Here is a 72,089-nt window from a genome sequence, read left to right on the forward strand (position 1 = left end):
TTGGCCCCACTCACCTCTTTACTGCTTTTGCCCCTCAGTTTTATCGTCACCTGATACTGAGAGTTTTCAGGGGCAGGTGTGAATAAACACTGACTATCAGCTGGTTGCTTGCTTTTGTTCAATATAGATAAATGTATTTGAGGAGAGTTTTGTTTTACGCCACTGTGAGCCTTCACTCATCAAACCGATTTGAGTTTGCCTTTCATGTGTTACTGTTCAATCTTTGTTCATTAATCACCAGCAGATGTTGCTGGTGATTAATTTTTTTTCACACAACACCAGAACGACTGCCGATGTCCGTAAGCTTCGGTTGACTTCTAGCTCGCCCTACAAAAGAGGAGCAAGAATAAAGGGAGCTTCTAAGTTATTTAAAGGCTGCATGAAAATCCTCTGCAGCTTAGTGCAGAACAAACAGGTTAGTTTTTTTTACACTGTGATGGATTTAAAATAAAGAACTGTGTGTGAGTGGTGCACAGTGGCTGTGTAATATAAAGACAGCAAAAACACTATACTGTCAGTGTCAAGGATGGAAATCAGCCAGGACAACATAAAACATCTGCTGACATCTGGTTAAAATCAGGTGTATAAATTTGCAAACAATATTATTATTGTAATACACTAATATAGCACAAGGTTCAGTTAGTTTGCACAAAAATAGCTGGTAGAATTGTTATACAAAGAGTTACTTTTTACATTCATTACTTTGAGTACACTTCAGAGACTGTTTTATCTGTTTTGTTATGGAATAATAAAGGAACAGACATTATGCACAGCACTGTGTACAGTGTTAATTCAGTTATAGATGTGTGATCCTGCATCCTTCCAAAGCAAAGCAATGTGAGTAACAAGGTTTTAGTAAAGAATTTTGTCTAAATGATATTCAGAAAAACACTTTTTGTGTGTTTCAGTTCAAACAGAAGCTGAAGAATAACGGCGTAAAAGGAGACATCAAACTGAGCTGGAGGAAGCAGTCAGACGGGGAGGTCTTCCACAGCGATGAAAAGGAAACAAAGAAGAACACAGCCTGTAAAAATTAGTTTTGCAGGTTGTGTTCATGTATTGTTTGGTGTGGGTGGTTCTTTTGTTTTTGTTTTTTTTGTAGAGCACAATATAGTAATAAACGTGTTTGTGTTCTAGTTTTACTGTTATTCTGCATTTAGGAGTTTGATTTTCTCGTGTATTTCTGGATTCATCTTTTGATATCTTTATTCTGGTAGACTGTAGTAGTAAAGTTTACAGTAGTAAACTTTGATTATTAGGACATCACTCAGACTTTTAGTTTTATTTTCATGTTATGGTTATTGATGAGTTTAGTTCCTGTGTTCTGGTTTATGTCTGTTAGTAGGAGTTCTTAGTTTCTTTCATGTATCTGTGACTGTTCCTCTTGTGTCTGTGTAAATATCTCAGCACTTCGGTGTTCTCTACTCAGGCATCTTATCGAGGCCACGTCCACACTAATACGTTTTCATTTGAAAACGTATCTTTTTCTCTCCGTTTTGGCCTTCCGTCCACACTGACACGCGTTTTTGGACTAGGAAAACGGAGCTTTTTGAAAACGCTCTCCAAAGTGGATACATTTGAAAACTGCGTTTTTGCGTCGCAGTGTGAAAAGCGAAAACGGAGGCTTTCGGAAATGAAGACGCAACTTTGTACTTTTGTGTTACTCACAGCAATAACTCCACCTAATTATCAGTCCATTTTTTAAAAAGTGCTTTTCCTTGACATTTTACTGCGATGTTTCAAAGTCGTGGCAAAATAAACATCGGACTGAAATGACGCAGGTCAAATCGTCTTACGTTTCACACATGCGCAGTACAGGAAGGTAGCGTTTTCAGTCGTTTCCGTGTGGTTGAACAGCTGTTCGGAAACGACTGAAAACGATAGAGTGGACGCGTTTTCAGACAAAAATGCCGTTTTCAAATGTATCCAGATGAGTGAGGATGTAGCCTAAGTGTTAGTATTCAGTCTGTGTTACTTCTCTTGTTTATTTCCTGTTTACAATTGATTTTTTTTTTCATGTTTCATGTTAGTTTTACTTCCTGCTGTTTGGTTAGTCTGACTGTATTCAAAATCAGCTTTACTGTCAAAAACCATGCGTACAGGTCATACACAGGAATTTGAAACTGCAAAGCTTCCACAGCCCTCAGTGTACACTAAAACAATATAGAGATAAAAATAAAATAAAGGTCTGTCATCTTGTTGTAAAGCCCTTTTGTTTTGGATTTACTTTATCAGTGGGATTAACACTTTCTTGGATTTTGTAAAAACTATTGAAAGTTGAGGAAAATACTTCTGAGTGATCTGTCCACATCTTTCCAAAACACGTAATAATCAGGCTTGCCTGTTTGGAAAAGTTAATAATGAGACACGACAGTGAATATTGGCCAAACCTAGTTTAACAAAGGCTTCATGCCAAGAACAAAGACTGTTTGCTTTGAGTGTTGATGGAGACGAGTAGATGAGTTTAAATATCTGGGTTCAACCATTAAAAGCAGTGAACAATGTACAAGAGAGGTGAAGAAGTTCATGCAGGGTGGTGTGGGTGGAGACGAGTGTCAGGGGTGATTTGCGATAGGGTGAAAAGGAAGATTTATAAGATGATAGTGTCATTTATAGTGGAGTGCACCCTGCGCCACATAACCCCAAAGCCCAAATCAGGTCAGCGAGCAGTCTGGCCTAACTTTCCTCCTACTAACTTTACTACTGTCAATCACATACCGACAGGTGGTCCAGGTGTGGACATTTGTCGACATTTATCATGTGATGGAGCCATTGCAGGGGGGCATGTTGGTATGTTGGGTCAATGTTCCAAAAAGCGGGTGAGTGGGCATCCCAGGATGTAATAGAACAGGGTGTTGACCGCCCACTTGACAGTGAAGCACTCCTCTACAGTGCTGTAGCGTGACTCGTGCTCTGATGTACAGTACTGGGGGGTACCCTTTTGTCACATGACAGCTGACCCAAAATTTTTCTGTCAGGTCCATTACGTGCTGAATTTCATTTGTACTGGAGCTTGGCCCTTCCTCCCAGTTTTATTTGTGTAGGTCCAGGACCCCATGTGGCTTCCTGCCAAACAGGAAATTTAAAAAACGCAGTGAAAAAAACTGAGGACCTCTTCACTGGTTCCAGTCATGTTCGTCATCATCATTGATCAATAAAAGTCTTATTCAGATGCTCCACCATACCATCAGTCTGTGGGTGATACACTTTGGTCCAAATAGACTTTATACCCAGTAATTCAAGCAACTTAAATGAGTCCAGACACTTTTCTTTCCAAGCTCCTTAGACTACGATGACCTGGATGACTGAGAACCTTCACAGACATAACCCAGTAATTCAAAAAGCTGTGGGTGACATGAACGATGTGCTCTGGTCCATCAGACTCTTGTTCAGGATTCTGATACAGGAATTATGTGTGCGGGCTGTTGTAGAAGCTCCTGTTATGGTTCTTGAGTTTCATAAGTTGGCTGCTTTGTTTTCTGAGTTGCTAAGCAGACCAGCATTTTTTTTAAGTTTGAGCTGTTCCAGTGGACACGTACCAAAAAAGGTGTTCAACACTTGCAAACATCTTAAGATCTTTTATCTCCAGAAATTCATATCCAAACTGAGAATGACTTTAATTATCAATCAACTGTCCAGTTACTTCTAAGTAATGGGGGAATATGACTAAAACAGCTGTAGTTCCTAAACAGTTCAATACTTTTGTTAAACTCTTGGAATTAAAGGCACATCCTGATTTTTTTTATTAAAAATCCACTGCAGACGACATTGTCCAAAAACTAGTGTAGAATGTGGCAGATCCACTCAGTTTAAACTGTGCATGTGTGTGACACTATGGAGGGACTGGATTGAGATAGTCTCCTTCCTCGTCTGTAACTACTACCCAGAGTCAGTACCACAACGCCTTCAAGTGTTACTGCTGCACAATACTACAACAAGCGCTCCCTCTTGTGGACAGTAGTAATAATTACACTTTATGTTTGACTGAAGGCAGGAGACGTGTCATTAATTCCAGGGCCGTGCAGAAACGTTTATAGGGGCGGGTGCTCAAAGTTAAAAAGGGGCACATTGAACCAGGCTGAATAACAACAACACACATTCATCAAGAATCTAATATGGGCAACAAGGCAAAGCAAACGTAGCCGATGTTTTACCTGATGGGTACAATGTTGCTGTTGAGGGGTTGCTGCTGCTCCTGCTGCTGATAGTGCTGGAGGGCAGGGCTGTGCTGATCTGAGACTGTAGACATTAAAACGTCCATAGGAGAGGTGGTGGCTGATTAAACAAGTATCATGAGATAATAACAAAATGCAAAGATTGGTGACAGCGCTTGGAACCATAAGGCAACAAAAAACTGTGAGAAATAATTTAGGCTCTGCCTGTGAATCACTCTTTGCTTCTCTTCTTCCTTCCATCCCATCATTTCATATATCACTCTCCACTTGCTGTCCATCTGAGAACAAGGCACAACTTGCTATTGCAATAAACTATAATTTAATTATCCACACCTAACAACTCTTAGCAGAAGACATGAACATGCCTTCTCTTCCAGAGATGTTGTTTGGAGACAACATCTATAATAAAATGATGACAGAAAAATGTTATAGCACTGCCTTTAGTAGCCTCACACAGCTCCTACTGTTTCCTCCTCATGTCCTTACCAGGCATGTCTGGACAATGTTATATCATGAGTAATTTTTTTTCTTTTAAATCCATATACATAAAACACACACATGCATGCACACACAGTGACATTTTAGACCTTCTTCAGAATACTGTATATACTGTGGGCACAAGTTTCCATCATGGTGCTGATCCAGAATCCTTATTACATTACATTATTATTTATTACTAGAGCTACAATAATAAAGCAATGAAGAGGGGGAAGTAATAAATATGAAATAATGTCATTATGATGATTCCATTTATTTCACTATCCACTCTGTGCAGGCAGAAAGCTTATTACATTTTTAAACTGTAGAGATACAATAATTTTGCTGCTGTAAAATCAGCATTTTGTCTTATTTAAAATATAAATCTAATATAATCTGCTTCTTAATGTATGTTCTTTAAAATACAGCGTGTGTTTTTAAATATATTATAATTATAATAATGCATAATTATGTGGACATGCATATTAGATCACTTTTTAGTGAAATATAATCCCTCCAGAAAGGCAGGGAAAGCCCTGTAACTTACTTTAAAACTAAATATGTTCCTTAAAACGGTGACAGAGCTACAGACCCATGACAGCCTTACCCAGTCAGCCAGCAGCTATGACCAGCACTACTTGTGCAGTTAATAAAAGGACAGGTAAAGTTTGTCGCGCTGTTGCACACACAGCACGCTCATTTGTTTCAGTTCGTCAGTTGCCACAAGACAGCTTACCAACGTGTACGTGATAAGCTAACACTCCTGTGTGCTGTAGACTACAGTGTGCGCTGTAGGTGTTGTTTCGGACCCGTAACAACACCTACTTACTGGTTTTGTCGCATCAGTCTGTGTCTCTGAGTTAATTTGTGTTTCTCCTACAGCTCCGGACCGCAAAAAATGCGCGTGCACTTGGTGAGCTCGTAACCAGCGCGTTCTGCCGTCAAGGGCGATCATTGGTTAAATGTGATCATGTGACTGATGCAAGCCAGATCCTTTTATTTAGCAAAACTGTGATTAATAGTCAAATATTATTGTTGAGGGGCACAGACAGGACTCCACACGCACACACACATAAAAAATAAATAAATAAATACATACATTTTTTTTTTAAAAGTTGCCTCAACAAAAGGGCACTTTGTGCTCAAGCCCCTCTAGCCCCACACGTGCCTGATTAATTGTGAATTCTATTAAAAAAAAGTTATCTCACAATAATGTTGACAATACAGTGTAATACACTTATACATCAATGGTGCTTCGTGTTAGTTCTGTTGGAAAATGACACTAAGACTAAAACTAAACACAGTTTATTCAGTTATTCAGGTAAGGAAATCCCCCAAAGTTGATTCTGTTCATCTGGACATAACATTTTCAGTGGGATTTGGATTTGTGTGATATTTTGTGTATGTGTGCTCAGAGGGAACTATGAAGGAGTGTGGCCATATGTTGAAGGCGATTGGTGCTCCAGATGCCCCGAACACCTCCAGAGATGTGAAAACAGTCTCTGTGGTAAGAGTACGACAGGCTGTCTTTACTCCTCCTGATCTGTGTTCATCCACATCAGTATTTTGTTTTATGTGTTTGTTTAATGCCAAATGTAATTTAAGTTGACACAGCATGAAGTTTCGGTGCTCGCTGCCTTTTCACTAAATTTATTGATAAAATGCAAAGGAAGAAAAACATTTATTCCTAGTCTTTTTCAACTGTGAAGTGTAGTGCAACATCTTTTGCAGTATATAACAACCTTTACATACTATTCAGTATATAAGGTTTATACAGTTAAGCCCATAATTATTCATACCCCTGACAAATATTGACTTAAAGTTACTTTTGTTCAATATGCAAGTTCTTTTTTGAGCAGAAATGACAGAGGTGTCTCCCCAAAGATAATAAGACGATGTACAAGAGGCATCATTGTGGAAAAAATATTTCTCAGGTTTTATTTATATTTTAGCAAAAAGTATCATGTCCAGAATTATTCATACCCTTCTCAATAATCAATAGAAAAAAAGCCTTTATTGGCTATTACAGCAATCAAACGCTTCCTATAATTGCAGACCAGCTTTCTGCATGTCTCCACAGGCATTTTTGCCCATTCATCTTTAGCAATGAGCTCCAAATCTTTCAGGTTGGAGGGTCTTCTTGCCATCACCCTGATCTTTAGCTCCTCCACAGATTCTCAATTGGATTCAAGTCAGGACTCTGGCTAGGCCACTGCAAAACGTTACTGGTGTTGTCTGCTAACCATTTCTTCACCACGTTTGCTGTATGTTTTGGGTTATTGTCGTGCTAAAATGTCCACTGGTTCCCAAGGCCAAGTTTTTCTGCAGACTGCCTGATGTTGTTGTTGAGAATCTTCATGTATTGCTCTTTTTCATGGTGCTGTTTACTGTGATTAGGTTCCCTGGTCCATTGGCTGAAAAACACACCCCCAAAGCATTAGGTTCCCACCACCATGTTTGACAGTGGGGATGGTGTTCTTTGGGTTGAAGGCTTCTCCATTTTTATGTTAAATGATCACAATGATGCCAACATCATTGTGACCAAATAATTCAATTTTTGTTTCATCTGACCATAACACTGAAGACCAGAAACCTTCTTCTTTGTCCAGATGAGCATTTGCAAAGGCCAAATGAGCTTTTGCATGCCTTAGAAGTGCCTGGAGAAATGGCGTTTTCCTTGGTCTGCATCCGTGGAACCCAACAGTGTCCGTTGGACTGTCTGCCTTGAGACATTGCCACCAGCAGAGCCCAGATTCACCAGAATGGCCTTGGTGGTGATCCTTGGATTCTTTTCACCTCTCTCACTATTCTCCTGGCCAGCACAGGTTTCACTTTTGGCTTCCGACAACGTCCTCTGAGATTTTCCACAGTGCGGAACATCTTGTATTTTTTAATAATACTTTGTACTGTGGCCACTGGAACTTGAAAACATTTGGATATGGCCTTGTAGCCCATTCCTCACTTGTGAGCAGCCACAATGCACAGCTGCAGGTCCTCACTGAGTTCCTTTGTCTTAGCCATGACTGTCCACAGACCACCTGCAGAGAGCTGCTGTTTTTCACCTGTTGAGTTGATCAAAACAGCTATTTCCAATTAATCAGGGTAATTAGGATGCTTTAGAACAGCTTTGACTATTTGGAATGGTATGGAACTTTGGATTTTCCCAGAGACTGTGACAGTTTGTGAAGGGTATGAATAATTCTGGACATGATACTTTTTGCTCAAATGTAAATAAAAGCTGAGAAATATTTTTTTTCCACAATGATGCGTCTTGTACATCATCTTATTGTCTTTTGTGAGACGCCTGTGTCATTTCCAGTCAAAAAATAACTTGCTAGTTGAATAAAAGTAACTTTAAGTCAAAATTTGCCAGGGGTATGAATAATTTTGGGCTTAACTGTATGTAAGGGTAGTGACCAGTTTTGATAACAGCACCAATATTCTAAATGTAAATTTTTAGTGACCCCAAAAATACAAAAATGAAAGCTGATACTGTTGTTCTGGTGCTACAGTCTTTTCTGATCTGCATCACTGAGGCTCAAATCGAGGAAAATTGTGTTTTAGGGAACCTTGAAACTGTGAAACTGTACGTATGTTGTAGGTTTGTGTGTATTTTTAAGTGACAGCTGCGACAGAGTTCAAGGAGCCCTTGACACTGGCATGAGTGATGTGTGTGTGTATGTTTAACCCACGCCAGTTTTTCTATCTAACATTCTTCTTAGCATCGCCCTGGTTTCCTCAACACAAAGCCAATAAGATTTTTCCACAGTTTATAAATCTTGCATGTGCATGCAGTCAGAATGGGACTTTCAAGAAGCAATCACACCACCAGGTAGTTTTCTTTATGAAGCCTGCATGCATGTGAATCCGTCATATATTTGATTATTGCCAGTGTTGGGGAATAACGGAATACATGTACCGATGTCACGTATTTAAAATACAAAATATGAGTAACTGTATTCCGTTACAGTTACCGTTTAAAAAGGTGGTAATCAGAATACAGTTACTTTGTTGAAATAAAGGGATTACACGACGGTCTTTTTCTGTTTCATATGTTAGGCTGTCCCCTCTCTATTTTTGGTAATTCTGGAACAAAACACGCGTTAAGAGGCTCTAATGCCTGTGTGTCAACTAGTGATGGGAATTCCAGCTCTTTTTAGAGAACCGTCTCTTTCGGCTCCCAACCGGCTCTTCATGGTTTTTTGTTGCTTTAATTAACTTATTAGCAACAAGAATGTAAAATTATCCACAAAATGAATTACTAATGTAAAAAAACATTTTTTTATACATGTTTATTATATAAATATGCTTTTATTTATTCATTCCACATAAAATGTAAAAAATAAATTATAAAATATAAAAACCAACTATTTACAATTCAACTTTTAACTATTTAAATTTTCAGCTTTTTCCTTTTAAACAAATTTAAAAGTGAAACAACACAAAACACTGCAAACCACAACGCAATAAAATATAAATTTAAATATGCAAAACAAAAAGAAGATGCATGTTTTCTGTCTTATATATGCCTGGGATGATTTTTTGGGAGAGTTTTCCTGCTTGGAATTGCATACATAGGATTCACCACATGAATAAACTTTCTGAATACTTTATCATAATAGAAAATAGTTGGAAATCAAGTGCAATCATTTTTGCCAGCTCTTTATCAATTGAGGTCTGTCTTGCCGGGGTTCACAGACTTCTGCAAAAACTGTCTAACAGAGCTCTGGGTTGGTTTAGGCGGTTGTGGTGGTATACTGCATGATGCTGTAGATGCAGCAGCAACAGTTGCAGGAGACACACTGGCACCTTCATTAATATCTGACTCAACTGACTGTGTTTTATCTTCCCATTGCACTGATGGGTGGACAGTTCTCAGGTGCCTGTGCAGGTTGTTTGTGGAGCCGGCTCTATGTGATATCCTTTTCTTGCAGACTCTACACTCTGCCTATGTATTGTCAATAAAATTGAAATGATTCCAGACTTTGCTTCTTTTCTTGGTGTCACTCATTTTCTTCACCATACCTTTCTAGTGCGACGATGTTGTCTCTTGTTGTTGCCCCTAGCTCTCTCTCTCTCTCTCTCTCTTGCTCTGTTCCTGTACCTGTAACTACCGCCCCTCCCCCCTCTGCTCAGCACAAACACAAGACTCATGTGCGGCATGAAGCGAATAAAAGTGAGAGAGAGAGAGAGAGAGAGAGAGGGTGAGAGAAAGGAAAAAAAACATGGCTCCCAATAAGGAGCCGGCTCCCGTCGGTCAGTTCAACGAGCCGGTGTTGTGCCAAAAACTGATTGCTCGTATTTAAACTGCTATAAGTAACTTGTTGGGTTATAATATGTGAAACATATGTCAAATGCATCCCTTATGGATGACATAGAGTCATTTTGAGCCACAAACAACATTCGTGTACCAAGGTAGAAGGCGCAATCAGTTTTTGGCAGTGACTTATATAACCTTTATTTATGTGTAACCGAGGACAAGGTATGAGTAAACGGGGCAACGAAACAAATTGATCATTTATTTATTACATCAATTAGACATACAAAAATCCCAGTTATTTCCAGACAGGACTTACAACACATCCCGCTGATATCCCAGCTGCACATGAGACTTACCACACAAACGGTGCGAAAATAACGCAACACTGCAACCCGTCACACCCCGCTTAGCGACACTGCAATCGTGGCACGCACTGCAAACAATTCGGGTCTCAGTGCAGCTGGGAATCAGCGCTATGCATGGCCTGCGATCTGGGAGATAAAGGGAAGTGGCACAAACAATTAAACAAAAAACAAAAAGGGAGGTTAGTCCGCCCTTACACAACTCACTCTCAATCCATAACCGCCTTTACGGCTGGACGGACTAACCAAAATAAAATTACAAATCAATCAAAAGAACGAAAAAAAAAAGGACAGCAGAGACAGCACAGCTGAAAAACAAACAACATTATCGATTAAAATATTACCCAATAAAATATCAATTTTATGAAACCATTCAAAATCATGAAGCTAAAACAAACACTCAATATACCTACAATATTGATCAGTTTCCCTGCGCGCAGTCGATCTAGGGCTTGATCAATTCTTCTATTAAAATTCGTGGTCACACCAAAAAAGTCCAACGACACATTAAAAACAGGCACATACAACAGCAAATGATCCAAACAAAAATGGCAAAAGTCTCTTACCGACAGTATACCCACTCGCACCCCAGTGAATTAATTGCCTCTGGTTTTTTCCACAGAAGAGCGCTGACTTCACCCCACACACCCACTACCTTTTCACAGCTCTTCATCCAATCACCTGGCAGAGAGCAACAAACTGCCAGGTGACACTTGTTACATATGCAGTTAAAAAGATCTCATTAACATTAAAAATGTCCTTTGTAAGAGTAAGTTGGCCAAGAGGACAGCAGAAATGGCAGCAAATATTACAATAGTTGTGTAAAAATATTTTAAGTGGGGATAAAGGACCGCATTGGTTATAATGTAAGTACAATAACACACAGTTGTAAAGATACTTGAAAAACAGATAATTTTTTAATTCTATATATAACCCCTTTGTAAACCCTGTTCACCGGAGTCTATTTACAAACATACGTAAAGATATTACACAAAAAATACACAGAAACATTGGAAATCAGTTTTTGGCACAACACCCGGCTCTAAGAGCCATTTTGTTCGCGACCGACACATCACAAGTCTCAATCTCACGGCCCATGTCACCTCTACTTGCACCCGCATAATGACGTGGTGAAATATTTTAAAAAATTATTATTCAAAATATGATTTAATATGAAAGCAATAGGCAGAGTGTTACAGGCATCGCCCTAAAGCATGTAGCCTCATGGCCAGTGTAGCCCAGCTGTAAGTAAGCTATTAAGACTCGACTGTACACTGTGTTCGTGTTTTCCTCCGAAACAATAAGTTCGATTGGAGCAGCCTTTCAATGCCTCTCTCTGTCTCTCACTAGCAAAGTTGACCCAGACAACAAAGTAAAGCTAGTTTTAGCCAGAGGTCCCTTTACTACAGTTCGGAGCCGCAGACCTGTTTTATATACGCGCGGAATAGTTTTCTATACGAGATCGCTGCAAAAAGTGCAGCCTTACCTAATGTCCACCTACTGTTACTCATTTATCTTAAGATTTAAAAATCTAGTTGATATTGGTATGGTGAGTAGCCTTCAGTAATAGTAATAAATCACACAGCAATAGTACATTCATGTGGTTGTAAAAAGCATGATAATATATTAAGTAATCCAAAGTATTCAGAATACGTTACTCTCATTGAGTAACCTTCCCAACACTGATTATTGGTCCCACGTTTACTGCGTTGTCGTGAATGTGTTTCCAAAGACAGGACTGGAAGGAAAGCAGTAATGGACATGGGTTTGAGTGGGTGTGGTGTGGTGGGCATGCCTGTGGGGAAAGTAACAAAGATGTGAACTTAAAGATTTTGGATTAAAAGTTTAAAGAAGTGAAAGCAGTGACAGAAGGTGGAGTGGTGGTTATGAGAGAACAGGCTTTCAAAGTGAGAGAATGGTTGAAATATTCATCGCTAAATGCTCGTAGTGCTCTCAGCCTATTTCTGGTTCTGGTGCACTGCAAAGCTGCAGAGACTCACTCTTCATGTATGTGTGTGTGCTGCATGCAGCTCTTCCCTGCAGCTAAACAGCATTTCTGTTCTTCTATTAAAATAAACTTGTCTGATTGTATTTCTGTTGTGTATATCGCTCTTTTGCCCCTCCCTCTATCAGTCTCTTTCTTTGTTTCACTCTGTGCTGCTTTGTACTGTGTGCCTTTGTGTTTGGAAAAGAGAATATCTTTTTCTTTCTAAATCTGCATAGGAGGAGGAGATGTTACAGGCACTCTAGTGACTGCCTGTGAGAAGTATTGAACAGGCCTACTCCCCACAGAGGGCTGTAGGATATGTGACTGAAGTAAATCAAATGAAAAAGTTTCTCAAGAAAATTTCAGACAGAAAAAAACTGCAACAAGAAGGAAAAGAAAAATTAAATTGAAAGCCTTTATAGTCATTAAACACAGTGTAACGAGATTAAAACCAGCTCTGTAAAATTGCACATGTACTTAGCACACAATAACATAAATATGCAGTACAGGAGTGACACAGACTGACAGCCAGAGAATGATGGTACTACCAGATATGCAACATGGTTACACCGTACTACAGTATAGCATAGTACAGTGTACTACAGTAGAGTACTACAGAAAAATAAAATGAGGCTCATAGCCATATAACTGCAAAGAAAATAACTGCATATAGATGTAAAATGATTTCAAGAAGAACTCAAACATCTGTACAAAAACACTCAAAGTGGCTACAAAGAAACATGACAGATGGAAAAAACCCAGAGCATTTGTGCTGGAGTGATTACACTAATACAGCTATACAAATACAGGAGACTCGGAGTAATGTAGCCACAGTCATGAAAGAGTACAAATATGTCTGAGACGGCAGATGCAAACAGCAGAGGCAGAAGTCGATCAGTGACGTCACCACGGACTAGAACAGCTGACTGTGAGTGCAGACCATCAATAACACATTTATATTTATTTTGAAATTTTTCTACACAAACCGACAAATGTCTGGTCTTTAGTTTCAAAGCAACATCGAGATACTTTCCAAAATCTGACCTGCATCGACCATCAGCTGAGCGTCTTCCTCATCATACCGGTCTCCATGATTGCTGCAGAAACAATAAATTACTGGGAACTCAATACCTGAACTCAACTTGAAATGCAGCAACTTACCGGCGACATTAGCGTTTCATTTTTTTGTACCAGGCTGTTTGAATTAGTGTAACCTTATGTGTTTTAGTAGGATTCAGCTGAGGCGGCGCTGTGACTTTTATTGGGTGGCCACGGACCTCCGAGGCCTGTCCATGCACTGGACACTGAAGAGGGAAAACAAAAAAAACTGAGGAGACCAAATTGCCCATCAATAATCTACCCATGGATTTTGAAGCTATGATCTTTCCCTGAGATGTGTTCAGAGTTTGACCAAAAGTTTAACTGAAACTATAGAAGTTGTCTCGCATGTTCATCATCGTCACTGTGAAACATGAGAGCTTAATGGTGGTGAGACTGAACCATCGTGTGACTGTAGTGTGACTCATTTATAGTTTCTTCTAATTTTTCTTCTGATCAAGTCAAGATCATTTTTGTAGTTCTCTAAGAAATTGACCTTACTGCTCATGTGATTTGTGATCTCAGGCTTTCCTGCTGAGTCTGTGTTCAAAAGTCTGACAAATTCATTTCAGTGAGCAGAGATCATTAGAAGGGATCAAACACTACCCCCGAAAGTCTAGATGGTGGTGGTGGAGATGGAGGCTGACTGGCCCGAATAAGGACTAGCCCAGTGATGTCACAATGAGCTTGGCAGCGTGGGAAGTGGCAGTGATGTAAGCTGAGATTGGCCACCAAACGCCTGGGAAACAGACAGACGTGTGACTGCAGATCTTCCTCATTGAATTTACACATAAGCTTCATAATACTGGTTTTGTCAACGATGGCCCCGGTTAGTTAAAAGGTTCAACAATGAACTGACTACACAGCATCGCTCTCTGATTTTACACACTTGGAGAACAGTCCAGTTTTACATAAACAGAATGCTAAATGTCTTTCAGGTTGAAGTAAAATAAGTCACTTTATGTTGCGTCCTGTAGTGACCCAGCTTGGGTCCTCCAGCCAAACAATGACGCTCCCGCTGCAGTGAACACAGTGATCCACTGCACTGTACTGTACAGGCCTCCAGTGACCACAACACCAACAACCTTCCCGCAGGCAGGAGGAGTGAGTTTGCATTAAAGAGAAAGACATGCAGTCAGTATAAAAGGATGGAGCCACACAGAGGGAGCTATAGAAGTAAAAACAGGGGAAAAGTTAGAGAACAGGAGTGAGGGAAAGAGATCTTCACTGAAGCTAGAGACAATCCAGTGTGACGTGGCCTCTGGCTGCCCTCTGTCGCTTTCTCTTTCACTCCATGTAAGCTTTTGTTTTTCTTTCCATGCACCTATTATCCAGCCACCTTTTCTGCGTTCCTTCACTCTTTCCTTATTGTATTTTTAACCGCGATGCTCTAAACCACATCTGTAATTCAGTTCTCTTGTTCCCTGCTCACCTGCCTGTTTTGTTTGAAAGAGATTTAGTTTCTGCAAGGCCCGTCTGGTTATGTAGCCAAAAGTTCAGAGTAGTTTTGCTAACGGCCACTTGGCAATGACTCAAAAAGTGAGTCACTCTTCTGAAGGCTTATATGATAAAAACACGTAACTTTACAGCAGAAAAAAACAACAAAAGAATAAAACTGCTTACATCCTTGACATAGAAAAACGATTTAGCCTCTAAGGATAATTTCCCCTTTCCTAATAGCTGTACATGGGGTGAATTTCTACCTTATTCTGGTGCTACTCGTAACTACTTAGTAAATACCTTCTGTTATGCACACATAGCTCGCTAACCAGTATGTTGTCACGTACAAACTCCTGTCAGAAACACATTCTCACCATATTTTAGGCTCAGGGAAATCTCGAGAATCACTCAGCAGGAGGAACAACAAAGACTAACAGCCAACGAGGTGGCTTCTGTCCAATATGTGTTCTCTGGTCCTCAGTCTTTGGCCCAGTGTTTTGGGTTTTGTATCCTTGGATTTGGTTTTCTGACTCGCGTTTACTTTCTTGTGTGTTTCAGTTTAATCTATCTTCCCTAATCTTCCATTTCTTTTGTTTTAAAGTCTTCACTTGGCTCAGCTTCCTATTTTTTTTGATAGTCTCGTCTGTGGTTCTTTGTATTTAATTTTACTTCCCTTATCTCATCGTCCCCTTGCCCTTGCTGTGTTGTCACCATAGCTGTGTTTTTCCAGATGTTTGGACTTCTTTTGGATTTTGGGCTTCTGTGGAGTTAGAAGCATTAAACTTTGCTTAATGTTCATTTCTGTGTCAACAATCCTGCATTTAGGTAAATAAAACAGCGTTTCATGATAATATGATTAAAGCCATGTACAGTTTGGACACAGCTAACATTATGTCACCTGTTGGTTTGTGAGTTTGTTTCCTGTTGTCATTTGGTTGTTTTGAAACAAGAGGGGGGAGGGGCAGTCTGAGCGTAAAAGTGAATGCTCATTGGCTAACAAACTGTCATTCTCAAGTTGTTAGCCAGTAATAGTCATACGTTTTCTGAAGCTTAGAATGAATAAAATTTAGAAAATGGATTTATTGTTTTATTCACTATCATCCAAAATGAGCTTAGCCCATAAAATGTACAATTATCAAGTCAAGTGGCTTCATGGTCATTCCAGCCATGTGCAGTGATGCAGTACACAGTGAAACGAGACAACGTTCATCCAAGACCGTGGTGCTACATATGACACATAACAGACAATCAACACAGGACTACATAAAGTGCAAAACTTGCAAAAAACCAAAACAAAGACAGTGCAACAGCAGACAGAACAGAGGGATACAGACACTGTATCAGTGCAGCATGTATGCATTTACCCATAAATACATCCTAACAATTCAGCAGGATAATCTGCGATCACATGGTAACACACCTGACGGGAAAACTAAACATGTGCAAACACACACATATAGTGTGTGAAGACGCTTATGCTAAGCACTGATGGGAAGTACTGGTGCTGCACCTTTTTATTTACATATTAAAACTTTCTAAAGGCAAATATCTGGGGTGGGGTTTGGGGAGGAGAGATGAAGAGTAGCAGGTATACATTACAGGTTGGACAACTGATAAAAAAAAGAACATATTTTTGTTTTTATGCAGATGCCAGGCAGGAAGAAAAGAGGAAAACCTCAGAGAAGATTCATGAATGCAGTGAAGGTGGACGTGCCGAGGGTTGGTGTGACAGAAGATGAGAGTAGAGATGAGGTTAGGTGGAGGAGATGATGAACTATAGTGATCCTTAAAGTTAAGATTTTTTAAAATTCTTACTTTACTTTTTAAAATTGAAAAAACCTTTTCTAATGAACTGCAGTTGAGTTAGAACTTCATGTAAAAATCTCATGTTTTGACTTTTTTAAATAAGATTACTTTTGTTTTTGTACAGTTTGTTTTTACTTCATTTAGTTAAAACTTGACATGGGCGGGGTATTGTAGGTCTGTGACATCACTTCACCTGTGAGCAAGCGTCAGTCATAAAGCATCATCCACCACCCAACACTTACTTCTTCAGTACAATCTCATGGAACAAAGACTGTATCAGCTGATGTAAAAGAACTTGCCTTAACATGCCAATATGTTCCTTTGCATGAAGATGAAAGATTTTAATCTATAACTTACCGAAAAACATCAAGACTTGTATGTCTACAGTCAAAGAAGAGAAACAAGGAAGAAAAGTTTTTCTGTTCATCATAGCGTTTAATGTGTTTTTATTTTCTATTTCCTTTTCATATTCATTTTTAACACGGTATCAGGCAGCACTGTGTTACCTTGTGTTACTGTTATATTAACTGATCTGAAAACAGAAGGATAGTCTTCATTAGGAAGTCATTTTATGTGACATTAATATTGGTGGTTTTACAGCTATAATCCAATACACAGCTAATACCACTACAATTCCACTGAAACGATACAGATAAGCCCAAATGTAATCAGTATTTACATTTAATATTATAATATTCCATACACAGACCTGTCCACCATAGAAAACACGGATGATCTGAATATGTTGAACAACATGGCAGACACAAGTAAAATGAACGACGCACAATACAAAAATGTGAGTACACTTTTATCCTCTTTTTAAATTAAAACTGATTCATATAAACCACAGGTATTTGTATGTATCAGTGGCATGGTATACATGGTATACATGGATGCCGTCACCTTTCTGCACTGCTTCCTGGCTTAAGAATTGTGAAATATTATCACTACTATAGTTAAATAAATATCTGCTATATTACAAAAAATATATTTTCTATTACCTGAAAAGCACAAGTAATGGAAGAACTTTTCAGACCATTCCTTTAGGTAAAAAAGCAATAAAAACACCATGAAAACACCTCAGTACACATAAAACTGTATTATTGAAAAACTGTGCATAAAGTCTCAAAAATAAAAGTAATTATTCTGCAGATAAACGTCCACCTATCTTTGGATTAAGTTTTCTGATTTGTGTTTTTGCTTTCACTTTAATATATCGTCCCAGTAGTCCATTGTATTTTGTTGTCAAGTCTTCATCTCTGTGTTAGGTGTTTCCCCATTTAGTTGCTTTCTGTTTTATTTGAAAGGTCTTTGCATTTATTTTACTTCCCTTGTCACATTGTCCTTGATAAGAATTAGCCCTGAATTCCTGAAGGCTCTCGCTGTCGTGGTTGACACGTCTCTGAAACATCACATGGAGATCTGGGGTAGTGGTTCCCGTCTTTAAGAAAAGGGGGAGTGGAGGGTGTGCTCCAGCTATGGGGGGATTAGACTCCTCAGCCTCACTGGGAAGTCTGGGTCTATGCTAGGGTACTGAGAAGGAGTTTGTGTGGTGGTAAAACCTCAGATTCAGATTGTGTTTTTTGTCCTGTTGGCAAAACATTGGATAAGCTCTTAATTTTCTCAAGGATATTCGAGTGTGTGGAAGTGCCCATGTGTTTTGTGGACATAGAGGGGGCATTTGATCACTACGATAACATGTGGCGTATTCCCTTTAGTTAGGAGGCATTCAGTCTCTGTACTTTGTACTCAGTCTCAGTGCTTGGTCTGCATTGCTGGCAGTAAGTTGGAATCATTTCCAGACTGCACCAAGGCTGCCCTTTGTCATCATCCATCCATCCATCCATCTATTTTCTTCCACTTATTCGGGGCTTGGTCACGGGGCCAGCAGCCCGAGCAGAGAGGTCAGGACCTCCCTCTCCCCAGCCACCTCCTCCAGCTTGTCCAGGGGAACACCAAGGCGTTCCCAGGCCAGCCAAGAGATATAATCTCTCCAGCGTGTCCTGGGTCTGCCCCGGGGCCTCCTCTCGGTGCGACATGCCTTGAACACCACACCCAGGAGGCGCCCAGGAAGCATCCTTATCAGATGCCCGAACAACCTCAACTGGCTCCTTTTGATGTGGAGTAGCAGTGGCTCTACTCTGAGCCTCTCCAGGATGGTTGACCCTCTCACCCTATCTCTAAGGGAGAGGCCAGCCACCCGTCAAAGGAAGCTAATTTCCGCCGCTTGTATCTGCGATCTCGTTCTTTCACTCACTACCCAAAGCTCAGGGCAGGTACGTAGATTGACTGGTAAATTCAGACCTTTGCTTTTACACTCAGCTCGCTCTTCACCATGACAGACCAGGTACAGAGTCTGCATCACTGCAGCTGCAGCACCAATCCATTTGTGGATCTCCCGCTCCCTTCTCCCATAACTTGTGAACAAGACCCCAAGATGCTTAAACTCCTCCACTTGGGGCAGGAACTCGTCCCTGGCCCAGAGTTTGCACTCAACTCTTTTCTGGAAGAGGGCCATGGCCTCAGATTTGGAGCCACTGATTCTCATTCCCACAGCTTCACACTCAGCTGCGAATCATTCCAGTTTGAGCTGGAAGCTAACAGAAACACATTACCTCAGAAAACCAAAGATTAGATTCTGAGACAATCCAAGTGAAATACTTCGCCACTTGGCTATGCCTAGAGCACCGCTTTCCCCTTCTGAGTCGCCTCACAGTTTACAAGAATTTCTTTGAGGACGTCCAAAAGTCTTTTTCCATGGCCTCTGTGAACTCCTCCCACACTCTAGTTTTTGCTTTTGCCACTCCCCAAGCCACATTCTGCTTGGTCTGTCAGTACTTATCAGCTGCCTCAGCTGCCTCTAACCAAACCTGGTAGGACTCCTTTTTCAGGCTGGTGGCTGTCTTCAGCTCTGGTGTCTACTATTTGGTTCAGGGGTTACCACCACAACAGGCACCGACTGTCTTGCGGCCACAGCTCAGTGAAGCAGCTTCGGCAATCGAGTTGCTGAACATGGTCCATTCAGATTCAAGATTCAAAGATTCAAAGCGTTTATTGTCATATGTACAAAGAAAAGCATTTCTCTGTGCAATGAAATTCTTTCTCTGCTTTCAACACACAGATGCCTGGTTAATATATACAAATAGGACAGATAAATACAAATAGTATAATTTATATAGTATAATATTGAAGATCTCACAGACCGGGCCTCTGCCAGGCATTCCCAGCACACCATCACTATACGTTTAGGTGCGCAAGGTCTGTCCATCATCCTCCTGCGCCACTTGATCCAACTCACCACCAGGTGGTGATCAGTTGACAGCTCAACCCCTTTTTTTACCCAAGTGTTCAGGACATATGGCAGCAGGTCTGGTGATACAAGTATTGACTTGTGGCCTAGGGTGTCCTTGTGCCACGTGCACTTATGGACACCCTTATGTTCAAACATGATGTTTGTTATGGACAAACTGTGGTTTGCACCGAAGTCCAACAACAACAACAAGTCCAACAACAAAACGCCACTCGGGTTTAGATCCAGCAGGCTGTTCCTCCCAGTCACGCGCCTCCAGGTCTCACTATCGTTGCCCACATGAGTGCTTCATTTTCCTAGTAGGACAACAGAGTCCCGAGGTGGAGCACTGTCAGGGTCTCCAAGAAGGCTGGGTACTCTGAACCATCATTCGGTGCATAAGTGCAGTCGGCAGTTAGGACCTGTTCCCTGACCCGAAGGCGCAGGGAAAAAACCCTCTTGTCCACTGGGAGAAACCCCTACATACTGGCAGCAAGCTGAGGGCATACTAGATACCCACCCCAGCCCACCGCCTTTCACCAGGGGCAACTTCAGACTGAGGAGACTGGTCCCAGAGTCCAAGCCAGGCTCCTTCTCTGTGTGTAATTTTGTGTTTAATCTGTATGTGTGTGTAAAACATTAGCGTTTCCAGTCTTTTGTAGAGAGGCCAAACCCCAAAATCTCACCCTCAACACAGTCCAAACACAGCCTAACTTTACCATTTCAAGGCTGTCCATTGGGGATTGAGTCTGTCGACATAACGTGCCACTAACCATGTAACTACAGGTGTGACTGGGTAATTACTGCACCAGATGACCAGATATATCCCCTCAGTCCAACTCAAACTGAATGATTCCAAAGATAAATGAGACCTCTTAGGTTCAGGCTTTATTACTAAGCCAGAAATTTAGGTCATATAGTTTTAGTCAACGCAATTTATTTATTGCTTGCAGCGAGCCTAGATTGGGATGTATGGTGACATCAGCGGCTGGAGGTGGTCGATGTCGGACACAGATTTCTACAAAAATGATGAGGCTATGTTTAGAAACTGGGAGCCTGGACAACCGGACAACTGGTTAAAGAAAGAACACTGCACTGACTTACATGAGACTGGATTATGGAATAATGACAAATGTGACAGTAAATTTAACGCAGTTTGTTCTGATGTCACAGGTGAGGATGTTTTTTAAATGTAAAGGTCAGGGGCATTTTCATCTAGAACCTGAGCTGTTTTGTTTAAGGGATCTACATTGTTCTTCAGAACACTTGGCTTTGGTCTGTTTACAGGACTGAATGTGACATTTGTCTTCATCAACAATTTCATGACATGGACTGAAGCCCAGAGCTACTGCAGAGCTCATCACACAGACCTGGCCAGTGTGAGAAACATGTCAGAGAACCAGAGGGTGACAGAAGTGCTACCTGCAGGGTAATCCGCCTGGATCGGCCTTTTCAGAGACTCCTGGAAGTGGGCAGATGGTAGTAACTCCGCATTTAGATACTGGAATCCAACTCAACCTGATATCAGCGCAGGGAGCAAGGTTTGTGTGGCAGGGCTCTTTGTACCTTCATCTGGAATATGGGAGGACTGGAACTGTGACCGAAAGACAGCATTTATCTGCTACAGTGGTAAGCTGTACTTTGTTACATTCCACCACTGAAAAGCAAAGTTTCCAGCTTACCTAATTTTTCTAATTTAAGCCAACACAAATAAACTGAGTTGATCAGCTTTTTGAATGAAAAGTACTGGTAACTTACTTAAGTTGATAAAACTGAGTTCAGTCTACTTAATATTTTTATTTAAGCACAATATTAGATTTAACAGTGAGGTAGTCTTCAGTTTTGGATTTAATTACATGATTTCAAATAGAGACAACGCTGCTCCCATGTACCTCAGAGCCTCGCACACTGCACTCCAGACTGATGTTAAACAATATCCATAAAGAAGCCAAAGTAAAACTACTGCAGATTTGCTGCACTGGGCTGTGAAACTGATGTTGCTTTATTTCTGACCCAACACTTCTTTACCCTTACCCACCAATCACAGTTGTAGTGTCAGAGAATAATTCAGAATAAATAATCAAAGATTTCTAAATAATATAAAGCCTTTATGTCAGACCCTTTAGTTAGACGCAGTCATTCTGACCAGAATTTTTCAAAGTAAGTTAAGGTATATAGCAACATGCACAATGTTTCAGTCCATTAGGCAGATGCAGTAGAGGCAGCCCATCAAATCATCAAACTATTAAAGCAGCAGTATTCAGTACAGGCACGGGAAAGTCACCCTGCCCTCCATACACCTGGTCAAAAAGCTGGGAAGAAAGCTGCTTTACATTTCCTGCTTTACAAGGTTTTGAATTCATGCAAATGCTCCCTTATCACATAAACTCAAACACCATGTGATATGAATGAATCCTCTAAAATGCTACTACTCATCTCAGTATGTTCTGTTTTGAATGTCCACTTGTCTTTTTTTAAATGTGCTACTGGAAACCACAGAAAGCGTCCATGAAATGCATGTAAACCTACTTTGTGAAACTTAGTTACTATTGTTGTTTGCAGACTTCTTCCTGCTCTCTCTGTCTACTGTCGCCATCCTCCTCACTCCTTCTTTTCAGTCACAGACAAACACATGGCATTCAAATAGAAAATAATAAAATAACCTTATACTAATTATTATAAGTGCAGGTTGGGAATCCACACTTGATATCAATACAACACACTGCTCAGTTAGGTGGAATCATCATCAGTGATGAAATGATACATATTTATCTTGCTATATTTCAGGTAAAGTGTGTTTTATATCTACACCACTCATTTGTGTCATGAAATTATCTCTTCATCTTCTTTCTGCTGCAACAATGAAAGTCCTATTTATTAATGACAAGACACAACATTAAAATAAGTGATTATTACTACTGGAACTAACCCTTTTGGGTCTAAGCCAGAGTGTCAACCGCATGACCCACGGGCCACATCCGGCCCATGAGGTCATTTCATATGTCAGTTATTAGTGGCCCGACAGTATGTGGGAGCCGAATCCTCAGTCCCGCTCAGAATCCATGCAGGCACTGGTGGGGCTTCATTTTGATGGGCACACTATGCCAGTCACATGCAATGACAGACTATGTGAATGCAGGAAGAGGGGCAGACATTCCAAGACAGCAGGTGTAGTGGTACAGCCGGGTACACCGAGAGGCTGGGAGCCGGATTTAAATGCCAGCGTGTCAGGAAAAGTACATAAAGGAACAAAAACATAAAATGAGAATCTGGCTGCATTTCAGTAATAATGGAGACTGCAAAGCTGACAGCAGAACTGATCAAATTAGCAGCTGAATAAAGTGATCCATATTTTCCATTGTGGAGGACAAAAGCTTTCAAACTTGTCCAGGCCTTAAACCTCACCTGTGTTCTCCCTAAAAGTAGTAAATGCATAAAAATAAGGCTTTTATGAAGACACTCAATAAAAAAAACTGCTCCTTGAGAAAAACTAAAGTTACAGTTCAGTATTGAATATTACACAAAATGAACTATATATACAAAGTGTGCTTGAATGGCAGAGATGCAGGAATTTCAACAAGCATCAAACAACTAAAAGAGCAAAAGATTAAAGAGCAGCCAGCCAGAGTCTGCAAAAAGATGTTAATACAAAGCGCTAATCTGTCTGTAAGCAACATCCCCCAGGTTCTGAAACTGCGGGTTAATTAACTGAGCCAGCAGCAAAAGGAGACATTTGGAAAACATTGTCATGAATCTCTTCTTACCTTCGCTGTTTTACTTCCACCATGATAAAACGCACTTCCTGCACAGCTCTATCTCTGCTTTGAATCTCTGTTTTCTGCATCAATTTCTTATTACGCAGCAGTCTACCTTTGTGTACAGTGCTGTCGACTGCTATTTTGTTTTTCACCAAAAATGACCTTTGACAAGAAATGCTAATTTCTTCTATTCAGTACAGATTTATACTTTAACAAATTATCCAAAATTGCAAAAAGCTTAGCTCTTGTCTCTAATAAAATCTCTGTCACTTTGTAAAAAGCAGAAAAGTTTCTGTTTTTCACTTTCTAATATAGAAATTTCTTCTTCTTTTTTTACGACTACAGTTAAACGGAAAAAAACAAAGACACCAACAAACAAACTGGACAGTCTGGGCAATGAACTTTTTCTGTAGTTTCATTTGTTACAGTTTAAGTCCAAAGAGTCGTGCTGACAGACTTCTTTAACTGATCCGGCCTAAAGGCGGCTGTATGTGGCTGCCACGTAAAATGAATTTGACGCCCCTGAACTAAACTCACCTGTGCTCTGAGAAAACTCAGGGCAGCAGAAAAAGCAGGTGAAGTATGCTTTGCGTTCTGTTTTCTAACCCTGACTGTTCTTCATTCTTTAATCAGCACCTACCTACAGGCAGGTGGTGAGATTGAGGCTGGAGACAAAAAACACAGTTGTGGATCTGAATGACGATGATGTGATGGATGCCATGCTGAAACAGGTAACTGGTTTTTGGGCAGATTAAGTCAGTCACCTAACTGCAGCGTTATTGTGAAATATAGCTTACGCTGCTTTTACTTTCATAACAACAAACTTATAAATGCAGCAGCAAAAAAGAGTGAATAGAGAATATCAGTGAATGATGTCATATTCTGAAAATCACTGTTTTGTGTGTCCCAGCTCAAACAGAAGCTGGAGGACCAGGGAGGCACTGGAGATCTCACAGTGAGCTGGAGGAAGCAGCCAGATGGAGACAAGGACGAAGAAGGAACCAAGGAAAGGAACCCATCTGTAAAAGATGAGCTTTAAACGTTACTCGTTGAGATTATGAAACATTTCTTTTTGCTTTGTTCTTTTAAAAAGTATTATTCTTTAGTTCTTCTCCAATTTGTGTGAAATCTACTTTCTTATGTAAAATGAAATGGTCACAGCTAATAAAGCAGGACTTTAAGCAACATGTTTTGAGGCATTGGTAAAAGAAGCCTTGGCTGATGTTTCTGTGAATATAAAAAAAAACATCTAAGATTTTATTTGAAATTAATAACATAATTTTTGTCCCATCCTCTTTTCTATTATATTTCTACAACAAACGCTGTAATAAGCTGATCTCTTAATGGTTGCTGATGCAGCTGTACTCAACCTCAGTTCTGCCTTTGACACAGTCACATCAGTCTGGGTGTGAGAGTAACGAACGAAGAGAGTCCACCGCCCGCCGGATTGGCAGGCACTCTTTCTCCACTGTGCTGTATTTCCTGCTCTGTCAGTTTCCAGCTGGTGTACAGGATCAGGTGGTCGACCCCCCATACCTGCTGGGACAAAACAGCACACAGCCTTCTGTTCAAGGGGCACATCTGCAGGACAAAAGGGAAGGAGAAGTTAAGTTAAGAAGCTTTGCAGCGTGAGCATGGAGCACCTGGTCCATGAGGCTCTGGAAAGTGCCTGGGTCTCTGAACAAGCCAAACGGAAGTTTGACAAATAGGTACAACCCTCACGAAGTGGACGAGGCTTTTTTTCCTTGGACTTTGCAGACAAGAGAATCTACTTTTGTGGTAGTTGACACAGAACCATATAGACCCATCTTTCTTCACTACAAGAACTATGAGAACTATTTTCAGCATTTCAGCCAATTCTCTCCAGACAGTTAGCCTTTTATGCTCAGGTAACCTTGGCACCTTTAGCCCCAACTTTTCTCCCTCCTTCACCAGGACACTAGACCAGAGAAGCGGTTTTGGCCTCTGTCCATGCTTTTAGGAGATTAAGGTGATATATCTGTGTGGCTCCACCCCTTTCTGACTGTATCCCCTCATAGTCGGTGAAAACAAAAGGGTCCTTCCCACTTGGCGAGTAACTTTCACCTTGAAGAAGGCAGCAACACAAGCACTTTATCTCCTGGTGAAAATTGCAACTGTTGCACAGGCGCTGCTCACGTTCTGAAGCACATTTTTCGGTGACAACCTCCCCAATGTGTGCAGCGTTGCTCTAAGGTCCAGGACCTACTGAATCTCATTTTTTTCTGGACCAGGGTCTGCGTGCAGTCCCTGTCCACCAAAGCCTGGTGTAAAGCCCCTTGACACCTTACCAGAAGACTGTATGTGCCTCCTGGATCCGGGTAGGGTGTGGGAGGCTCAGCGGCATGAAACACCTGCCCAGCTCCATCAACAGACACTCTTGTCTCATGTGTACCGTCCGCCAGCAGTCCTGCCCCAGTGCCGCCCTCCATTGTTCAAATGCAGTCCCTGTTGCCTCCGGGACGCGGCAAGGGAGATCGGGCAAAAAGGGCAAAAAGTTTTCTCTTCTTTTTCTCTCAACAGGTGATCCAGGAGATTTTTTTTTTCTCTTTGTCTTTGTAAGTGCCCTTTCTCACTGTCCCTTTTCCCTTCTGTTTTTCTTTTCCTTCCTCTCTTTCTTTCTCCCTTTCCTATCCCCCAGTCATGTCTGTTCCATCTGTAAGAACTGAAAATAAAGTAAATAATAACAACAAAGTTTGATCAAATGGACCAATATGGCAATGCCATGATGATCCATTTGGCAAAATAAATCCATTTGGTATCCTTGTTGGTCTTCAGACAACAATTCTGACGGCTAAAGAACCAAATGGGACAGACAAAAGAAAGAAAAAAGAAAAAAAAAAGGGGCAAAAAGCCAGGAATCCTCTTCCTCAGTACTGGATGCAGCTCTCTGCTACCTGTACCCAGCCTGGATGTCCTCCGCCAGGGTGACAGCCACCTTCAGGCTTGCCAGCTGATGTCAGTGAACCCATCGTGCCATTTTTCTAGGCAGCCCTTCCACAAACTGTTTGAGGACAATGTCAGCATCTGTACCTCTCCCTACAACAGCCCAGTCATGCACCTTCCAGGCCCACGTGAACAGCTGGTCCTCTGCCGTCATCCAACAGCCCCAGAACCGTCAGCAATGGTTTTCCTGGGAAAGGCCCAAGTGATCCAAAATGGCCCGGCAGATGTCTCCAAAGCTCCCCGTAAGGCTTGCTGCAGGCTTAGAGCTGCTGTCTGAACCTCCCTAGAGAGCAGCAGCTGTGGCGCCCATTCTGCTGTGGGCCACTGGCACGCTCTGCCATGGCTTGGAAGGTCTCCAGGAATAACTGTGGGTTGTCCCCCTCCCCTATCCGATGCATCGTCACTGCCAGCAGAGGAGGGGGCAGTGGCACTGTGATCCCAACCAGCAGCTGCATCTGGTGCTCGGCCGGGTCCTGAAGTCTGTCCGGCTGTTCCCTCTGCGCCACCGCTTGCTCCCTGTGCATGGCCGCCAGCAACTGAACCGGCTGCGCAGTCTGTGGGTCTGACATGACCACCACGACCCCGTCCCCGCAGCAGAGCCATAGACCACACATTCCTCTTTTGTTTTCTTTATTCTAGCAGATTCCAAACTGTGTTTGTTGAAATATCACTGAGACTTTGCTCTTTTCCTTTTATCGTTTTTGTAGTGATGAATTTTAGTTCCTGTGTTTTGTTTTATGCCTATTAGTTTTTAGTTTCGTCTGTGTTTCTCGCTCATGTTTGTGTTAATATCTCAGTTCTCCTGTGTTTTCTACTCCGACATGTTAGTATTTACGTCTGTATTAGTTCTCTTGTTTATTTCCTGCTTTATTTTGAAGGTTAGTTTCCTTTTATGCCTCACATATGTTTTATTTCTTGCTTTTTGCTTAATTTGATTATATTCACCTGTGTCTCGTTTCCAGTCTCATATCAGTGTATAAATAGTCTGGTCCCCCTGTTTGTTTTGATGTCAGTGTCTGGACCTTTTACACTTTTGATATTGTAAAGCTATTAAAAGTTGTCTTTCCTTGGTCACTTGTGTTTATTGTATCAATATTGTGTGTTTGGATGTTTACCTCTCAATCATTAGTTGGTTCCAGAGCCTGAGCTGTGCATTGAGGAGACTCTGACCATATGTAGGTGATATCTTTCAACCACACACTAACTCAGGGTCCTTCAGTCAGATGCAGTGGGGAAAATCAGATCCAAAATCCAGATTTGGGAGACAAAGTTAATAAAACTGAAATGCAACTACAGGCAGGAAACAATGACCAACAAAATAAAACGGGAAGTAACAGCAGGTCTAACAAAGAAATGCAGACTTAAGAGGCAAATAGAGGAAACACAGGAGAGCCGGAAATCTGAAAATAGATAATAATAATAATACTATAACTTACAAACAAAAACACAACCTCCACTGAGAAACTGAAAGGTAGATCATGACACCTCCCACCAGAGAGAAAGTCCATGTTTCTATCGCCAAATATGGCAGCGTGGGATCAGAGTACCAGGATCTCCATTATGATGGGTTATTATACTTTTGGTATTTTATAAATTGCTTGGTTATTTTAAGTTAAACGACTCATACAAGTCATACTTTGAAGTTATTTGAAATGGAGAAGTTTTTAAAAGTTAATAGTAAGAAAAGCCTGATGAGTTCAAGCAGGATATTTAAGGTGTGGTGTTCACATGGGGGGTACATTTTTTTCTATCCAGCTCCTATTTTAACAACAACTTTAACATTTTTAATGAAGCTGTGCAAAATGTACCTTCATGCAAAATAATGTCCGTATTACAAGCCATCAAAGTGCACTTTCATTTTCACGTGGCTAGCTCAAACATGTGAGTTATGAAGGCTAAAAAGGTCCACACACACACACACACACACACACACACACACACACACACACACACACACACACACAGTCGAGGCTGTGGGCTTTCTGAGACAGATGGGGATGAGAGAAAAAGCACAGTGTGAAGAAGAGGGAGTGAAACAAGGACAGACCAACAAAATACAGAGAAAGAGAGGAGCAGAGGGGAGAGAAAAACATTGAATGGATGCTTCAGCTGACATTTCCTTTGACCAATCAGAGCAAACGCTTCCCTCCTCCTGCATCCAGCCACTGTGATTGGCCAGCAGGAGCCGAGCTGCAGAGAGAGAGAGAGAGAAGAACACAGAGAGAAAGGGAAGAAACAGTCAGATGAAGACAGCTCTGTTCTGTACATGTGTACTGCTCTCTCTCTCGCTCTTTCAGTCATTCTTCTCTGTCTCGCTCGTCCCGCTCTGTCTGCTTCTGATGCAGTTCGCTCGCCCATGATTATTTCTCATTCCTGAGGAGAGAGGGGTTTAATGCGATGGACCTGCTTCCCACCGACTGCTGCTGCTGCTGTTTACACCGCAGCATCATGGGACCTGTAGTTTCCTCAGCAGCACAGGAGGACAGCTGATTAGCCAGGGATTGTGGGTTTTCGGAGTTTGGAGATGTGAGCTGGTGGGCAGACGAGGCTCAACAAACTCTCTCTCTCTCTTTCTTTCTTTCTTTCTATTCTCTCGCTCTCTTCCGTTCTCATGCTTTTGAACCCTCTTCTGCCCTTTCCCTTCGTCTCCTCTGCAGTTTCTTTCATCTGATCTCTCCATCTTCCTTTGTAACCTATTTTTTCCTTTTTCTTTTCCTGTCATACTCACCATTTTCCCACCATTTTCTCCTCTCTGCTCCTCCTAACTCTGACCTGTCCGAGGGCAAAGGCAGAATGGGTTGTCGTCTCACTCGGACCAAGGTGAGTGAGCTTCTGCAGGTGTGTTTTGGGTCGGAGAGAGAAAGAGAGAGAGAGAGTGATAAACAAAGACGGGGTGAGAAAGGGAGAAGAGGTGGAGGAAGAGGAGGAGAAGGGTGGGTAAATGAGATGTGATGGCTGCTGGGATGACCGGCTCTCTGTTATATCACTGTGGACATGTAGACACACACCTATACTGTATGACTGTAAGCACACTCACACACACACACACACACACACACACACACACTCCTGCTCACACGCACATGTACACAAATCCCTAACCCAGATATTACGAATGAACCCAGACAATAGCTGAGGGAGAAGCTCCGATGACTGAAGGCTAAAGGCTGTTATCTGGCTGTGTGTGTGTGTGTGTGTGTGTGTGTGTGTGTGTGTGTGTGTGTGTGTGTGTGTGTGTGTGTGTGTGTGTGTGTGTGTGTGTGTGTAAAGGATGAGGAGGCAGAAAGAAAAGCAGTGAGTGAGAAACTGAGTGATGGGAGCTGCACACACATGTCCAGGATTCATAAAGTATTCACATCCCTTCACTTTACACTCACATCTTTTTCAATGAGTCACAGTCAGTGTTTCTTGCTTTTTGCAGTTCTATTGCAATATAATGTAAAAATCAAATGCTCCTATTTGCCATTTAAAAGTATTCTAAAACTTAATTTAGTCCTTTGTAGAAGCTTCTATGGCAGCAGTCATAGTTTCCAGTATTTTGGGTAAATCTCTAAGAAGTGTATCTTATTCTCCTTGCAGAACCTCAGAACCTCAGTATGAAAGATGATTTCTGTGTCTAAAGACTGAGGCTACTGTAGATGTGCCTTGTATTCTCTCTAATGGTCAGCAGGGGGTGAAGCCGGTGGCTGCAAAAACACTGCTCTGAAGGATTTATTCTTTAATTGCCATTTTGAAGTCTTTGTAAATTCGGGACCACAGTGGAATCAACACTTTAATAAATCAGGGTAATAATCTCATTGACCATATTTCTCAGAGTGACAGGTTAGCTTAATACTAGGTTTGACAACAGGACTTCCAGCTGTTAGCTATGGCTACGTAAACCTTTAAAATGCTGCCTGTGCTGGGTCCACTGATGCTCTCTGGGTTTAAAGTCTGGTCTCTGAGGTGCTGACAGGTGAACCCACTCAGGTCTCGCTCTTTGTGCTGCTGGGACGCTCCCCTACAGCACGATGATGCCTCCACCGTGCTTAGCTACACCAGTGGGTTCACTGAGTGATGATCAGTGCCTGGACGCCAGTTTGTGTCTCATCATATCAACAAATCTCTTTGCTCATTGTCCTTTAAATGCAGTTAGACAAACTCCAAGCAGGCTGTCATGAGTATTTTACCCACAGTGGCTGTGCTGAAGCAAAGGCCTGATTTGCAGAGATCAGCTGAGTTCACTCGTCCAGCAGGTTATCTCATCTCTGCAGAGAACGTCCCAGTCCTGTGTTTTCCTGAAATGCAGCATGGTTTGTTCTGTCTTTTCATTCCTATAAATAAGTTATGTTTATACATGCAAGGGTATAAATGTGTGCTTCACTTAAAGCCATTAACCGTGGTGTTTACATGAGAAGTTATTTATTATTAATTAGAGGTTTGTAGAACCAGAGAGAAACAAGTGCAACCTTTTCAGAGCTGTTAGTGTGCCTGGAGACTCTTTGGTGGTGTCTGTGAAGGTTCTCAGTCATCCAGGTCATCGTAGTCTAAGGAGCTTGCAAAGAAAAGCGTCTGGACTTCTTTGAGTTGCTTGAAGACGTTTCACCTCTCATCCGAGAAGCTTCTTCAGTTCTAGGGTCAATGGTGGAGAGTCCCAGATTTAAGCTCTGTGGGAGTTTCCCCCCAAAGAGGGACAAAGGACCCCCTGATGATCCTCTACCTAATCACATGAGCCAAGGTGTGAAAGTGGGTGTGGGACCTAATCAGCCAGGGTTTCGGGTGAGCTCATTGTGAAACCTGGCCCCACCTTGTCATGTGAATTCCTGAGGTCAGATGGCCCAGGATGTGAGTGGGCGTTAAGGCGTCTGGGGAGGGAACTCAAAACTGGATTATAGATGGCAGACAGTTGGTGTCGTAAACCACCGCCTCTGTTCAAAGATGGTCGCTCACAGTGGACATAGATGGCCTCTTTCACTCCTCTTTCAAACCATCTGTCCTCTCTGTCCAAAATGTGAACATTGGCATCCTCGAAAGAGTGACCTTTATCCTTAAGATGCAGATGGACTGCTGAGTCTTGTCCTGTGGAGGTGGCTCTTCTATGTTGTGCCATGCGCTTGTGAAGTGGCTGTTTGGTCTCTCCGATGTAGAGGTCTGGGCATTCCTCGCTGCACTGTACAGCATATACTACATTGTTAAGTTTGTGTTTTGGAGTTTTGTCTTTCGGGTGAACCAGTTTCTGTCTGAGTGTGTTGCTGGGTCTGAAGTACACATACAGATACAGAGCGGACTTGATTCTACGGAGAGCACAAAATCAGCTGTGAAAGGATAAGACAGGTCCATTTCACTATAGATGCCCTCCAGAGCAAGATTAGCCAGACTCTGCAGGAACTGGAAACCCTTCTACCCTCTCCAATTTTAAAAGAGGTTTACAAGTTTGTGGACAAGGCTCAGCGGGCCCAACACTCTAAAGGGAAAAAAAAGACAACGCAGGAAATTCCACACCTTGCTTTCAAAAACACTAACTCCTCAGTCTGAATCTACACAACTCAGAGAAGAACACACACCTGAGGACAGTCAGGAAAAATGGGTGAAGAACTTTTCAGACCGGAATCTCACTGAACCTGAAAAGAAAGTGTTAGCCAAAGGACTCAATTTTGCCATTGTTCCACAACAGTTGCCCATAGTGGACCTCATCACAGCCACAGAAACCGCCATACGGATTAACAAATTATCACAGACAGAAGCAGAGCAAATCAGGATGAAAGTCTCAGCCACCCTCTCCAGTGCCAAAGTCCCTCCGTCTAACCTTACACTACAAGAAAAGAAGGCCGTCGCTTCTCTGAGCAAAGATCACAACATCACTATATTACCAGCTGATAAGGGAAGGTGCACCGTGGTCCTAAACACAACGGATTGCCACACAAAGATCACTACTCTCCTCAGTGACAACAATACATACAAAGCCTTAAAGCGAGACCCCACAAGCAGCTACAAGAAGAAAGTTATAGCTTGCCTTCAAGACCTTGAAAGGGACAAAATCATTGACCGCCTCACATATCACCGCCTTTACCCAGGGGATGCCATACCCTGCATTTACGGACTTCCTAAGATCCACAAGGAAGGTGTCCCACTCAGACAACATCTCGAAACACCTTGCTACCGTCCTAGCACCTCTTGTGGGGAACACCCCACATCACATCAAGAACTCCACCGACTTCACCGACAAGGTCCAGAAACTTACCCTGGATCCAGATGAAACCATGGTGTCCTTTGCTGTAGTCTCTCTCTTCACTTGCATACCCACCACGGAAGCAGTGGAGACTGTCAGAAAACGACTACAAGAAGACAGCTCCTTGGAAGACAGGACCAACTTCACACCCGATCAGATCTGCACACTGTTAGACCTCTACCACAACATACTTCAAATACAACGAAGGCTTCTACAGACAAAAACATGGCTGTGCCATGGGCTCCCCCGTGTCATCTATTGTAGCCAACCTTTACATGGAGGAAGTGGAGAGAAAGGCTCTTGGCTCTTTTACAGGGAGAGTACCCAGCCACTGGTACAGATATGTAGACGACACCTGGGTCAAAATCAAGACACCAGAAGTGGAATCCTTCACTGCGCACATTAATGCTGTGGATAAAAACATCAAGTTCACCAGGGAAGACACTAAGGACAACTGTTTGCCTTTCCTGGACTGCGCTGTGCACATTGAAGAGAATGGCAACCTCAACATTGAAGTTTACCGGAAGCCCACACACACGGACCAGTACCTCCTCTTTGACTCCCATCACCCTCTGGAACACAAACTTGGAGTAATCAGGACCCTACACCACCGGGCAGAACATGTTCCCTCTAAGCCTGAAGGGAAAAAGAAGGAACACACACATGTAAAAGAAGCACTCAAAACATGTGGTTATCCTAATTGGGCGTTTATAAAGTCAGCAAAGAGGCAGAGAAAAGAAGATCAGACACCAGCGAGGGAGGATAAGAAAGACAGACGCAACAACGTTGTCATCCCCTATGTAGCCAGTGTATCAGAGAAACTCAGGAGAGTTTTCTCCAAACACGACATCCCAGTGTACTTCAGACCCAGCAACACACTCAGACAGAAACTGGTTCATCCCAAAGACAAAACTCCAAAACACAAACTTAACTAGAAAAATTTGCATTTCCTGCGAAAATGTTGTGTGGATGCCTTAACGCTGAAGCTGTCTGCTGAAAAGCTGAAAAAGATGAAAAGTTGCAAAAAGTTGTATGGTGGTGAAAAAAAAATTTCACCCTAAGCAGGATTCAAACCTGGCCTTCCTGGTCTCAAGGCGGCTACTCATCTCTCTGAGCCAAACTCATTCTCACAAAGAAGAGGTGGACAGACTGACCATTCTGCTGAAATGAGCAGAAGCTGCTGAGAATTTTGCTGATAAGAGGTGAATCAGCAGAATTTTTGCTGAAAAGAGATTTTTTCTGAAAACAGCTGAGATTTGTGGTAATAACAGGTGAAAAGGCTGAAAATTTTGCAGAAGAGGTGAATAAGCAGAATTTGGGCTGAAAAGAAGTGAAAATTCTGCTGAAAACAGCAGAAAAAGCTGGGATTTGTGCTGAAAAGTGGTGAAAAAACTGAAATATTTTACTGAAAAGGGGTGAAAAAGCTGAAATTGAGTTAAAAAAGTTTAACTGTTAACTGAAAGAAATGTTGCCATAAGAGGGATTTGAACCCAGGCCTCCCAGTCTGAGAACGGATGCTCATCTCACTGAGCTAAAACACAGGTCATCCCGGCAAGGAAAATCAGTGACGCCACTGATGATATGGCAGAAATGGGCAAAAAATATTGCAAAAAACATTCAATATCTCAAAAAGTATAGAAGTTATGAGCACCAAAAGTCATAGCAGGCATTAGCAGAAATAGCAGAATTTTTTAAAGTTTGAATGGCGAAAATCGGATAAAAACTGTGGGAGTAGTTAAGTGCCTTGAGGCATCCACACAACAATGTGGTGTATGCTGTACAGTGCAGCGAGGAATGCCCAGACCTCTACATCGGAGAGACCAAACAGCCACTTCACAAGCGCATGGCACAACATAGAAGAGCCACCTCCACGGGACAAGACTCAGCAGTTCATCTGCATCTTAAGGTCAAAGGTCACTCTTTCGAGGATGCCAACGTTCACATTTTGGACAGAGAGGACAGATGGTTTGAAAGAGGAGTGAAAGAGGCCATCTATGTCCACTGTGAGCGACCATCTTTGAACAGAGGCGGTGGTTTACGACACCGACTGTCTGCCATCTATAATCCAGTTTTGAGCTCCCTCCCCAGACGCCTTAACGCCCACTCACATCCTGGGCCATCTGACCTCAGGAATTCACATGATAGGGTGGGGCCAGGTTTCACAATGAGCTCACCCGAAACCCTGGCTGATTGGGACCCACACCCACTTTCACACCTTGGCTCATGTGATTAGGTAGAGGATCACCAGGGGGTCCTTTGTCCCTCTTTGGGGGGAAACTCCCACTGGGTTTAAATCTGGGACTCTCCACCATTGACCCTTAGAACTGAAGAAGCTTCTTGGATGAGAGGTGAAACGTCTTCAAGCAACTCAAAGAAGTCCAGACGCTTTTCTTTCCAAGCTCCTTAGACTCTTTGGTGGTGTTTTCATTGTTGTTACTTAATGACTTGATTAACAAAATTAATTTGTGGTCTTGTATTTGTCTGCAGCCCGTTCAGACGGAGAAGTTTGATGAAGAAGGAGTTGTTTCAGTGAGAGGGAAATGTGCTGGATTAGCTTCAAACAGCCTCATCGGGCACTTCATGCATGGGTCAAGTACAGTTTCAGAGAGCTGTTGGTCTGATGTCTGCTGAAGATGTCATGACCTGACACTCCGAGGCTAATCCAGAAGAACGTTTGCGCTGGTTGCACTTCCAGAATCTAGATATGAGCTGATGAAGTGCTGTGAATGTTTCAGTAAGAGATCTTCTCTTAATCCTGACTATGTAAGAATGTACACGAGACACCCAGACTCCTCAGTTCAGACTGTTATTTTTCACAAGCCAGAGGGGCCATAAAGAGCAAGTAATTACAACCCAATCTCATTTGCATGACATCAAATCTGAGCAAATGCTCCTGCTTAAAAGGAGCCATAAAGCCTACATACGGAGGAGAAAGGGAAGCGGGGGACTGTGGTTCATGTCTCAAGCTTTGTTTTTTACTCGCTGTTTGATGAAGTTTAAGAAGATGTTCACAGCGTTAACCTGTAGAAAAACTGTGTTAAGTGGTGCAATGTGTATAAAAATGTGATGCTAACGGGTCTTGATCATCTGTCCACATGTGAGAAGTTGGGAGTGAGTACAGATGTTTCCACTTTTTGTTAGAGATGTCTTCCTGTGATGCTAAGCATCCCCATTTTAGCAACATGAAACTAGAAGTGAAGATTGAGGAGGGTTAGACAAGGAATCCAAGGAACACTGCAGTCACGTGTCGGTCTGCAGGCCTGCACTAAATCATGCAATCATGATAGTGCCATTATTTATCAGCTAAAAATCATGTTGCATTAAATATGAAGTAAAAGTAGAAGTTTAGACCTGGGACTCATCATCTATCGATCTACAAATACACCTGCACACCTAAAGCATCTGTTTCATTATCACACAAACAGTGTTTGGTTTTGAAATCTTTGGTTTTTGTGCTGTTTATTTTGAACAGTCTGTAACTGTAGCTTCGGATTTTCGCTGTTTTCTTCCCCCCGTGTGATAAAAAAATCAAGTTTGGCATTTGACTTACTGAAGCAGTCGGGGACTTTGATGAGTCATCCAGCGTTTATGTTCTTGTCTCAGGATCTCCATATTTCCATCAGAATTCTGCACAAAACCTTAAACCATCATTCCAGACAAATGGAGGATTTATTTTATTTCATTTTGCGGAATAATAAATATTTAATCTTATGTTAAATATCCCCATAATTTCCCTAATTAGTTTTGAGCTCGTTGGCAATGATCTGAATATAGGTCAGCATGTTTTTCCTTCTTTATGTGCCTCTAATAAACTTCACAGATATGGAGCATCTTATCTGACTCTACAAAGGTTTGTTTTTTTCTTAAACCAAACCCTGCCAATCGCGACTTCGGTTGGTGACTAATGTATAAGAGGAAAAAAAGAAAATCACTCATTTAAAAGCTTTTAACACTCTATTATCCGCATAAAGCCTGAACAGCACAAGGACACATTATGAAGAGCGCTCCGGCTTCAGCTCCACAGATCAGCCGTCACTGGGAGTTTTTCTTGGAAAGTGTTCCCGTTTGTCTTGGTGACTGAGCACTCCTCCTTCCTTCTCGCTGCCTGTTGTAGCAAGAAGCCACATCTCAGTAATTGCTGTCAGTGAGTTAGCCATGTTTTCATTTAGCACCACATCTCCTGGCTGAACGCCTCAATGATCAAAAGGCTCGCCTTCATGCAGAGCTGAACAATCTGCAGGATGAATGTTTTCTGGCTCATGTTCATCTCAGAACTCTGGAACATACGATTATCTGGCAACGCATGTCGGAGAAGGTTTTCTCCTCGATGCGCTGACGCTCTGGTGCATGTAAACAAACACCTTATCAGATGATGCGCAGCATGCATGCATGCACACACACACACACACACACACACACACACACACACACACACACACACACACACACACACACACAGTTCAGAGACCAGTGGATCTCTGACAGAGTAAAACAGGAGAGACAAACAGAGAAGGGGGGTCATAACTCAAGCTGATGCCTGCTGAGGTGACCTGATCAGTGCACTTCATGAACACATGAGACATGAAATGCAGTGTGTTTACAGACAGTCACTACACATATCAGTCTACAAGAGACTTTAAATAGAGACCAGAGAGGAAAACAAACAAAGGTGATGTAACCTGAGTTGTTGTAATAAGGAGACCGACGCCTCTTTCATTAGCCCGCTTGGATTGTAAGAGTCAAACCTCCAGTGAAGGGGAATGAAAGTAATCTGTTACATTACAGTTAAATTCAGTTCATTTGTTTTAGGTCTGACTACAATGACCTCAGTTTTATTTGACTTTTAGAAGCACTAAATTGGAGGTTATCCAGATCTTTATATTTTTAAGACATTCCTGTAGTTTAACTAATTGGTGTGTGTTATCTGGCTTCATGGACAGATAGAGCTGCGTGTCATCAGCACAGCAGTGAAAATCTATGCTATGCCTTCTGATGATGCTGCCTAACTCAGGGGTCTGCAACCTTTAACACCCAAAGAGCCATTTGGACCCGGTTACCACGCAAAAGAAAACACTGGGAGCCGCAAATACTTTTTGACATCTAAAATGAAGATAACACTGTATATATTGTTTTTTACCTTTATGCTTTGTGTGAACAACTAAGGTGTGCTGCTTATGAAATCCATGAAGTGTTACAGAGAAAATTACATTTCATTTATGTAATTAACATATTTTGAACTCTTAAAGAAATATAACAAAAGCAAAGACACCAACCTGAACTAAAATGATCCATGTAGCAAACAAAAACAGTTGTGAGCCGCCACCCTTATATCGCCTTTGGGCTTTTGGAGTCTTGACCTGACTTTTAACAAAATAATTGGGAAAAAAAGCTCTATGCTGCTAAAAATAAATGAAAAATAGATATTTGCAAAATTCTGCCTAAATATGTATTTTACCTGGTTAATGTGTGTGGCGGGGTGTGCAGGGGAGGCGGACGCACCTGAGCGGCACCCGCAATCACGCCTCACCGCCTTAACGTCTGTGCTGTCTATGCTGTTGTGTTGGTGTGTGTCGGGCTGTGAGCTGAAAAGCTACAGCCGGCTGTATGCGTACAAACGTGTGTGAAAAGTGCTCAATAAAGAGATGCCGAAAAGCGTGTTCATGGAAACATCGTCGGGTCCGCCGTGATGTGTTTACAATGGGACTTCTGCTCCTGAGCCTCTGCGCACAGCGTCTGCAAATCAGGGCTGTACAAAGTCACTGTCATCTTTACGCAGGACTGAAAGCTGTCGTCTGTGAGGCGTGAGCGGTGTTTGTTTTTAACATAGTTCACGGTGGAGAACAGCTGCTGACATAATGTGGATCCAAAGATCCATAATTGGCCTACCTGGGGTTGAAAGTGTCAATAAAGGCATGGCGTTTTGGCGGGTATGCCGGTTTCCGCGAGTGTGACGCTTATTTTGAGCGATGAAAAAATAATAGAATATAATTTTATATTTCAATATCACAATACTCTTCCAATTTAGAACTACAAGTTAAAAAAGAACATAAACATAAATAAAATACACTTCAGCTAAACACTTAAAAAACAAATTTATTTTCCCAAACCAGGCGGAGCCGCACTATAAGGACTACAGAGCCGCATGCAGCTCCGGAGCCGCAGGTTGCCGACCCCTGGCCTAAGGGAAGCATGTATAATGTAAACAGAATTGGTCCTAGCACTGAACCCTGTGGAACACTGTAATTAACCTTAGTGTGTGAAGAGGACTCTTTACTTTTAATAATAAAATACTGTGGTCAACCAAACACTGCACTGAGGTCTAGCGTGACTGGGCAAGTGTTAGTGTTAGAATACTTCTGTATTCTAACTAAAAATGAAAACCCCTTTGCAAAGTGTATGTTGGCTCAGAAATAGCTTTAACCAGACTTTTTCTGATTCAAATAATATTTTTAATATATATGAAATTATGTGCAAAATTACATCAGCTGGTATTTCCCTACAAATTCCTTCGTTCAACCACTTAAATTAACACCATATGACAAATACATGTCAACCCCTTGACATGTATTTGTCAAGGAGTAACGCATTAATGTCTTTATAATGTGGGGTATGTAATTTATTGCTAGTCTGATATCATGTTTTTATGTAATAAAATTCTCAAGTCCCACTTTAACTCATTTAACTTAATGATATATCAAGTTTTGTACTATTTAGTTCAATAAATTGTAGTTTTCAACAGATCAGTAAACAGCTTTGAGACATATCAACAGTTAGCTTGTGGGACAGTATATTTAATAATTATTAATTGTGCTCATTATTTAGCCAGTTTTTTAGCCTCTTCTTACAGTTTACAGTTTCAACCAAGTTTCAACCAACCATGTTTTAAAAGGCACAGCTTTTACGTTGAATGTGAACCGATAATGTTTCTGGTTTTTCCTTCAACTTTGATTATACGAGTTGTATAACTGGACAAACTGATGCTGCACTGACAGTTTTATCATCATCATCAACCTAAAGAATTGCAAACTATTCATGCACCAACCTACACTGCAGAGTTCTCCATTGCAGCCTTGGAGCACATCTGACAACATCACAGTATTTGTGGAGTAACTGTAACTGGAGTAACTCCCTTCAGAAGAACATGCTGAAGGGATTTCCTGTCACTGTCCTGGCGTGATCAAACAGGCCCACATTTAGAGATTTGGACACCATGAAACTATCCCCAGTGACAATGGTTATGATTGTGGCTTTAATTGTGCTGCATTCCCAATGAGAGCCACATTGTTTGATGCTGTTGCAGTATCTCCCTGAGGATTTCTGAGTTTCTGAGCTGATATATCTAAAGAATGACGGTCAAGACCAACATGATTGCAAACTTTTGCAACATTCATCCATTGTCATATTTTCTAAATGTACAATAGTGTTACTGTAAATTAACACTACAGTAACACTGCTACATACAATCTTACTTCCAAGATTTTATGTTTTAAACATATATCCGGAGTCTTCCTTCTTTCATTAGTTGGATCTTGTTATGTAAATATCACTAATATAACAAAATATGACTGCATCACGTCGCCTTCAAGCTAGGATATTTTTACAACTGCCTTGAAATTTGCCTTCATGAATCAGCTAATGGGAGAATCTGTTCAGGCATGGGCCAAAACATATGGTCAACAATTTCATTTTTTTCTGAGTTTAATTGACAAAGAGTTTTTGACCTTGCAAAGGAAGTCTTTAAAAGAACTCAGCATACCACGGTCAGATGGCCTGGTAGTGACATTCATATATCGCTAAGTAATTAGCATAAGAATTACAACATGCACCATGCTTCTAACTTACATGCCCAATGATGATATGAGGATATATAAGGAGAACAAGACTGGGCCTGAAACTGACCCCTGTGGAACACCATATCTGACAGGCTAATAAGATTTAATCAATGAGAAAACAGTACCAAATAATTCAAATCCAATGCTTCAGTCTGTCCATAAAAATCTGTATCAATCAGCAATCAGCAAAAAATCTAATCAAAAGAGCCAACAAGAGGTGATTGATGTCCTTAACTAGTGCAGTCTGACGACCCCTATAGATCTCTGTGTGGATCCTTTCTGAAATGCTTTTTTCTAGTGTACACAGTTGGTATTTTTTCCTAAATAGATTTTTGTTTTTTCATCAATAACTACACTACTCCAGGGAGATGAAGAGATTGGCTGGAGTACTTTGAGGCTAAGCATACAGGAAAGAGAGAGGTGGCAAAGGAAAAGGTTTAGTAGCTGTGTGTGAGACTGGGCTTTAAGAAAGGAGAAAAAGACTAGGAAGGAAAATCAGGCTGGAAAGGATGTGCAGCAAGTTAGGGTGGTTAACCATAGACATGTGCAAATGAGTGAAGAGAGTGTGTCTAGAAGATGGGAGCTGATGAATGCAGAAGGGGACAGATGGAGGACAGTGAACTACACAGGATCAGTAAGGAGGAAGTGGAGATGTCTGGGAAAGAGGGCCCTGGCAAGGACATGTGCAGAGGAGTGATGGTGGATATATTAGACAATGGATGCTGACTATGGAGATGTGAGAAGGAGGAAAAGAGCAAGAACCCAGAGAAGATTCATGAACGCTGTGAAGGAGGACCTGCAGAGGGTTGGTGTGACAGAGGAGGATGGTAAGGATAGTGTCAGATGGATGCTGTGGAGAGCCCTAAAGGGAGCAGCCAAAAGAAGAAGAAGCAGCAACATGATTGTTCCCAGGCTGTCATTTCAACTTCATCCCTCTGGTCCATACTGACTCTCTCCTCGCCTGCCAGGTGAAAGCTCAAGGTTTCTCTTGGAGAGGATCAGCAGGGATCTTGTTTCATGGCTGCTAAAGCTGCATGTAAATGTTTGACCTGTCTGTGCTGACAGTGCTGTAACAGAAAACAGAGCAGAAGGCCACGCTTTGTGCACGATCTGAGGAATTTAAGGCAGCAAAGCAGGGCGTTGCATGTGACTGTACAGAGACTGACAGTTTGACATAAGAGTGGTGCTGCTGCTCTGTCCTCCCCGTGGCTGCACAGTACACTGTGTCAACGGCATAATTCCCAAATCACTGATCAAACATGGATTATGATAATTATGACTGAGATAAATCATATGATAACAGATTTAGATGCATTCAGATAAAGCCTCCATCCCATACCAGAACATTTCAGGGTTTTGTCCAATCATTTAAATAAAAACGACCTTCTTTGTGTGTACGATACAAAAGAAAATGTGACTCACTTCCCACTTCACCCAAATCACAGAGCTCACAATCTATTTTCCTCCTGAGTATTTCTGCATCTGTCAGGCAGAATAGTCAGAGGACGAACACCACCTCAACTAAAGATCTTCAGCTTATCAGCAGCATGTATATGTTACTGTGAAGCCTTACGTGTGCTTTATTTTGGGTTCAGCAAGATGTCGTTTAACCTTTTTTCTTTAAAAAAAAAAACAAGTTTATTTTTGATGGTTTTAACACTACATTAAATGATACATGTTGATATGCAGCACATTAGCCAACAACATCAGGTTCTTAAAAATCTGAATACAGACTTGAAGTTTTGTGATATCACAGAAACTCAGACTGACGTTAGGTGTGAGCATCAGTGGTTTGATGGTTCGTTAACAACCTGAGAAATCAGTCTGCTGTCAGTCAAACGTTTGGTCCTATTCTTACTGACTAAGAAAGCCAGGCTACCACAAAAGTGTCAATTATTAAATACCTGATATCCGTCATCACTATGAAACTTACCTGTTTATCCAAAAGAGCTTTATCCAAAAAGTGAGTCAGTCCCACCGACTCCCCAGTTGAAATGCCCGAATTAACATTTTACTCTCCTATTACAAAACACAGTTTTGGTTCTGGGTATGTTGGAAGGGTTTTTTTGCTTTTACTCTTCCTGACCTCTGTTAAGGTTCAAAAATATAGGGAAGGAAACACAGGAGGAATGCAAGTAACCACACTGGTCCAAAGGGTAAAGACGATGATTTTAATGAAATGACACGCGTGGGAGAATGAGCGGACTCCGTAAGCAGACAGCCCCACAATCTCATCCTCCTAACATCAAAATACAGTTTTATATGCATCAGAGTATATTTAGTGACGCCCCCTCATTGCGTCATCACATACATCAGCTTCAAAACCACAAATGTTCTATTTGACAGCTTAAGGCACAATTAAAAGTACACTGGCTTCCATCTTCTCCCCGGTGGTTTCCCGTAAGCCAGCTCAGCTCTCGCATCGTGCATCTACTGCTTCATCAGTCAACTCTCACCTACACCCTAACAGTGTGTGTGTGTATGTCTCTTGGCGTGCACAGAGTGTGCATCTGCTTTCTGAACCTTAGTTGACCTCACGTGAAACCAGGCTAAGGCCATCCTGTGTTGTGATGATCTTAACTTCTATGTAAAATGTATAAACTCATTATACAAACCCAGACTCTGGTTTTGGTTTCACTTTTGCAAAAGCACACCGTTTCCTGTCAGCCTGCAATCAGCTTCTCCCCCACTGAAGACTATGTGTAAGAATATAAAACATTCAGAAACCTTTAAATTATAGATTCAACTGATTATAACTGAACCTGTAATAAAGACTAATATAATACCAATATATTTTGAACATCTGAGTGCATCTGAATGCAACATCCCTATTAACATGAAATGTTAATGATGATTATAAAATAGCAGCAACTAATAGCAGGACAATATTTCTATTCCTGACACCTCACAGCCCATTGTTCCTTCAGTGGGCTGGTTTCAGTCATTATGCAAATGTCCTGTTTATAAGGTTTGGGGAAACCTGCAGTCAGCTGAGACTGAAGAAGTCACTTGGATGAGTGACGAAACGTTTCTCCCACAAAACGCTACGTCCAGATGAACAGAATCAACTTTTGGAGATTTACTCTTCCTGGACTTAGAAGGGAAATCTGCTCCATCCATTGCTGTCTGACAGACCTCAGCTCAGCTGGAGTCTCGTTCCAGCTGTGTTTGTGTTGTTGGTGCCTTTTTGGAGCAAATTAAAACTCTGATATTTAATCAGAGTGACTAAATAGCAGATATGAGTATCTGGCTGCAGCTTTGTAACGTTTACCTGAAATAGAAAACTGATGCTAAGTCTTAGCACTAATGCTGTAGAAAGTGTCTTTCCCAGGCTAATTCTCATAGCGTGTCCTTGAGGCATTTGACATGTGACTTCACATATAATAATGCTTGTAAAATGAAAATCATTTTTCAAAAACTGAATTCCTATAATAACCAACAGGACATCAGTGATGTGTGAAATGATTTTCCTGCTGTCCAAATCATTTGATTTTGCAGCATCTCAGTTTTTCATTGTTGTATTTTGCTGACTGGCTCTGCACACCCGCCTCTTTCCAACCACAGACGAGTCACAGCCAGTTTTAGCTGTCCAGCTTGGGTATTTGAATGAAAACTTTTATTAATCAATGTTTATAAAGTTATATTGTCTTTTTACCATATTTCATTTACGACTTTTTAATGCCAGAAGTTTGGCTTAATTAATATCTTTCAAACTATACCAAAGGCAAAACCTTTTCCGACTCAGAAAAGGGAGTGCAGACAGGCTGAATGTAGGTGGAGGAAAACTAAAGTGCAGGTTCATTACAGTAATTATGAAGAAAATCTTCAGATTTCTAATCAAAAGTAAAAAAAATGGGCATGACAGTCCTTTTTCTCAAAGGTCATCAATAACAATATCAACAGCACTGTTTTATTTAGTTTGTTGATAGACTAACAAAAACTTTGCCACCACTTCCTTCTGAGTTATTGTCTAATAAACCATGTAATGACTTTGGAGCCTTTTTACTAAGAAAATACAAAAGACAAGGCAACCAGTAGGTGTCTCAATTTCAAAAGATCTAGTAATAACATAATAACTTAATATACTACTAAGAATTTAAGAAATTGTAAACTTTTAGACGTCATATCTTTGACAGAAATTGCTAAATAGATGAAATCTACAACTTGCTCCATAGATATATTGCCCACTAGTTTTTTTTTTTTTTGTTTGTTTGTTTTTTAACATTTTAATTGTGTAGCTCCAGAAATACTACAGATAGATAATACATCTCTGCAATCATGGCATTTTTCTATGGCCCTGAAAAATGCAGTAATAAAACCTCTTTTGAAAAAGTCCAACTCGGATGTCTCAGTAATTAGTAATTACCAGCTGATTTTTGGCAAAGGTTATTGAGAAGGTTGTTTACCAGTAAATTCATTTGTTTCTCACTCAGAACAATCTTCTCAGTGCCTTTCAGTCTGGATTTCAACCACATCATAGCAGTGACACCACCCTTATCAAAGTTTTAATGATATTCAGCGTAATAGTGATGCATCAACAGTTACAGTCTTAGTATTGCTTCAGTGCTGCATTTGATATGGGTGATCATAATATACTGCTTGATAGGTTGGAGAAATGGGTGGGACTCTCAGGAACTGTGCTTAATTGTTTAAATTTTATTTGACAAATTACGATTATTTTTGGTCAACTATAATTCTGACCAAATAAAGGCTGCGTGTGGTTCCTCTGGGTTCTGTTCTTGGACTGCTTCTGTTTAATATTTATATACTTTCTTTAACTCAGATTATGGAGCATAGTTATGCTCAGTGTTGGGAAGGTTACTTTTAAAATGTATTCCACTGCAGATTACACGCCTCAAAATGTAGTTTATAACGTATTTTGTTAAGTTACTCAATGAGACTAATGTATTCTGAATACTTTAGATTACTTAATATATTGTCATGCTTTTTACAGCTAAATGAATGCACTATTGCTGTGTGATTTATTACTATTACTAAAGGTTACCTGCCACCGAGCTAACATTGTTAGCTGGTGTTAGCTCAGATTTCATCCCTTTCTTCTTTAAATGTGAAGCGGTGTCGGAATTTCCAAGTAAGAAATGCATTGCTGCCCATGCACTGCTGGCTCTGTTGTGCTGGCTCCGGGTCCACTTTGTAACTGACCCCACCAACATTAACAGGACGCTTACATTAGAGCCTCTTATTGCGTGTTTTGTTTGGGTTTCTGGGATTGCCTGGAATTACCAAAATTAGCGAGGGGATAGAGAGGGCATAGCCTAACATATAAAACAGGAAAAGACCGCCGTGTAATCCATTTATTTCAACAAAGTAACTGTATTCTAATTATCACCTATTTAAACTGTAACTGTAACGGAATACAGTTACTCATACTTTGCATGTACCAGTGTCACGTATTTAAAATACATTCTCCCAACACTGGTTTCTGTGTCACCTTATAATTCTAGTCCTTTAGACTTACTCGGTAAATGTATTCAACAGATTAATGCAGAGGTTCCCAAAGTGTGGGTCCCGCCCCGGGGCGGTATTAAAAGAAAAAAAAACTACGGGGGGGCTCCGACACAAACACAAAGCAGGAGATGAAGCATCGCCAAATGTGTTTCCAAACCAACTTCCTTCCAAGCCAAAGACTAGAAAATATGATGAAGCATATCTTCCCTTTGGCTTCACCTGCACAAGTGCCAAGGTAGGTCTCCCCTGCAAAATTAGTTTCCCTGCGTCGGGAGCAGCGCTGGGCTCTCCAAATCACAGACAAACAGTATCCCACAGCTGTTCATGTGTTTAAACCCATTTTGCACAGAGAGGGATTTTTGAAAAATGTATTGACAGCAATGTTGAATATTATTACACAGGAAAAAAAACAACTACACATAAAATAATCACACCGTGATGCCTCTGCCTTTCTAAATGGAGGGACAGTAACTGCGTGTGTGTATGTAAGCGTGTAAAACCTGAAGATAGTCCGATTAACAGTAACAGTATTTTGTCTCTATCTGCCATTCTGCAATTCGTCTCATGTAAACAATAACGTGGCGCACAGCGTGACGTGAAAAGAGGCACATACCTCTGACGTTGCATGACGAACTCTGTAATCCTCGTCCACACGTAAACACAGAAAATGAGTTTTAACAAATCTCCGTTTTCGGTGATTCTTAACGCCGTTTGCGTGTTGACGAAACAGCTGCGTTTTCAAAAATACCCGTGTAGGTGTGGACGTAGCGTAAAAGAGTTAGTGGTTTATTTTATTTCTACCTGTAATTTATTGCAGTTTACTTTTATTTGTTTAATTGTTTACTAAATGTTTGAGGTGTGAAATAAACTGCAATGGAGCAAAATATGGGTGTGTGTGGTTGGAGGATGTGTTTGTGCGGGGGGCGAACATTTTTGTTGTAAAACAAAGGGGGCCTAGCGAAAAAGTTTTGGAACCACTGGATTCATGTATGAATAAGACAGAATTTTCTTTAGCTCACTGCTGAGGAAACAGAAGTAATCGTCTTTGGTCCCACCAATGTAAGGCGTGAACTTATTTCCCAACTTCAGTTAATGAATCTCAAAACTACAGATCAATGTAATATTGATCTGTAGTTTGGCAAACTTACGCATGCTGATGTGAACTATAATAGCCACATAAAGACCATTACTAAATCATCCTTTACCATCTTAAACATAGTGCAAGAATTAATGGTCTCCTGCAAAGAAAGATACTGCAAAGCTTCCTCATGCATTTATTTTCAGTAGGCTACGTTACTGTAATGGAGCTTTACTGGTCTTAAAAAAAAAATCAATTAATCAGCTGCAGCTTATTCAAAATGCAGCTGCTATGGTCGTGACCAACACCAGGAAAATGGATCATATTACACTAATTTGAAACTGTTTGCTTCCTGTGTGTAAAAGAATTGATTTTAAAATTCTGCTAATGGTTTAGAAAGCATTGAATGGTCTTGGGCCTACACATGCTGACCTACTCGAGGGCTATGATGCTTCCATTCCTCTTAGCTTCTCATGAACAGGTTTACTTAATATTCCTAAGACCAGAACCAAAAACACGAGGCAGCATTTAGTGTCTCGGTTGTGGAATAAACCACAGAGTCTATTAGTTATTTTAAATCAGGATTCAAACCTTTTTTCCTTAGCTTTTACTTAAAATATACACTTTATTGTATTTATTGCATTTTTGTTTTGTCCTAATGCTTTTGTCTTTTTGTCTTTGAATGTTGAACTGCTTTTGTATGAAAGATGCTGTATAAATAAATTTGATTCTCTTGTATCATCTACAGTTTGGGTTGAACTTTAAAAGACAGCAGGCTGAGAATCAGACTTATTTTTATCTTTATAGCCTAATTTGACATTTTGAATTGCAGTGACTCGCGTTCTGATAATCAAACTCCGTGTGGTGGACCCAGATTTACCAAGCTTTCCTCATGTGACACTTGTTTTCTCTTGTTGCATGCTAACTGTGATTTTGTGCTGAGAATGACGAATGTCTGAATTCTGCAGAGTTTTGCACTTTGAGACTGAAAACTGAGTCAAAGCATCACAAACAGCAGAGAGCGATGGATAGATGAAGGGAGGGGAGAGAGATCAGTCTGTGTTACTGTCAAAGTGCAGTGGAGCGCGACACACTTCTCCAGGGTACAGCACATCACTCTCTGACTGCTCTGTGTGTGTGTGCGTGTGTGTGCGTGTGTGTGTGTGTGTGCGTGTGTGTGTGTGTGTGTGTGTGTGTGTGTGTGTGTGTGAGAGAGACCTCAGGCCTTGTACTGAGAGAGTAAAGACTCCAGTGCTGGTCCAGAGGTTACGGGGGGCTGAATCCTGACCTAGATCGTGCCGCCTCTCTGTAACTTTGCTGCATCTTAACTTTCACATGTGACGTTCCAACACAAGGCTGCACCGTTACACAGGAGTCTTGTTATCACTTGGCTTTAGCCGACATAATGACTGACCGTCCTTTGGAGCGTGAGTCGTCCTTTTATGCTCTGACTGGACAGAACGATCCACTCTGGACAGAGTGAGCTTGCTTGATCTTATTTGTTGTATTTTAATAAATAAAATGTATTATGCAGCACTGAAAAAAGGGTAAAGTAAGCAAATTCTAAATTAAATAGTTGAGAATTAATAAAGAAACTTCTCATATATTAAATCTTTATGATTAGGTCTCATTTTTATCCTAAATTAAAGTTAAACCTTGATTTGACTGATAGCATTGTTGCTGTTAGTTTTCAAAATCATATCTTCATTAATTAATTTGTAAAAATCTGATCTCCAGACTTATTTTTTGAGGCCTAGCTAAATAAAATCTCAGCCAATGTTTCTCCTTCAGAAACGAGCAGCAGAGAATATTTACTGAGTAGAAGCTTTTTCATTGTTATCTCAAATCTTCCCAGTCTGGCGTCTCAGTGTTTATCGTGCGTCTCTGGTACAGCTGGCCTTATTTGTATGTGAGTCACTCAACTGAAATCTTTCTCGATTTTTCAGTGAACTCGTCTTCGTTCCATTTATAAACTCAGACCTCTGTTATGCTGGTTTCAGTTCTATTGAACTCTTCATCATTCAGCCTTTCACATCTAACACTTATTTATTTAGGGAAGCATTTAGGAGTTTACAGCATTACTTGTTGATTTTCACAGTTTTTCTTAATAGCATCATTAAAACAACAGAGACAGATGTTATTGTTTTTTACTGTGTGAATTCATTTGTATGCATATAGAGAAAAGTCATCTCAAGGGGCTTCGTGTATTGAGGTATCCGACACTGTTAGTGCAGGGCTCGCTGAGCAGAGGAGCCAAATGCAAGACCCCCGAGGCAAAGAGACTAAAATTCTTTGACCAGGCAGAGGTCGTGCACGGGTCAGCTAGCAGAGCAAACAATTCCAGCAAGGGGGCAGGCAAAAGAGAGAATCCAAAAAGGCCGTGCACAAGAAGATCATCAGGAACATGAGGAATGCTGGAAGCACTGGGAACCTCTGGAAAGTCAAACCTTAAAAAAGATGAGGGGATTGGGCAAAGGAACAAAGGGAAGCAGGGGGAGAACGTACACAGCTGATTGGCTGACTGGGAACAGGTGTGGCTAATTAAACAGGTGATACTAATGAGGGCAGGGCTGAGGAAGCTAAGGGAAAACTGTGAAAGGAAGGAAGATTAACAAGAATACTCAGGAACCAAAGATTACAAAATAAAATAGGACTAATTTATAATGATTGGATCTCCTGTGAGCCAGCAGCTGGGGATGGTGGGGAGGAAGAACTTTGTTTTAACAGGAAGAGATCTTGAGTAGAACCAGGGAGAGGCAGTTATCTGCCTGTAAACTTGAAGGGAAAGTTTATAAGGTCTGTTCTAACTGTTCTGTACACCAGTGTTGTTGGTGTATTCATAGTGAGTGTGCATGGTTGTTGGAGAAAATGTGGAAAATTAGCATAGAAAATCAGAAATCTGTGTGACTGAGGATAGACTCAAACTCACTGCCTGAATTTTTGCTTCAGTCCAAACCTGAGTACAACCTAAACATACCTAATGAAATAAAAAAGAAGAATAAACTCCTAACTCAGCAAAACAGAAGAAATAGAGGATGACACGGAGATGCCACCCACCTCTACCAAACCTGGACTTGCATTGTTGGGCAGATATCAGTTAACATCCTACACACAGGCTGAGTGACTAGTTTGCTTGCTGGCTGGAGGTGGAAAGAGGAGAGCCCACAGAAGCTGGAGGGAAGCCAGCGTTCAAACGGCAGGCCTGCAACAAGCTACAAACAGCAACCAATCAGCCGAGCTCACCTGCATCCCACAGATATGAAAGCAGGGTCATCCTGGAGGTAGAGAGAGACCAGCATGAACATGCACGAGAGCCTGGACACCGGTACCAGTGTGTTTACACGACCCCGGGGTCATTCATCACTCCAGTGGTTTTATTTGTCTGCTGTAATAACTATTCCAGTTTCACATGAATACTGCATGGAGCATTCTGAGACACCTGATGGTGTCATAGAGGGTCATTGGTCAGAGGCTTTGTATTCAATAAACATCTGTTTCCATTAAAAACACACTCACAGTAATTACTAAAGGAAAACTTTGCTGCTGTTCCACTCAAAACTTTTCTCTTTTGTTATCCAACTTATGCAAAATGGCTCGTTTTTTTTATATAAAGACAGTGTGAATCATATGCCACGTTATGTAACGCAATTGTAGTCAGGCATGCCAAACAGTTGGATCAAAAGCACTGACTGACCTTGTATTGGAGGCCAAACTCCCACTTTGCCTCTGTGTCTTTATGCTGCCTCTCTGCTTTATCAATACTCCATGAAATACTGTGATGTTTCACAGGAGAAACCTCGGGTGGTTGAAAATATAAATAATGGTTTATAGAGGGAACCAAATTGCTGATGTTCATTTCCACTTTTTCTTAAGCTTGCAAAAAAAAAAAAAGCAGTGCTTTAGCTTTCATCGTTTTTTTGGTCTTTAGACTAAAACCCGTGAACCTGCTCACCACCGACACCGAGAGGAGCGTCACTACGTGGACGAGTATGGCCAGCCGGTCGCTGTGCAGGTGGAAGCTAAAAGGGGGCATGGTCACAGGAGGCGAAGGTCCCATTGTGCAATTGAGTGCAGCGTCCCCACAGAGAGACACTGGGAGGCCCTGAGAGCCATGGGGCTGATGGAGGGAGAGGAAAGTCAGGGAGACGGCTACACTGCAGGGTAATGACAGTGAGAACGTCATTTTTGTGATTTAAGTAAAAAACATTTCACGGTTTGCTTTACTTTTAAGGAGCCAAGATCTGACTTGATAACCAATTCAGCGTCCCGACCCCATAGGCTCAGGACTATAGAGAAATTGGTGTTTTTCACAGTATGAGAGACTTTTATAGAGAAGGAAAAGAATTAAATGGTGCAAAGTTTGGAACCTAAGTCAGACTTTGGGAGTAAGGTGTTTGGCAGTAGGACTAAAAGACGGCAGAAGGATGGGTTGAAAGTTTGAAGCTAAACTAAGGAAATTGGAAATAAAATTGACTGAACTTCTTTAGGTTTCTTGAAGATGTTTTCACCTCTCATCTGAGTCATTATCAGCAGAGGTTTCAGGTGAAACCATTGTGAGACCCTGCGTCACCCTATCATGTCACTTATTGAGACCAACAGACACAAGATGTGAGTGGAAGTTAAGGCGCCTGGGAAGGGATCTCAAAACTGGACTACAGGTGACAAATCAAATTGGTCGATATCTTTTTGTTATTCTCAATAAAATAAAACTAATCTGGTTGTAGATATCTATCTGAACTCTAAGAATAAATTTATACATGGTGTGGAAGGCCTTCCAGCAGTGGCTATGTCTACTGCTGGGAAGTTGAAAGAAACCATCTGAACGACAGCCATCCTTGAACAGAAGGGCGTGGCTTACGACACCAACTGTCTGCCACCTATAATCCAATTTCGAGATTCCTTCCCAGGCGACTTAACACCCACTCACCCTGATAATGGTTTCACCCGAAGCCTCTGCTGATAATGACCCACACCCTTTTTCACACCTTAGCTCATTTGATGAGGCAGATGAACAATTAGTGGGTCAACTAGCCTCTCAAGGGAGATCTGCCACTAGGGCTTAAAATCTGGGACTCTCAACCATTTGGTCTTAGAACTGAAGAAGCTTTTCGGATGAGAGATAAAAAGTCCAGTTGCTTTTCATTCCAAGCTCCTTAGTTTACCATCACCTGGATGACTGAGAACCTACATGGACAACTAGAGTAAACTTTCACCATAAAGCAGAGAATGTGGGTTCAGGATCAAGGACGAGAACACGTATCATAAAGACTTAGAAAAGGTTTGGGGATGAGCTGACATGTAATGACTGCAATGAAAAGCACCAAAATAAATCATATGCCTCTGTTTGCATGATATGTCAAACTGAAGGACAATGTGTCTTTTTTACATGAGCATTTAGGCCAAATTGAGTTTGCAAGGTCAGCATGATGCTCCATCGAGTGTCTCTCTCATGGAAGGTTGTTCTCCTGAAGTACCTGTCTGTTTAGAAAATGAAGACTATATTTATTTATTTATTTTTTAACCAGGTATCTATGACACTTTTACAGGAGCGTCCTACATTCTTATTGCATCACTTCCTCACAAAATATAAAGTGACCTGATCTCTTTCACTGCACAGGCCTTATTATGGTCACATGACTGTGTCACCTGACCTATACCCTCCCAATGGTCACATGATGATGCCACCTGATGCCTACCCGCCCAATGGCTACCTCCCCAGATCATCAAATGGCCAGCACCCAGGCAACAACTACCTGCCCAGTGTGTCCTACAGCTTAGACCACCTGGACAGACTGGACTACCGGGTAATTTGTTTTTGTTTACAACACCAATTTATTCTGAAATATCACTTGAGTGTGTTCGTCTAAAATATGACACTAGGTGCGATCTTTCCAGATTGTTCCATAAATTGGCCCTTAAAAACAGTCCTGATTTCAGTCTGACTGAACTCCTCTTCAAGGTCTTCTTCCTACACGTCTGGGAGACTTTCAGCACTAGATTTACCTCATGACCCTCTCCAATGAAGACACACTAGTTTCTTTTCTCACCTTTGTTTCTATTTCAGGGCCAAGAAATGTTGCACTACCAGCCTAACTCTGAGAGCTGTCTGATTGGCTGTTACGGTGCAGAAGAAGTGGACCCGAAGAATTTCCCCAGACAGGTACCTGGTTTCAGTATCAAGTCTATGCCCTCTTCTCAGACCTATCCCTGCCTCTGTTATACTGTTTCTCTAACTATTCCATTTTTTTATTAGTAAATCTTGCAGTTACGGAGCATTTGGAGCATATTTTGAATTATGAATTGAAAAAGACTCAGTTTAAATTCTCTTTTATTTTCTCTTTAGTCGGACTATCGTCAGCCCTGGAGGTCTGAACGTCCTCTTGGCTACCTTCCCCTCAGTGAGCTTGACAGCGGATTAGGCTGTGGCCCCGACAGCCCACACAACCGGATGGCGCTCTCCGAAGCTGAGACAGATGCCATGTCATCACTGCCTGGCCACACCCCTTCCTCTCAAGGATCCTCCTCTTCCTCCGAGTCCCTAATCTCCTCTGAACCCAGCGACTCAGGCTTCCACAGTGTCAGCACTGGGGAGCACAGACGGCTACACAAGATTCACGGAGGCCACACTCACCGGCAAGCTCACCATCTTCGCTCAGGCCACTCCCCTCGTGAGCAGAGAGGACGCTGGGATTTGGAGTCAATTCCTGAGACGACACCGATGACCCAACCTGGAGTACCACAAGCATCACATTGCTCTGTGGGTAACAGCACGACCACAACAGTTCACTTCCACAGAGCTGAGAGGAGTCCCACTTTACCTCGTCACCGTTCACCACCCTCACCCTCTATCGGTTAGTAAAACACAGTAAAATAATTGTGAAAGTCTCCACTTTTAGTCATTTTAATTTGTCTGTCCACACCTATGTCTGATCTGCCACAGTTTTGAGCTATGGCTTCATCACAGTCCAACCAGAGGTCAAAGTGACTTTGGCATCGGGTGTCTTTTCTTCTTATCCCTGTTTTGAGCCACTAAGGAAATCCAGCACTACTTCTGCTTTGTCAGCTTCCTTTATAGAGTTTTGTTTCCCCTGTTTTCCTGAAAAACATAACTACATCAATACAGAATTTTCGGATTTACACCCTCCAATCAAATAGCTAAATTTGCGTCTGCAAATTAAGGCAGGAACAAAAGCTTCAGTTCCTTAAGCTGTTAGCTTTTTGCTGGACCTCACCTTCTAGAATTAATGAGAAGAGCCTCCCTACTGTGTTTGTATCTCCTGCCATCCAAGAAGTCTATTCTTCAGTGTTGCTGAAGTAAAGACTTTGGTGAAGCACTACTTATCACTAATAAGCACATATGTTTGCTGGTGTGATGTACCCATAGTCTATGAATCAATCTTACTTAGCAAGCTGATAATTTGGCCACGCTACCATCTCATTCAAACATAGTCACTTTTAGTAGATGGACAAAGTGCTAACAGAAACCAATCTGCAATGTCATGCTGGCTAAATCCATCTTTTATTCATAAAGTCTCAGACTCTCCCGTTGTGAGGGAGAAAAATGCTTAAATGTCTTGACTGAGAGCAAACATTTCATCTCAAAATGATGACGTGTCATTTCCACATTTTCTTGTTTATAAAACCAACCGTGCACTGCATCTTGCGCCTAACCTCATATGTTTTCAGAAAGACATTGTAGTTAATTATTTTTCATTATTTTTTTCATAAGGTATGAGAAATTTTGCAAATAAGTCTGTGTGGTTTTTTAAGTTTATAACCCAGGTTCAGGTGAGGGTTTCTGGGGTTGTAGGAAAGAGATGCCCGTCAAGCATATTTCATTATATCCAAAAACACTCTTGGAGACACATATCTAAGGCCTAATTACAGCTTTCTTTGAACAGGTTGTCGTACTGAGCCTTGTCAGCGGAGGGCGCTATGGTTGGAGCAGCAGCAGCACAGACGAGGCGGGACTGTAGAGGGTCCAGGTAGGAGTCGAACAATAACAGATTTGAGTGAAGGACAGCGGCGCCGCAGGGCGAGTCATCCCAACATGACAGATCCAAACACAGCCCAGATAAACCAGCCAGACACAACCAGCAATGCACTGGGGCCCAGGAGCAGGGCCAGCTATCCCAATAACTGTCACCCTGCTAGTCATCTGAGCATAGACAAGACGAGTCTGACCAATCACCAGAACACAATGAGAAACAGCCCGGGCTCGAACCGCAGCAGGGAGGAGGACTCGCTCTCTAAGAGCCCTGGATCCGGCTCCAGTGGAATGTCCGACTGGCGTGGCATTCAGACCCTTGGGAATCGCCCTGGCAAGCCAAAGGGCACATGCAGTCCTTTCTACAGCACTCTTGGAGCTCCGCAACGTAGTCCTCGCTCTCCACCCTCACCTCGCTCCAGACTGTCCAATCAGAGGTCAGTCAGGAATCAGCTGCTCAGGGCCCGGGCGTACCGTCTGGCCAGGGAACGCAGTGAGGTCACCACAGACGAGGAGGTGCGAGGAGAGGGAGGCAGACTAGGGGAAGAGGAAGGAGAAGATGGACGGTTGGCGGGCAGATACTGGAGCCGGACGGAAAGGAGACGCCACCTGGCGCTGTCACGCCAACACCGAGAGAGGAGAGGAGGTGGGGAGGAGCAAACTGGGAGCATTCAGGGGTCACTGTCATCTCAGACGGTGCTGGAACTGAGCCACATGAAGCAGAACCGACTGAGGAACAGCAAGCTGCTCGATGATTGGACAACAGTGGAGGAGCTGTTGACTCACGGGACTCGAGTGGAGAGCGACAGCCAGCTTTGTCCCAGCCCACTGCTGTCGGTCACTACTGTCTGATGGGAACGCAATACTTCACCATTTCCTGATCACACTGAACAAAACCTCCAAGATCACTCAGACCCAGATTCATTAAATATGTGTGGTGGAAACAGCAAACTTCATGGTCACTCATGTCTCAGTTACACATATAAATTACATTATTTTTAACACATTTGAAAACAAAGCTTTGTGTATTGGGGACACAATTTGCAAGATTTACCAACATAAATCTCACTGAATATCCTTTTAAGTCCTTATAAAGAGAAAAATTAAGACAAAAGTTTACACCTTTCAGTAATCAGTTCTCCAAAGCACGCTGCCATTAAAAGAAATGTATAACTCGGACCACATACCATTCAAGCTCATTTCAAGTTTACTGCTGTATTTACATTCAGTAGAAAAGAAGGCCCATTTTTTTTTTTTCCCCACGATTGGACAAGTCAAGACTTCCAGTGTGATAAGAAGGAAGCTGCTCATCTTGAGACTCTGAAATCCTTAGTGCCATTGTACGTTAAAAACAGTCTTAAGGTCCCTTCTTGGAACCGTGTTGGTAGTCTGTGAACGCTAAACCATCGTATACGTGTTGTAGCTGTTAGCTAAAATGTTTCTACTCTAGACTTTATGTTTGTGCCGTTGTTGGTCCTTTAGCGTAGCTCATGCGTGGGACGTTGTTTGCAGTGGGCTGAAACAGATAAATACTATGAAAACTGTCCATTGTGACCACTTCTCATGCTTTTTGTTATTTTGTTGTGCTTGTTCGTCACCTTTGTTGGTCCCTCTGTCCACACAGCCAAAGACCTACACAGACACCAGCACAGTTCCAGAGTCCACATTAGTGAGCCTGTGGACAAGAAGAGAGCACTCTTTAAAGTCAGGAAGAAAAAAACTTAGAATGTTAGATTATGAATCCATATATCTGGGATTAAAATACCAAGAATTACATACATTTTTGGGGGGGAAGATTACCTTCCTCTCTTTGCTCCATTCCTGTTTTTTTTAAAGGTATAATGGACACAATACAGTGTCATAATATTAAATAAATTCTCCTATAGCTACTCAAGTCTGAAAGAACCGTAGAAGATAAGCTGATGTTGACTTGCAGGGACTAAAGTTTGAACATTTAACATTTCCATCACACCGAGTAAAGAGGTAAAGGAAAAAAACTTCTGAGCTAAAATTCCAAAACAGACATCTTGACATCCAAATGGTTTCTGGTGACCCATTAAGGATTAGAGCTTGGGTTTGGCGGTGCTTCAGCTCAATGCTAAACAAGCACATTTCAGAAACTAGAAAAAGGCGATAACCCACCCATAACCCTAAATGGGTCTCCAGTTTTCCGGCGGAAGTTAAGAGGTTACATTAGACTCACATCACACTCTTAGTGAATCTGGATCTCAGCTGTGTTATTTAATATCTGATAGGAAGTTCTGACTCATTTGATGATGCGTCAGAGCTCTTCAAATGCATCTGGGTTTATAAAAACAACCGAAGAGCAGAAAAAAAAACATGGTCAGATCCAAAACTGGGGCTCAGAGGGAGAAAGCTATCTGCAGAAAAGGCTGAATGAACACAAATCATGATGATCATTCCAGTCCTGGAGACGGTGACCCTTCCTAAGCTCAGTTTCGGCAACACAACCATCTGCAGAGAGCCTGTAATCAAGGGCCTGCTATAAAAATGACTCTCTGCAGGTTTGAACGAGTAAATAGACTCTAAAGAGCTGCATGAGCTTCAAACTCTTAACTCGCACGATGAACTGGTCAGATCCTTCACACACCAGACCGCCTGCGACCGGCATCAAATATCACACCACTGGATGTGTTGCCTTGTGGAAACGTGTCTCTGCTCCTTTTCTAGCTGACCGCCTTTGTTTCTGTGCCATAAAATGTCAAAGTCGACTCTGTGAAACGACAAAACTGCTCGCTCTAAGCTTGTTACAGGATTTCTGCACCTTTATGATCAAACAGCCTCTAAATCCTCTAAGATGCTGTTTCAACACACTGTCGTTCTTTTTTAGTCGCCACTTTCACTGGTGTATCCTGGGTGGTTTACCGTTTTAATCTCCACGCACTCCCACAGACTTGGAGTGTAAATAAATGCGGCGCCATCGAGAGGCCTCGCAAGTCTCTGTGCAACACTGTGTTCAGCTGAATCTCCACATCGCACACTTCTCACATTTGGTTCTTCAGTCCCGATGATTCATCTATAAATTGATGATGAATATTATGATTTTTGAAGCTGCAGTGCAGAACACATCCTGGTTTCAGAGTCTCGAGTGTCGGATTTGTTGATTTTCTTTCTCTTGCATGACATTCTTGAACAGTTACAGCCAAAATCATAATGTTCTGTGTTTCAAATACGTGGGTCAGACATGGAAACCAAACAGGACAGATGTATCATATCTACCAGCCATAGCCCTGAGAGCTCTCCACTGATAACAAAAATCTGTCAGCACGCAGTTATTTTGGTAAATACTGAGATCACGATTATTTAACACAATTACTGACTGACTTTGGACAACTTTATATTTAAGGACAAATATAAACTTCTCAGTTACAGATTCTAGATCCAGGTTAGTTTTATTCCCTTAACAAAAAGATGTCTACGACATTGTTTTCAATATGATATTTATTTGTGAAGACCTGATACAAAATATCCAATTTGGCTCTTTGTTCAGCGCTAAAGAATGCAAATGAAAAACTCCACATCTAATAACAACTTCATGCTCATCCATCTGTATCTTTTTCAGTAATCCTAACATTCAAACTGAACCAGTTATTTATTTATTGTTTGTAAAAGTCATTATTTGAAAACAACCTTTTGAATTTTTAAACATAACTGAAATTTAAATATAATGAAATAATGAAAATAAAGGTTATTTCCTGAGCCCACACGGTTCCTGATAAACGCCTGTCTGAGTACTGAGTTATATATTTAGCACACCAGCAAAGACAATTATTTTTTATATGTAACATTCCAAAAGTATAAAACATTTGTCCCTCAGAAATCGGCTTCATCGTCATCCATCAGTTTATCAAATAAATTCTTTCTGTGTAACATGAGACAAAGAAAAGTAACAAATCCACACACTGGAGAGGCCAGATGCAGCAAATGGTTGGGAATTTTGGGAATTTTGCATAGAAATTATTAGGATTGTACTTCAATTCAACTGTATCAAATGTTATAAAGCCAAAATCTCCAAATCTGCCTGCACACCTGAGATAACAATTTATGATTTCACAGGTGTCCAGTTAACCAGGATACCCATTTTCCCTTGTTTCTCAGAGAGCATAGGGGGCGCTCATGAGTTATTCCATAACCAGTGGAGCTCTATGTAGATGAAGCCCAAAAAGATCAGTTTTACTAAAGAAAGCATTTTTCTTTGGCAAGTTTTCATGATGTTCTTAAAAGACGTCTTTGAGCCAACAGATTTACTTTTATTTTTAAGATTTTTTACAGGTTTGTGTTGCAGAAAAGAGAAACCTTTACAGCTTTTCCCATTTTGAAGTGTGACGCAACCAGTAGCTTCTTATATACAAATGGAAGTTTCCATTGTTGTTAAACTACACTTCCCATGACCATCAAGGACGTATGCCCCGTCCTTAAATGACCGATGCATAAAAAAAGAAAAATCAAAGGAGAGACCAAAGAGTCGTTTCATATCAGATCTGGCATATTATCAGTGTGTTACAAATTCTAAAAAAAAAATGAAATAAAAGTAGAAGTTTTGTCTTTAAACAGGTATAAATAATTGTGTTAGCTGTTTAGCTTCATTTACACATATTCAGGATTGACTCACGATCGCCCCCTACTGCTCGCCTGGCTGGATTCCTGGTGGAAATACCAGGAAGTGGACTCTATTTCTGGCTCTGTTTCTGTGGCTCTATTTCTAATCTTTTAGCCTGGCCTAGCTAAGCTAACTACATTCTGGCAATAATTTCATATCCATTAGAGGCATGACAGAACTATCAGTCTGATCACACAGGAGGCAAAAACACTATATTCTTGTGAGCTGTTGCATCTGAAATCTGTGAAAACACAACACTGATGATACTACACAAACACGGTACATGAAGGAGTACATATCACTACAGGCCAGCTGTTAGCTGCAAATTCAGTCGAATTATTGTACTTTTAATTCTGTAAACACGTAATTGAGACTTTGTTCCAGCCTGTCAGATTATCAGTGAAGACATTCAGGTAGATTTTCAGATCAGAGAGGATGATTAAATATCAAGATATCAAGGTTTCTGTTATCTTGTCACAAGGGCTGCTATGAGCCAATATGACTGCAGGCACCTTTGAGAGAAGTTGGCGGTTTCAACAATCTAAGAAATGTTTATCAGGGTTAAATGTTATGATTTAATAATGTGTCATAATCTAACTGTTCAATGCAATTTTGTTAAATATGAGAAAATGTCTGTTTATTTTCATATTTCATGGGAAGATTTGGAGGAAACTGAGTTTCAAAGGTTGGTCCTGTCAAACGAATATATCTGAGGGTTTTTTCTAAGCTCTGTGTGTGTGTGTGTGTGTGTGTGTGCGCGTGCGTGTGTGTGTGTGTACGAAGAAAAGTGAATTTGCTGGTTTGTTGGTAGTGATTAGCCAAAGATAACAGGGTAACTTTGGTTTGTGGACAATCTAGAAGAATATCTCTGTACCATGTAAAAGTATATTTTATAATCATAGCAGTTTTCTATATTTTATCCTTTATTTTGCCTTGAATAGATTACTTCTGCTTTAAACCAACATCCTGCTGTGCTAGTGTGTGTACATACATGTTAGCGTATCAAGTGTTGCATATACAAGCGCTAATATTACAGTCAAAGCCTAGCATGCTAACTCCTGATTAGCACAGAACAAGTGTTTCATTGATTGCCTAAACTGCTGTTTGTGCTAAAACTGTTGTCCTGTCTTTGTTTTTCTTTTGGGGGCGGGGGTTTACAGCCTGGGCTTTGGATGGGACATCTGAGAGGCAACGATAATAATTCAAATTGTTAAGCTAAAGCAGAGCCAAAAACTGGACATGCCTGTGATTGCTACAGGTACTTATCTTGTGAATTTTAATAACAATAAGAATTTAATTAAATATGTAAATAATTTGTTAATAATTAGCTAGTGTCAGTGCCAGTTTGTCCAGAACCTCCGAGGCCGGACGAAAGTCTGTCTCCAAACTTCTTCCAGACCAAAGAGAATTCTAAAAAGGGAAAATAAGTTTGCTAACTGTGATTCCTTAAAGCTTTTGCTTTGAACATGAACAACTTTCAAGGAAATTTGCTCTTTCCTTTTTTCTTGGGTTCAGATGATCATCAGTTTGGAACCTATCTCAGCACCGAAAAGTAAAGAGAAACCAAGTCTGGTGCTCCAGTGCCACTGACATATTTATGTTTACCTTCATAGTGCTTATCATGGCTAGACTGTGTGCAATTCATGAAGATTTCATAGTTTTCAAAAGATGTTGCATCCTTGAAAACCTCTCTGGAGGTCAAGACAAGCTACTTTGCAAAGAGTGCCGTTTATTTTTGCCACGTTTCTTGGGCTGAAATATCAAACAGCTGTTCGGTCAGTAAAGTCATGTGAACACGTTTCTCTGAACCCTGCCCGTTCCTCCTGATTAGATATGTAATGAAGTGGCAAATAACAGAAATAAATATTCCTGCCTTGACTGTGAAATTAAAACTACAGATCAACATTATGTAACTATAACCAGTATAAGATTTTTGTACTTACCTTTGACAGTGAAGAATTGTCCTTTACTTAGTCTAGTTTTAGTCGACTAAAGATCATTACATCATCGTAGACTAAATCTGAAGTTGACTAAAATATAAAGTGTAAAAATGTAAACGTTGCTGCACACGGTTTATGAAGCGTCTTATATTCCTTGACACCAAATTTACTCTTCTCTTCCTCCCAAGCTTTGACATGTTGTCAGAGCGTAACCCCGCCCCCCCCAACATGTAGTCACTATTCATCGACAAAAGTGTCAATACATTTCATTCTAGTTTTTGTCAAAATTAACAAAATGAACACAGACGTTGAGCCATCTGTTTTCAGCATGGGATGATTGGACACTTTAATCTTCTAGATTAGAAGTTAGGAGTTACTGGAAAACTCCAAACACAGACAAGGATGCAAATTAGAAATTTGTAATTTTAATTCTTTCTCTTCCGCGTAGCGTCAGCCATGTTTGTCACCGAGGACAGGTTTTAGACCAGACGCCACGGTGCCACAGGCTGCGCACAGTCACCGCTGAACAAAAAGTAGTTCCATCAGGAAACCATGAGCATGGTAACTTTAGAAGCAGCTTCAGGATTGTTAGCGATGTCCTGTTTTCAGTCTCAAAAGAAATGAGAAATGAGCAAATTTCCACAAATGTTCGACTGTTTATTTAGTGGCTATTGGTGAATTCTTTTAAACACAAAGTATGCTTTCATCAGCACATTGAGGATTGCTGTTAGACAGTAAATGACCCTTCATGTTCTTCAAGTTGTGCGAATCTGTTCATGCATCTTCGCCGATTTTGTGTGCAATAATCTGAGGTCGTGTTGCCAAACTTCTCACTGCAGTCTGTGGCAGGTCGATTCTGAGGGACTGCGTCCTTCTGCACAACTGCACTGTAACGTCTGGTGCTCAGGTCGTGTCTGTGTGACGTCAGGAAGCGACTTTATGTGATGAGATAATGACGAGATGGTGTCAATTTTTTTTTTGGATTGCGTTTTCATGAACCCTGTGACCTCACAAATGTGACAGAAAATCTGAATCATGACGTCTGTGAAACTGTTGCAGCTGTGAGAGATTTCTGCTGGTTTGATCGATCACCCAGAACTCCTGTAAAGAAATGTCAGTAAACTGTGAACATTTAAACATGCGTGTTGTGAGTTGTGTGTCTTTATGTTTTAAGTGAAGAGTGTGAAAAGTACAAATGCTTTTCCTCTGGGGCCAACCAGGTTTAGACGATATGTCGATGAGCTGGAACCTGCTCTCTGCCGTCCATCTTTATGTCGTGTTTGCAGTCAAATACAGAAACACAACTCATTTTTTCATGAGTTGCAGGTGGGAGGAGTTATTGGTTTTCCAGTTCTCCCTATATGGGAACCTATTCCATCCTGTTCCTCTTTTCCTAATTTTCTGACACAGAGAGATAGGTTTGCTTTGTCTCATAGCACAGTCTCGAGAGGATGGAGGAAACCATGGAGGGATGTACAGACCTCTACAGGTTAAGCAACAGCACCCTGACTGCCATTAGGTATCAGGGTGAAGTGCTCAGACCCTATGGTGGCACTCTTTTTCTACATTTGCTTGGTTTTTCACTATGGCAATGACCAAAGATCCTGTAGGGTTCTGTAGTTTGTCCGATCTGTGTCTCACCTGTAACTCCTGGTTTTAGTGACAAAGGTGAAAACACTCAGCTCAAGGCTTTACAAGCAAGCTTTGCTGAACATGATGAGCTCATTTCTTCGTGCAGTCTTAAAGCAGAGCAGACTCTCAAAATACATTAAACACAGCTCACAGGCACAGGATGATACCCCTAAGAACAGTAACAATGAGAATAGCCCTGAATAAGGATTTCTTCCAACGGTGAGTAATGCAAAGCCACGTTGTGAATTTCCAGAATGAAAATATAAAGCTTTGAGCGAAGAAGCCCCACAGACCTGTTGTTCAAACCTTCTGTTTATGAGGGGCAACCAATCAGAAACAGAGTAGAACTACAGAGAGATGGATGGGAGCTAAAATGATTTGTTTCACACCGAGGATCAGCTGCTCTCGCAGAGTCCAGGGATAAACATAAGGGTTGGAAAATGACCACAAAGAGCCTCTTTAGTCTGAAGTAGACCAGTGAACCCTTTCTGTACCAAATGACAGTTATTTCCATGACAGCCAGGCGCTCGGCTTCACACAGTCACAGGTGTGACTGAGATTTCTTTCATTTTCCGCTCATTCGTTGCGAGGGGAGAAAAAAAAGCCGTTTCATTGCGAGCTGTGACCGAGCGCTCCGAGTTCAGACGTGACGCTTTCCACCGACGGCCATGTTGGCGCTTCTTTCCTGCTCCGTGACCGTTGCCATAGCAACTGGTGTTTCTACAGAAGCTGATCTCTCAGCTCTTGGCCCTGTCACCATGGTGATGTTTCGCGCAGGGCTGATTTACAGCTTCCAGTCGTCAGCTGTGCAGAGAAAAGCAGCAGCGAGCCACCTGGGCTGAATCTGAGAGCGGGTCCGTTTCCTGCACGCTCTGCACCGTCCAACTGTTTCACCCCCGCACAGCTGCCACACACAACTGCCCGCGATTTACTTCACACTGAGCAAACTCCTCCATCACAGCACCAACTGCGTCATCATGACTAAATGTGTTGAGAGAGGGCGACCTCTACTGGTCATCAGGAGGCATCACTGCTGTCATCGTTAAAGGGGACCCACTCTGTTTATGTGCAGCTCCACATATTTACTCCTGGACTAAGCAAGCAGCTCTGCATATCTTATATCGAGCTTTCGTGCATCCTTTCAGTTCATCTGCCTAAAACAGCTTTCATCTGATTGGCTGCCTCCTCACAGACGAGGTTTAAAACATCAGGTGTGTAAGGTTTCCGTGGTCACGGCCATATTGTGTGTCTGATGACATCTCCAACAGTAGAATAAACTTTTTGCACACATGGGTCACATATGCTGTCCATACCATTATGGGAAACGTTGGATATCTTTAATATTTGAGGAGATAGAAGGACAATCGGTTAAAGTAGAATAAAGACACAAACTCAGGACCAGAGATGGGCAGTAACGCGTTACTGTAATCCGATTACTTTTTTCAAGTAACAAGTAATGTAAGGAATTACCATTGCAAAAACGGTAATTAGATTACCGTTACTTTCCCGTAGGAACGCTGCATTACTGCGTTACTAAAGCCGTGAGTTTTTTGCGAGAATGTCTCATGACAGTGACGTAAGCGAGTGCGACGTTCGTGACAACAGCTGTGTGCAGATCAACAATGGATAATATATCGAGTGCGGAGAGAGTATGAGCGTGCAGCGTTTAAAGCGTGGAAGTACTGACCTTACTTTGAGTTTGATTCCATAAAAAGTGACAAAAACATTAGTGTCCGTTGTGCGTGGGAAGAAAACTTCTTTTTACAGCGAAAAAACCCCTAAACTTCCAAGCAAGCAGCGAGTGCGCTACGACTGTAATGGGAAATTCACAGAGAAACTCGCGGATTCTTCAACTGACCGCTGCGGCACACCTGCACCAGGGTAAACCTCCGCCTACCTCAGTCCTGCTTTACAGGTGAAAATAGAGCAACTAGTCTTTGACTTTATTTATTTTCTGCTGTGTTTTACTTGCATCTATTTGAAAGAGTGAGTGTAAACACAAAAACATATTTTATTTTCTGTGCTGGAATGTGCAGAAAATAGGTTTAAATGTTAAACAAATTTCTTCCAGTCAGAGAATGTTGCATATAATTAAATTTTTGCTTGATGCATAAAGTTAAAAGATTAAAACTAATAAAACAAGTTTTAAAAAGAGACGTTTCCATTTGATTACATTTTGTATGATGGATTATGCAGAAAAAGTAGAATTGGGCTGAAAGATCTATCGCTTTATCACCTATTCAGGTTGTAAATCGTGTTTTTAAAAAGTAACTAAGTAACTAAGTAATTAATTACTTTTGAAAATAAGTAATCAGTAAAGTAACGGGATTACTTTTTTTTGGAAGTAATCAGTAATAGTTAATGATTACTTTTTTACCAACACTGCTCAGGACCATAATGTTTTTGACACATTTGGAATTAAAATATGTTCTTTGTTTTGTAAAATTGTCTCACAATTTCAAGCCCTGAGCTTATTTCACTTATTTTGTTTATAGCTAATAAAACATGAGTGTCTGAGTATGCAGACTGGGCATGCAAACGTTAAGAAATCATGGGGAACTGATAAAGCTAACACCGTTAGAGTAACGTATGATTGAATCCTGAAATAAGTGCGTCAGAGGCAGAGATCTTTGTCACTGTGAGTAAAGTGCTCTCCATCAGCTCCCACAGGGAAACAGAAGACCCTGCATGTCTTCGATGCTGGGTCTGTGGACGGGTTTCCTGCTGTTTTGAGCGTCCTCTCAGAGGCGTGGCTGTTTACCAATTCCAGCTGGATCCTAATCACTCACCTGGACTACATAAGAATGAGCTCAGCACACAGACTCATATTGTGACCTCTGTGATTGCCAAACATAAACACACCCATCTCACGTTCTCAGAAACCCGCCCACCAGCTCACATCTCCCGTCAGACTGTAGAGTCATCGACGACGACAGCCACAGAAAAATGTTTTACTTTGTAAATTCATTGATGTTAGTCTGCCGTGTCAGCGATCTGCATTCAACAGCTCGGGCTTAGATAACAAAGAAATCAAGAAGAAATCCTACAGCAGGATCCAAACGCCCGAGAGCACCTTATCATAAGGCAGACATGGCACTGAATTAAACTCATCTGCATTAGAAGAAAACTCGGCCACTGTAACAAATCTTTTGGAGGAAGTGAGAGTTTGGCCACGCCCCCATGAAACTAATGGATTTACCTGACTCAACAGCTGCAGGCTGTTATCAGGACAAACTGCTGACTGTGCAGACCTGAGTGGTTAGGAGTCACGGAGGCTTCAACGATGTGAGATCGAGGCTCGACTGAAGGTTTCTACGGGTAAAGGACATCAACCACAACCTTCAGAGACTTGCTCCACCCTCTGCGCCACCTCCCTGCAGACCTACACTTGCTTGTTGTGCAGTGTTGCTCCTTAGTTAACAGCCTTCTTTCCGCGCTGTTCTTGCCCAGAGTGTCTGATTTGGCAGCAGTGTCGTTTTCCGCACGAATGAGTGATTTTGATCCACTTGAACTCCTTTTATCACCTTTAACATTTAACAAATGACATCTTGTCCTTTTAAGTTAAAATGTTGTTAAAACGTTTATTTGTAGTTTCCTTCCTGCTCTTCTTTTTTCGTCTTCTAATCCGCGAACCAAGGTCAATAATTTTATAGTTTCGAACTGCGTTAAAATCTCTAGTCAGATCAAAAAACCGTTGTGCTCTTCCAGACACTTCCATCCATACTCCAATATATTGTAAACATGCATTTCCACCCACGTTTAGTTGCCTCTTTGAGGCTAAATTGCACAGGATTTTTCCTTCTATTAGTCCGATATGTGATCGTTGTAAACTTGGAGAAGGCTCTCTTACTCATTTATTTTGGACTTGCCCCAAATTGCATAACTATTTGCTGGACATCTTTAAATGTTTTTCTGATATGTACAATTGCACATTAGAGCCGGACCCAATAACTGCATTGTTTGGATCTTCCTCTTCCCTTTTACACCTCAGCCCTGCTGCACAAACTACAGTTTTGGTTGGAATGGTAATTCCTAAGAAAATTACCTTGACTCTCTGGAAGTCTCACATTGTACCTCAATTCAAAGTGTGGCTGACAGAATTGCTCTACAGCACATGGAGAGGATTAGGTATACATTAGAGGTAAGTTCTGTAATGTGTGGCGACCTTTTGTAGATCTTGTATTAAAACAAAGTTCTCTTTGATCGCAAATAGCTCAGTCTACCATCCTAGTGTTTTATTTCAGTTTATTGCCAGTGTTGAAGTAGTATTTTTCTTGCTGCAGTGTAATCTTTTGCCTTATTTGTGTGTTTTTGCCCTTGCTGTTGTGTTGTCTGTTTTGGGTTTTTTCCCCTTATATCAAAAATCTTAATAAACATACTTAAAAAAAAGCCCAAAAGTTTATTTGGCTCCAGATTTCACCTCCCGTCCGTCACTCCTGGATACTTTCACTTACTGAAGAGCTGGTTTACATCTTTGTGGAGGATTCTTAACCCACCAGTATAAGGAGCCTAAAACACCTTCTTATCTATGAAAAGCTACTTGAACCCCAAAGAAGGAAAAGGAGTGCTGACTACAGACTTTCCTCCAGAGTCGCCTGACCCCTGACCCCGCTGAAAACTTATGGGTGCCTGTGAAAACTGATGAAGCTAAACGTGTGTTATATGACAGTGAGCTCTTTGGAAACACGTTACATTTGGTCACCTAAAGAAATGATTGATAGGAGACTCAGTAACTAGGTAACATCATCAGTTTGCTTTCAAGGCACTTAGATAAAAAACAAGACATCATTTAGTAAAAGAAAAATATATATTTATTATAATTTTATACAACTGTCAATATCTTCACATTTCTTACTATAATAATGCAGAATAAAGTAGAATAGAATCACAGCCCTCATCTCAGAGATGCAAACATGAAGAAAAACAAAGGCATGATCTGCAGTTTGTAACAAATAAACTTGTATAAAGCTCTACGATGAAGTTCTGCTGCTGCAAAGGCCAAAAGATCCACACTAAACCTCCCCACGCACTGATTTCTTCCACGTGTTGCTGCGCTTGCATAAAGCGAGATGTGAACAGTCTGAACTGCACATGTGACACCACAAGTGCATTTTCAAACCATTAGAAGCATCCGTAAGTGTCTGCGTACAGCTTCAGCCCAAATAACACCATTAAAATAAGTTTCATCAAGCTCGCTGAGGAGCAGGAGACACATTTTAGAGTAACTGCAGTTTTTCACATTTCATCCACTTAACAGCTCAAATGATTGTTTTCATTTCACATCAGTGTCACAAAACACAGAGAAACGCTCTCACTGCAAACTCCAGCTCGGGTTATAAAACACACAAAAACAGGAAAACAGAAATCAGGTGTGACCTTGCAGACACTAGTACTCCTGGTGGAGCATTTTCATATCTTTTGCACAGACTGGCTTTGTAATGTAAAACTAAAAATAATGATAATGTCATCTGTTATTAACAGACAGCTGGCAGCCATGAAGAGCTGTGAGATCAGCAGAGAGAAAGGTGTTTTGTGTAATGCCCTGAAGCTGTCAGATCCCCACCTGGTTTTTCTATGCATGCGGTGTTCTTTGGCATCACATCTAAAGCACGGTGCAGCCTCGATGCAGCAAAGAAGCATATTTGAACCCAAACCCCAATCTCAGCTGAACCTCTCAGAAAGTCATTTTTGCTTAAACTGAAAGTAAGAAGTGGGTCAAAATCACTTACTCCTCTGCCATCCCTGAACAGCTCTTTAAAATAAGGACGTCCGGCACTAGACTTATTAGTTGGTTCAACCCCCTCCCTCTGTGCTGACAAACTGCACATGTGTGAGGTGGGTGAGGAGTGAGGCAGACGACAGCCCCACGAAGCATCCTGCAGGACTTTATTCTGACACACTGCTGCTCATTTCCTCGATCAAACTGAAATATTAGAGAGCGATGCACTAAAACACTCGGCTCAGCTGTGTGGACGTCAAACCAGATTTAACTCTTCCAAGTTCCATTCAATCCAGTTTTATTTATATAGCGCCAACTCACAACAACAGTCACCTCAAGGCGCTTTACTCAGCCTACAAGTGTTTTCTTGCTTCTTGATGAGTTACTTCGGTTCAGGTTCACTCAGATCATCAGTTACTTGCAGGAGCGGCCCTACTTTCAAAGAGAGGCGCTGCGACCGAAGGACACCCCGCACACGCCTCTGTAGCACTAGCATCGTCTGACAGTATTTCACAGTCGGGGTGTGAATGCGCTGACCCCCCTCGATGCCCCGTGGTTACTGTGGTCTGTATGAAACCAGAGCAGGTCAACAGTTTCTGTGTGACGGTCACAGCTAACACAACTGTCACTGAGCCCAGAAGTGAGAAACTGCCTAACTGTGCATAAAGTCTCCAGTACACACTCTTCCTCTGCAGTGGCCTCTCTGACTCTACTTTCAGTATAGCGGGAGCTCAGGAGCCAGAGAAGAGAAGCATAAAGTGCTGCACACAGACAGACATTTACCACATGAGATGAGAAAGTGAAGCTGAAGGCGTTGTCAGGTTTCTGTAGTGCGGCAGAACAGCTGGATATAACATAACTGCATAATACTGAACATGTACCGTGCTCCTGCAGCACTCACATCTGACAAATCAGCAGCTTTTCTACATGACAGGTGAACACAGCATAAATCTCTACATGTGCATAGTGTCCGACCTTCAGCCCCAAAATCACGGCACTGAAATTCATTCCTGTGCTGACAACTTTGCTTAGTCCCTCATTACTAATCACCTGTTTTCTTCTCCATCCATCAGTTCCGTCTGACATTTTTCCTGCTGATGTAAATCCAGCTCCTCGCATCTATTTTTGTCTCGTGTAGCCGTCCACTCGGGCCGGTCTCCACAGTAACCGCATCCACGTAAAAAGCACGCAGATTTTACCTCGAATGACTGCGAAGCTGTGAGAGCTGTGTGGGGCGTGCGGGAGGAGAGGCGCTAAGTGTTCCTCCAGATAAACATTGTTTCTCATTTAACGCCTCTTTAACCGCTGAATATGTGACGCACCGGCAGCAGGCGAAGCTTTCCACTGAAATTTTCCACTGCAGGTGGACACGGTGCAGGTGTGGAGGAAAACTCGTGCAAGTAAATCGTTTTACTCCTCAGCTGTGAAATTAGTCTTTCTCACTAAGACGTAAATAATGCAGACACACACAGATCAGGCTCAGTGTGAGTGCGACTGTCTCACAGCTCAGGTCTTTACAGGTGCTCTGTGGAGTTTCTGCATCTCCTGTTTGACCTGCACTCGGCAAATAAATTCCCTTTATTCCTGGTGCACAGGTGGCTCAGAAACCTCGTTAAAAATCTAAAAAGGCACTGAACTCTTTCACTCTTTCTGAATAAAATAAAGCCTTATGCATTATCAAAATCATTCAACCTTTCAAAGCAGTGAAAATTATTTTTAAGGCTCGTTTCTTTAAAATCTCCAAATTACTTGGCAGGATGCTCACCTGCAGCACCGTCTGAATAATATGTACACTCAGTGTGCCACAGATCTTGTTTTGAACATTTTTTTTTTTAATTGACTTGAGACACTGATCATGGATTAGAATTAACAGAACCTTCAAATAACGTGGTGCCTATATTTTTTAACCGTCCAATCAAAAAAGGGTTTTTTAAACTATATTTTTGGTGCTTTTAGTTTTTATTGTGTTGCAACAACAGAGAGAGGACGGGAGGACAGTGAAAGGCCTCTGGATGGACCTCTGCAACAGCCTAAAGCCATATGATCCACCTGCTCAACCCTGTGAGCTTTACACACACCAGACACAGTTTGATAATATGATGAACGTGACTGATTTATATGCAGGAATCACAGAAACAGGCGTCTGATGCTGAATTCCTCAGTGTGAGGAACGCGAAAGGCTCGATTTGAAATAAAACATGACAAACAAAACATTTAAGAATATAAATATATTTAAAATGACCTAAAGACCTATTCTAGTCATTTACTGCAGTAACATAAATTCAGCTCAGTGCGCCACATTACTGTTATTTACAGGCGCAGTCGGATCGACGCCACACCAGCCGAACACAACGAGAGCGAGCGAGATAAGCAGAGTAATAACGGATGGCTGAGTGTTAAATAAAAGCACTGCATGAATCTGTGTGTGTGACTGGGTGAATGAGGCCTGGAGGCTCTGAGTGCTCAACATGAGTAGAAAGTCCCGCCCCACTTACTGATATCTATTTATAGATGGATACTAAAGTTTGACTGTCATTTGTTTTTGCAGGTCACACTCTGCATGTGTGTCGCTCTTCTTGTTGTTTTCATCAGAGCTCAAATACAATCAAAGTTTTCTGCTGTGAAACATTTACAGTTGCATAAATACCGACATGTAAAATTCCACAGGGCACCTTTAACCTGTCGTGCATCGTCCACAAGATTCAAGGAGTCTCTGCACCATTTGCTCCCTTTTAACTGCTATCAATATGTAACACTGTTAATCATCAGTAAACCTTTTAGTAGGAAGTCAGAGGCCTTTTAAAACTATAAGTGTTTTTCCTCCTCAGAGTCACCGAGTGAAACATGACCTGTGATTTGTTTTCTCCTTCCTCTGCTTCCTTCTTGGAGCTTTGTTCTGAATCTGTGCTCCTCACGTTTCTACGAAACATTTGTGCAGTTTCATTGATTGTAACTGTGAATATGTGACGTGAACACCTTTTTTTCTT

General features: G+C 41.5%; 2 protein-coding genes across 4 annotated transcripts in view; both read left to right on the forward strand.

The window, feature by feature from the left end:
• The window catches only part of LOC120435408 (L-selectin-like), a 3,965-nt gene extending 1,785 nt beyond the window's left edge, over positions 1-2,180 (forward strand). The window contains exons 4-5 of one of the 3 annotated variants that reach the window (XM_039604955.1): positions 242-415; positions 909-2,180. In XM_039604955.1, the coding sequence (XP_039460889.1) occupies positions 242-415; positions 909-1,037 (303 nt within the window). In that variant the 3' untranslated portion in view covers positions 1,038-2,180. The remainder of the gene's footprint in view (positions 1-241; positions 416-908) is intronic. The other 2 variants (XM_039604957.1, XM_039604958.1) reach the window with 2 other exon arrangements.
• A 27,179-nt stretch (positions 2,181-29,359) lies between these two features.
• LOC116328402 lies at positions 29,360-56,791 on the forward strand. The gene is made up of 6 exons (XM_039604017.1): positions 29,360-29,436; positions 51,132-51,364; positions 52,821-53,007; positions 53,268-53,363; positions 53,547-54,054; positions 55,105-56,791. The coding sequence occupies exons 1-6, from the start codon at positions 29,410-29,412 to the stop codon at positions 56,040-56,042; spliced, it is 1,989 nt and encodes a 662-aa protein (XP_039459951.1). The 5' UTR covers positions 29,360-29,409; the 3' UTR covers positions 56,043-56,791.
• Positions 56,792-72,089: the final 15,298 nt, after the last annotated feature.

This window comes from Oreochromis aureus, linkage group 20, assembly GCF_013358895.1.
Source record: "Oreochromis aureus strain Israel breed Guangdong linkage group 20, ZZ_aureus, whole genome shotgun sequence".
In the NCBI taxonomy this organism is placed as follows: domain Eukaryota; kingdom Metazoa; phylum Chordata; class Actinopteri; order Cichliformes; family Cichlidae; genus Oreochromis; species Oreochromis aureus.

Excerpts from the sequence above, each read along its gene's own strand:
- LOC116328402 (XM_039604017.1), top strand. The coding sequence starts at position 29,410 with ATGGGTTGTCGTCTCACTCGGACCAAG. Across the intron at positions 29,437-51,131 it reads GTCGTCTCACTCGGACCAAG|ACTAAAACCCGTGAACCTGC; the intron begins GTGAGTGAGCTT and ends TTTGGTCTTTAG. Across the intron at positions 54,055-55,104 it reads ACCACCCTCACCCTCTATCG|GTTGTCGTACTGAGCCTTGT; the intron begins GTTAGTAAAACA and ends TTCTTTGAACAG.